At 45.8% G+C, this 51,797-nt stretch overlaps 2 protein-coding genes across 2 annotated transcripts; both read left to right on the top strand.

The window, feature by feature from the left end:
* The first annotated feature begins 11,058 nt into the window (after window positions 1–11,058).
* On the top strand, window positions 11,059–28,099 carry TBC1D13 (TBC1 domain family member 13). Its single transcript, XM_075835103.1, has 12 exons — window positions 11,059–11,142; window positions 12,196–12,269; window positions 14,223–14,263; window positions 14,357–14,418; window positions 15,516–15,615; window positions 16,076–16,158; window positions 17,446–17,605; window positions 17,866–18,076; window positions 18,230–18,393; window positions 19,428–19,588; window positions 19,723–19,780; window positions 24,219–28,099. Exons 1-12 carry the CDS (start codon window positions 11,120–11,122, stop codon window positions 24,288–24,290), a joined length of 1,209 nt encoding a protein of 402 aa, XP_075691218.1. The 5' UTR covers window positions 11,059–11,119; the 3' UTR covers window positions 24,291–28,099.
* Window positions 28,100–30,144: 2,045 nt separating this feature from the next.
* UBAC1 (UBA domain containing 1) lies at window positions 30,145–46,423 on the top strand. The gene is made up of 10 exons (XM_075835102.1): window positions 30,145–30,362; window positions 37,564–37,684; window positions 37,773–37,846; window positions 39,103–39,210; window positions 39,594–39,696; window positions 39,806–39,914; window positions 40,958–41,180; window positions 41,701–41,787; window positions 42,134–42,272; window positions 44,731–46,423. Exons 1-10 carry the CDS (start codon window positions 30,225–30,227, stop codon window positions 44,844–44,846), a joined length of 1,218 nt encoding a protein of 405 aa, XP_075691217.1. The 5' UTR covers window positions 30,145–30,224; the 3' UTR covers window positions 44,847–46,423.
* Window positions 46,424–51,797: the final 5,374 nt, after the last annotated feature.

Raw genomic sequence — 51,797 nt, 5'->3', positions numbered from 1 at the left:
GACTGTTGCGTGAAGCACACGTATGACAGCGAAAATCGCGAGTGGCTTAAAAAACTTCAGAAAATCAGGAGCTGTTTTCCCTTGAAAACAGCTCCGTATTTTCAGAAGTTTTTGAGTTTCCATGTGAACATACCCTTAGGGTATGTTCATACGGCTTATTTTCAGCTGTTTTTACATGCCGTAAACGGCCAAAAATTCGGAAGCAGAACGCCTCCAAACATCTGCCCATTGATTTCAATGGGAAATACGGCGTTCTGTTCCGACGGGCCGTTTTTTTACGCGGCCGTTTTTAAAAACGGCCACGTAAGAAAAACACTTGTGAAAAAGAAGTGCAGGTCACTTCTTGACCCGTTTTTGGAGCCGTTTTTCATTGACTCTATAGAAAAACAGCTCCAAAAACGTCCGTAAAAAACAGTGAAAAAAGCGAGTTTGCTTAAAAAAACAGCTGAATATCAGGAGCTGTTTTCCCTTGAAAACAGCTCTGTATTTTCAGATGTTTTTTTGCTAAGCGTGTGAACATACCCTTATAGGAACATGCAATTGTTGTGGTGGGCACTGTGGCTGTCACTGTCTTGGGTGGCATTGTGATTGTCACTGCCATAGGGGGCATTGTGTCAGTCACTGTTCTATCTTAGGCAACTTAAAGGGAATGTGTTGCCAGCAAAACATGTTTGTTTTTTTTTAGTTAAACAATTAGTGTATAGGTGATTAAACATTGTTCTAATTTTTTATTTTTTTTTCACGAGTCAGGAAATATTATAAATTGGATTCTAATTTATAATATTTCCCAGCACTGGTCACTAGATGGAGCCATTCCCAAAATTGCAGCATTGCATGTGGTAAAGCAACCACATTGCTTTATGCTGCAAAATTGGGTAAAAATCCCTCGCTCTAGTGAGCTCTCAGCATCCCCCCCCTCCTTTATCCTGGCTAGTGCCGGGATAAACGAGGGGATTGAACGGTCTAACCTCCTACACTGTGTGTCGCCATTTTTTGAGCTAACACACAGTGTAGTAGGTTTACATACAGTAATAAACACACACTGAAACACAAACATACATAGAAATCTCTTACCTGCTCCTGCCGCCGCGGCTCCCTCCGGCCCGTCCGCTCCGTCTGCTGCCGCTGGTCCAAGTGCACAAGTCCGGAAGCCGCGGCCGGAAGTAGTAATCTTACTGTCCGGCCGCGACTTCCGGTCCACAGGAAAATGGCACCGGACGGCGCGCATTTCAAATTGGACTGTGTGGGAGCGGCGCATGCGCAGTTCCCACACAGACGGCGTACACAGAAGTGGATGGGACGGGACCCGTTCGCAGTCCCTATGGGACTGGAGCTGCCGTATTCCATGTCTGTATGTGTCGTTAATCGACACATACAGAAATGGAAAAAAAAATGGCAGCCCCCATAGGGAAGAAAAAGTGTAAAAATAAAAAAAAGTAACACACAAACACACAAATTAATCCAAACGTTTTTAATAAAGCACTAACATCTTTAACATATTAAAAAAAAATTTTTGGTGACACTGTTCCTTTAAAGGGGTTTTTGTGCTGTTTGCGACTTTTCTACACCAGAAAACTGGCATAGAACTAGTAATAAATTTCCTTTAGTGTTTCCGTTTTACCCAAAGAACTCCCTTAAGCCTCGGAGATAGAACAATCTGAAATGTGTCCCTCGGAACATAAAAGCCTCGGTTTACATACTATGGGAGTTGTGGTAAGACTGCGCAAGTCTTAATAAGAATCAAGCTAGAGTAAAATATGACAAATTTATGGTTCGTGCGACGCTGAATGAAATCGACACCAGCCGAGAGCTGGAGTTAATTTCTGTTATAATTCACGCAAGTTTCTGGCTTAAATGATAGTAAATGCGTCAGGCCACGATTGGCACCTTCCACTAACCTCCGCCCACTTTTTTTAAAAAGTGGCAACAGCAGGGTTAACGCCTCAGAAGTCTCAAAAGTGCAATTTTTACACCAAAATACTGCAATAGAAACATTGTTAACTTTCCAAAGATTGCAAAGTTCCAATCTAATTATAATGCTGATTACAAATGATTGTACAAAGAGACGAAAAACAGATGCGAACGGCTCTACATAGACGATAAATAAAACACTAGAAAACAGTCACGTCATTTACACACAGTGAGAGATGAGATTGCAATGAATCTAATCACACATACCCAGCCGTAGTTACTACATATGGGTCTATTCACACGTGCCGGGTTGTGTATGGAGCCATAATAGGGCTGCCATAGAGGTACATGAGGCCTCTACTATACCTCGTATGCCTTGACTTTCAGGTGGAGACATGTTTGTGGTATGATCCATCGGACTCTGTATGTGCAGAGATATTCTTCTATAGAAATATCGCTTCTAGTGGAGAGTATCTCCATACACACGCAGTCAGACGCAGCCTATATGGCGATAAAAGGAGCTGCCAGTGTGCACGGGCCATAAGGGTATGTGCACACGTAGTGTTTCCAGCCATGTTTTGGGCCGTAAACGTCCCGAAAAAACGGCTGAAAAATCGGAAGCAGTACGCCTACACACATCTGCCCATTGATTTCAATGGGAAATACAGCGTTCTGTTCCGATGGGGCGTTTTTTTAAGCGGCCATTTTCCAAAACGGCCGCGTAAAAAGAAGTGCAGGTCACTTCTTTTTTTATAAATTCTTTTATTTTCATTTTTCAAACACCAAGAAGAAAGTGCCGACATAATCAGCACAGACATCGGCTCACAGGCCAGTAAATATGATTACAATAAGTGCAACGCAAGAGCTACAATACACAGCCCTGGCCTTCACCTGCATGACTCCGGGAAGAACAGCAAATTTTATACATCCTGAACCAGCGGCCATGTATAAAACCAAAGGAGGACAATTAGAAGTATAGAAAAACAGAAAAGAAGGGGGAGCAGAGAGAAAGGAAAAGGGAGGGAGGGGAGGAAGCTGACCTCACACACATAAATCCAGGAAGCACATTCAGGAGGCCATAATGGTCCTATACTCCACGGATGATTGGAAGCGAATCCACTCACGACACATTTTGAGAAATGTGGCATGAGCCCCTCTCATTGATGCCGTGAAGTCCTCCATTCTCGTGATCTCCTGAATCTTGCCGAACCACATGCCCACTGTTGGCGGACAGGTTTGTCTCCACAATACGGGAACACATGCCCTAGCAGCATTCACCAAATGGCGAACCACCGAGCGTCGGTACCTAGATAAGGGGACATCGCACAAATGGAGCAGGAACAGAGCCGGAGAACGCGAGAAGGGGGAAGTCCGTGAATTTAGAAGAAATGCGCCTTACCTCAGACCAAAAATCTGACAGCTGCGGGCTGTCCCAAAAAATGTGCAAAATCGTGCCCACCTGGCCCCCACATCTCCAACCCAACGGAGAGACCGCCGGAATCATTGCATGCAATCTGGAAGGCACCCTATACCAACGCGATAGGATCTTAAAATCCTGCTTCTTGAAATCGGCTGGCCATGGATGATTTGTGCGACATAGTAAACAGACGATCCGTCTGTTCCGCAGTGAATATGAGACCTAAGTCCCTCTTCCAGCAACTTAAAGGAACAGTGTCATCACAAATAAATTTTTTATATGTTAAAGATGTTAGTGCTTTAATAAAAACGTTTATATTCATTTGTGTGTTTGTGTTTTACTGTTTCTTATTTTTACACTTTTTCTTCCCTATGGGGGCTGCCATTTTTTGTTCCATTTCTGTGTGTGTCGATTAACGACACACACAGACATGGAGTACGGCAGCCACAGTCCCATAGGGACTGTGAACGGCTCCCGTCCCATTCACGTCCGTGTACGGCGTCTGTGTGGGAACTGCGCATGCGCCGCTCCCACACAGTCCTATTCGAAATTGGCGCCGTCCGGCGCCATTTTCCTGTGGACCGGAAGTCGCGGCCGGACTGTAATATTACTACTTCCGGTCGCGGCTTCCGGACTTGTGCACATGGAACAGCGGCAGCAAAGGGAGCGGACGGGCCGGAGGGAGCCGCGGCGGCAGGAGCAGGTAAGAGATTTCAATGTATGTTAGTGTTTGTGTGTGTTTACTACTGTATGTAAACCTACTACACTGTGGGTTACCTCAAAAAATGGCGACACACAGTGTAGGAGGTTAAACCTTTCAAACCCCTCGTTTATCCCGGCACTAGCCAGGATAAAGGAGGGGGGGATGCTGAGAGCTCACTAGAGCGAGGGCTTTTAACCCAATGTTGCAATGCTGCAATTTTGGGAACTAGCTCCATCTAGTGACCAAAAATGGGTAGTATTATAAATTAGAAAAAATTTATAATATTTCCTGACTCGCGAAAAAAATAAAAAAAATTTGTACAATGTTTAATCACCTACACACTAAATGTTTAATTTTTAAAAAAAAAACATGTTTTTAGGGCAACACCATGCCTTTAAGTATGAAGGTGTGGACAGAGTAGAGGGAGAGATCAGCAGCGTATATAGCCTGGACAATGAGTGACGCACCGTGGCCGTGCCCCTGCATAGGAATTCGAAAGGTGTGCAGTCTCGCGAATATGCCTGAGGGTTAGGTAGGGATGTAATGAAATGTCTTAACTGGGTGACCCTCCAGGAGGTAAAGGAGATGGGTTCTGTCAAGGATGACAGTTGTGAGCCGGCCATCCAAGCCGAATCCTGTATAAAATTATCAGCGTAGCCCTTGCCCGCCCTCAACCAGTGTCGGAAGGGGCCCCCCTCCTGTCCCGGTGAGAATGCCGAGTTGCCCAAGATGGGGAACAAGGGCGAAGGGAACGGAGAGATCTCCTTCCGAGGGAAGAGCCGGGACGCGACCACAAGGGTGGGCCCTATTGTCGGATGTATTCGAGCCGAGAGGGGAATATGTGTGCCTAACCAAGGCAGGGCCTGCAACGGGACCTCAAAAAAGGACTGTTCCATAGACACCCACTGTTTGACCTACGTGTGCCTAAACCAGTCCAATATTCGTGCCAAATGAGAGGCCTGGTGATAGGAGACAAAATCTAGGAGACCAATGCCACCATCACATTTGGCACTTCATTCAAACGCCACTGCCAGGAACGAGGACGTGTCGTCGGCAGGGTAAGGGAGAGAGTGATAAGGGCATGGTCTGAAAATGTGATGTTATCTATGGAGGCAGATGCAAGGTCGGGGAGGTGGGAGTGACGTAAAAAGAAATAGTCTAAATGGGAATATGAATTGTGAGGAGCCGAGAAGAAAGTGTAGTCCCTGGTCGAGGGATGCATAAGCCGCCATGAGTCGACCAGTTGGTGCTCATGTAACAGCCGACGCATTCGACGATGTGCCGCTCTGGATAAGGACGAATGTCCCCTTGAGTCTAACGTGGGATCTAAAGTGGCGTTCAAGTCACCCCCCTGTATCAGAGCGCCTTCCAGAAAGTCATCCAACGCAACCAACACCCGTTCTAAAAATGCAACCTGACCAGTATTAGGGAGATAGTACGAGGCCAGGGTGAACAAGGTGTTATCCAGCCTACCTTTCACGAAGAGGTACCGTCCTGCTCCATCAGTGCGTGTCTCCAGATGCTCCCAGGGAAGAGAGCGAGAAATCAGGATGGAGACCCCCTTAGTCTTGGAATCAGGGGATGTACTATGATAATCCTCTGGGAAGTTGGAGTCGGTAAGTTTCGGTACGTTGTCGGACCGGAAGCGAGTCTCCTGTAGAAAAGTGACTTGCGCTTTTTTCTTCCAGAGGAGACGGAGAATGGAGGACCTTTTTTCAGGGATATTCAGGCACTGCGCATTCAAGGAGACAATGGTTAAGGCACACATATTAAGAGAGGTAGAGAATGACAGAGGGAAAAAGGGAAAAGGAAGAGAAAGAAAAAGAAAAAGACCCCTTCACGGGGGCACAAAGCTCCGGAGCAATGAAACTGCACTACCCCTCTAGTAGCGGAGTACAAAACCCCTCAACAACTCATCGTGGGCTGTGTTGCCCTCAGAAGGAAAACCCACCAACCGCGACACAGCTACACGGGACCCTAGTGGGGAACAAAGAATGGCAGCGGCGCTACAGACACAATTCCTCAAATATGGTTACAGTAGGACTAACAATAAAAAATGAAGCTCAGCGGAACCCCGGACCCACCCAATAAACTACCGTTAGAACCCTCCCAGCCCTGCTTGACCGTCTAGCTGCAGATCCCTGCTTGTACAACCCCTAGATAACAAACTGAACAAAAAGTCCCGGTTAAATCCACCAGTTAAGCCGTCCTCAGTATCTTCGGATGGTCGCCTGCAGAAAAAAAAGGGTGGTTAAGTGCAAACAACAGGCCAACCGTGGCCTAAGCCCTCAGGTGGAGCACTCGGCCTCGTCGGTAAAAATGAAGAACATTCAGTCTCTGCGAGGAGAACGCCGACCGGGGGTCCGGAAATCGCTCGGCCCATCTCTGGAGCGAGACGGGAGTGGACGCACATAATCCGGGTAAGGACCTCCCCTGGTGAAGAGTGCTTCCGGGGGTTCCGTCCAATCTGGTATCCGCACCGGGGGAAACTCCAAAAACCGAAAAACCTCCTCTAGGTCCCCCGGAGACAGGACAGCAAACGAATGTCCTTGTCTGCGGAGAATAATATGAAAGGGGTGTCCCCATCTGTAGGTGGCTCCCGCCACCTTAGTGGCCTCCAACAAAGGGCGGACAGTCCTCCGCATATGGAGGGTCAACCTGGAAACATTCAGCAGGACGGTGATCTCAGAACCCTCAAAGGGAACGGTCCCCTTCTCCCAAGCTCTCCGTGCGATATCTTCCTTCTGTTTGTAGAAATGAACTCTACATATGACGTCCCGCGGGCGATTACCCTCTCTAGCCCATGGGCCCGCCAACCTGTGAACTCTGTGCATTTCAATGGCCATATCACGTGGCCTGTCCATGAGTTTGTTAAAAATATGCGTTACCGCACCATATAAGCCACCCGGGGGCACAGATTCCGGGATGCCCCGTAATTTCAGGTTGTTTCTTCTCCCCCTGTTTTCTACATCGTCGAGATGCAATGAGAAGTCTCGCATTTGAGTAGACTGAGTATCCATGGTCTGGGAAAGTACCGAGATGTCCATAGTGTGAACAGAATTTTGGCGCTCTAAGACCTCTACCCTTGCGACCAGGGAGCGTACCTCCTGTGAGACTGCGCCAATGGCCTTGTTGTGCTTCTCTTCCAGGCGCGAGAGTCGTAGGTCCAGATCAGATTTGGTGGGGAGTCCGTAAGAGTCCGTTCCATGGAGAGTGGGGGCCGTGGGAAATGAGCCGTCTGATCATCCCCCAAACCTACTGACAAAGTGGACGAACCCCTCAAAATTGCAGGCGTCCCCTGACTAAACTGCTGAAAGTCCGGAGTGGGAGGCTGCTGCGAGGCGGCCTGCCAAGATGGCGCCAGGGCTGTACTTCCCTGCGAGGCCATGCGGTCCTCGCCCTGCCACGTGCTGGAGCTGGAGAGGAGGAAAATCTTCTGCCGGATCTGGGGGTACCGACCCCCGAAAGCCCATTGCTCCCTGCGCTACCTCCGAGGACATGCTGATCGAGTCAAGGACACGGGAGCTGCTGTGCGGACTTACCGGCCCAGCGAGACAGGAAGGCGGCGAGCGCCCACGTGGCGGCGGGGTCCAGCTGCGGCCTGAAGGAGGAATGAATGCACGCGGCGGAGAAGCTCCGTCCTGAGTGGAGCGAAGGTATTGGCTGATGGAAGAAGCGCCAGGAGTGACCGAGTGGCTCTTACGACTTCTCCCCTTTGTCATCGTGTGCAGGAATCAGGTAAGTGAGCCCGTACGGGCGATTTTCTGTAAACCGGGTCCGGAGCTCCAGAGAAACACGTCCTCACACCGCCATGCCAAAGCCACGCCCCCTCGCAGGTCACTTCTTGAGCCATTTTTGGAGCCGTTTTTCATAGACAACCGTAAAAAACACAGCAAAAAACGCAAGTTGCTAAAAAAAAAAGGTCTGAAAATCAGGAGCTGTTTTCAAGGGAAAACAGCTCCGTATTTTCGGACGTTTTTAATTTTGTGTGTGCAAATACCCTAAGGCCGGATTCACACAAGCGTGTGCATTTTGCGCATGCAAAAAACGTGGCATTTTGCGTGGGCAAAAGGCACTTAACAGCTCCGTGTGTCAGCCTTGTATGATTTTGCGGCTGCGTGATTTTCGCGCAGCCGCCATCAGGATGACACTCCGTTTGGATGTTTGTAAACAGAAAAGCACGTGGTGCTTTTCTGTTTTCATTCATACTTTTCAGTGCAGTTGCGCGAATCACGCGCGTCCCACGGAAGTGCTTCCGTGTGGTACGCGTGATTTTCACGCACCTATTGACTTCAATGGGTGCGTGATGCGCGAACAACGCACAAAAAACGGACATGTTGTGAGTTTTTCGCAGCGGACTCACGCTGCGTAAAAATCACGGAACTGTCTGCACGGCCCCATAGACTAATATAGGTCCGTGCGACTCGCGTGAAAATCACGTGAGTTGCACGGACGTACATCCCGTTCGTCTGAATAAGCCCTAAGACTGTATCAGTTAACTGTTTCTGTTCTCAGATTCTTGCTTTTCGCTATACCCGGGAATGTTAATTGCTGATTGGTCAGGAAGTACCTTATATGTTCATGAATGAGTCGTCTGTGTGTCCTGTTATCTATAATATGAGGAAAATGTATGGAATGTCTCGGTAATGTAGGAGCTATAGTGTGCCTTTTACTCTTGTGATTATGGCTTATACGACTCTGACATCTTTATTAGATAATAGATATAAACACTCTGCGGCAGATTTATCAAAACTGTCAGTAAAACTGTCCTTGCGCTGCCCAAAACAAACCAATCAGAGCTCAGCTTTCATTTCTCAAGCTATGATGGAAAAATGAAAGTTGTGCTGGGATTGGTTGATATGAGCAACAAGGACAGTTTTACTGTGGGACAGATTTACCAGAACTGTTAAAAAGTAAAACCGTCCCTGTTGCCCGTAACAACCAATCAGCGCTCAGCTTTCATTTCTTAAGCTGCTCTGTAAGAATGAAAGTAATTCTGTGATTGGTTGCTATGGGCAACAAGGATAGTTTTACTGTTAATCATTTTTGCTAAATCTGCCCCTATATATGTCCTGATCAGCTGCTAGTGAGGTTTTATATGCAAGTCAATCACTTTTCATTATATAATTCTACAACTTTATTACCATCTATATAATATATCATTTCATTATACGTAGGATAGACATGTGGCAGAACCTAAGCATTTAGATGTCAAAGAGGGGGGTCCGCCAATCGGGACTCCCCTCTATGAGCTAAAGCAAAGAGCCGCTGAAATTCACATTTACAGCAGCCTGTATTCTCTCAATTCAATTGAAGACACCATACCTCCCAACCGTCCCGGATTCAGTGGGACAGTCACGGATTCCGGGCAGTGTGCCGCTGTCCCGGACAGCCAGTGGTATGTCCTGGTGTCAACTGTATCTGCGTCCTCAGGATGCAGATACAGTTGAAGCCAATGCTGAAGCAGGGAACCGTCAGCTCCCTGCTCAAAGCACTCAACTATGGAGTCCCCGGCCAGAGAAACACAAGATATCAGCTTGCCAAGGGTTCAGGGTATGGTCACACGCACTGTTTTCAGGCGTAATTCGGGCTTTAAAGGCGTGAATTACGCCTGAAAAAACGCCACTAATACGCCTACAAACATCTGCCCATTGCTTTCAATGGGTTTTACGGTGTTCTGTTCCCACGAGCCTTAATTTTACGCGTTGCTGTCAAAATACGGCGCGTAAAAAGACGCCCGTGAAAAAGAAGTGCATGTCACTTCTTGGGATGTTTTTGGAGGCGTTTTTCATTGACTCCGTTGAAAAACAGGTCCAAAAACGGCCGTAAAATACGCCACGAAAAACGCGAGTTGTTATAAAAACGTCTGAAAATCAGGAGCTGTTTTCTCCTGAAAACAGCTCCGTATTTTCAGACGTTTTTGGTCACTGCGTGTGAACATATCCTAAATATGCCAATCTTGTGGTGATCGCATGGGATGGCACTACCCATTTAACTCAAAACCTTGAACTGTATACATAAAGGGGGTACTCTGTAACTTAAACAATGATTAGGCTATTTATGTCTGATCGGTGGGACCTGCACCGATCAGCTGTCCTTGTGTCTGCCTGTGACATGTAGTGAACATTGTAGTCACCAATAATTACATATTTTTTAAAATTTGAATTGAAAATGAACGCATTGTAATACAGAAGATAGGGCTATGTAGCCAAATGGCGAAGCTACATGACATCTGGTCATGGCAGCATAGCATTGATTTAAATAGTTAATAGGTACAATGGAGCCTCAATGAGGTGGTGGTGGGGTGAATCAGACTGGTACCAATGCCCTATCACACGGCGGCTGTCTCACTGCTGTGACTGCGGCGCATGTTGTCGATGCCACGGGCAAGGCTGGAGGTAAAGAAATCTTTATGGACAATGACAGTGGACTTCATTGACATTGTCATCATACATTGTATGAACCCGGTGTTACCCAGTTCCTGTGTGGCTGCGGTTTGTAACACCTCCGCTGCGTGTGGCTCAGTGACTGCAGTGAAGATTTCCGGACTCTCAGTAAAGGTAAACTCAAGGCTTCTTGTGTCACAAAACATATACAACAGGGCGATATCATCCAGTATCCGAAGGACGAGTGTCACTCAGGATTTCCCAAAAATAGAACTTCTGTGGATTTTTTTCTTCTGTGTTTTGTACCTTTAAAAAATAAAATATATACAGGTCATTTTATATATATACACATACAGTATATGGTATTATCAATGGACTTGAATGCACAGGCTGACATAAAACAGCTGATGACAGCCCTGCAGGATTATTATGATTAGGACCTTCCTGATTGTAAGGGACTGATTCTAATATTGTGTATTATTGGGCAAGTGCTATTCAGGCTTTATTATATGTACAATCAGATACAATCATCCATCATGTACTGTATCTACACTACAACTGATGAGTGTGACAGTGCTGAGGATGATGAGGATACAATGTATCCCCCGTGCAGGAAGAGGAGATGCAGCACTGCCAGGGTTCCTGTTTCCTGCCTCTGTGATCAGCCCTCCCCCTGCATCCCAGAAGCCAACGGAAGACAACATGTCGAGTCTGCACAAGAGCAAGTAAGAGAGCTCCAGTATAGGGGAGTCCTGGAGGGGTACATCATGGGGTGCTGCATACAGGGGGAGTGCGTGCAAGGCTCAGGGCAACCTGCAAGCAAGGGGTTAAATGGATAGGCAGCAGCTGTCATTGTGTGGGAGGGTCAGAGAGGCTGAATCAGGGGAGTCCTGTTTATGCATATAACATACATCTCCCCACATATTAACATAATATTAAAATACATATAGAAATATACAATAATATAATAGAGTGTATACAAATATATATATATACAATGCAAAAAACATGCAGCACTCCGTTGGTTTTAGGTGAAAAAAAGTGGGTACTTTATTGCCCCATGTGCAACGTTTCAGCTCCTTCCCCTGGAGCCTTTCTTAAGCCATATATATATATATCTCTGCCTAATATATGAATCCCAATTTTGGCTTCTATGTGGCCACCACAAAAAGTTGTAAGCGGTGACCCGTCCCTTGCGCGGCAGGCTTGCCCACTATCATATAAGCGACATAGCAGTTGGAGAGGAACAGAGATTATAGGGGTTGTTTTATGACCTCTGTACCTATAAGGACATCAGAGAGGGTGGTGTCGTCGTGTCCCCCCCCCCTCTGTTACAAGCAGTTATCACCTATCCACTGGTCGTTAGATGGGGGTCCCTGTCCCTTTCAATTATTGTGAGTGGTTGTTAGGGACAGGAACCCCCATCTAAAAGATCTGACTGGAGTGTTCGAGCATGACTCGCTGTCGTGGGGGAGTAGGGTCCCCCTTCTAGTTAGAAGTGGGGTTCCCAGCTAGGAGATCCACCGATCTAACATTTATCCCCTTTCCAGTGGAGAGGAAAAACATTTTTTGTGGCTGATTGTTGCAAGTGGAATCCCCCTTTAATGCCTCTATAAATTGAAGGGATGATCTGTGTAGAACTTTGTCATTGATTTCTGATGCGAGGAAACCCCCTGATAAGCTTTGCCGGTGTTCCGTCGCTGTGTGAATGTACGTGCGTGGATCAGGACCCCGCGCTTCCCCAGGTGAATGATCAGGTGATGTTTTTCTATTTGCAGAATTGCAGAGTTCCAGGGCATTCTCAGTGAAGCGCACATCAACCTGCCTGTGCTGCGGGAGCTCTGCTTTAGCGGTAAGACGTCATCACATCTGGCGGGACACAATGGACTTTGTCTTTTTTACGTTTAATATTTTTTTCCACAGTGTCTGCAAACACGTGACTTCAAGGTTTACTTGAGTTAATTTAGAACATAATTAACCCTTAAAGAACATTTTCCAAAAATTCTAATAAATCTCCGACCTTATTATACAGGCCAGGTGCGCCACAGCGTGTTCTTTGTGAGCAGCGCTCTGCTTTGGCTCATAGAGGAAGGGAGGGGGTCCCCTTAGGCTTCGCTCACATCTGCGTCAGGGATCCGTGTATGGGTTCCGGTAAAGTTTTTCACGTCCGAGGTGCACCCGTGCGGGACGCGTTGTCGCGGATCTCCCATAGACTAGAGCCTATGAAGGGATGTGTGACACGCAGTAAAATAGGACACTGACACTGACGAAACAACGGTCGTGCGAACGGCCCCATTGAAATACATGAGTCTGGGTGACGGCCGTTGTTTTTACAGCCGTCACACGGACGTGATACACGCTCGTCTGAATGAGCCCTTAAAATGGGTTTCTTTCATCTATGGTCAAATGAGCTATATTGTTCTGTTATCAGCCATCGGACTAGCAGGCTCTTAGCAGTGTCCTTCACATAAACTTGGTACACGCAGCAGTCATATTTGCACACCTCAATTTCAGCTGTTTGTTTTTTATTGTGTTGACCGGAGATAATTTCACAATCTTTGATTTTCGTTATTTGTGAGCCAAAAACAATAGGTTTCTCTCTCCTGACATGTCTGTTTTAGTAAATGATTGTATTCCCCATGAAATAACGATTCTGGAGTATTCTATCTTAAAACTTTGTGTTGTGCCGTTCCTCTGTTATTCGTCCTAAAAATGTATGAATAAATTGACAACTGGGTGTTACCAGGGAGTTGTCCCTACAAAGACTGACATTGTCCAATCAGAGCTGACAGAGTGAGACTGTGTAGGGACACCCCCCCCTATGACAAGAGGAATGGTAACGCCCAGTTGTCAATTTATTCATAAATTTCTAGGAGGCATAACAGAGGAATGGCACAATGCAGATATGTTCTTGAGATGTTATTTTATAGGGAATATAAGTATTTACTAAAATAGACGTGTCAGGAGAGGTGACAGGTTTTCGTTAAAATTGTCCTTAGATGATTTTAGGCTTCTGGGGTCGCCATATCCCCGTCATATCTATTGGGGCTGAAATTAGTCCAATTCTATCACTTTATTGGATATAAGCAGCTCCAAGTCTGTATAAGGGGTTGCAAATACTAAAAGTAAACCCCCATGATCCCCCAAAAATCCAAGCTTTTTTTTCTCTGGATTTTTGGTTTTATTCATACATTTTTAAAATGCGTTTTTCTTCCTCTGTTTTTCATGCCCTATAAAGAAGCCTATGGGAATCCCAGAGCGTGCTGCGTTCTAAAAAACACAAGGACCGAAAAAAATGCACCAAAAGTGAAGAAAAACACCACAAACAAAAAGCATCTTTTTGTAGTGCGTTTTATATTTCCCAATTGACTTTCAGCAAACATCTGGCCGCAGCGCTTTGATCAAAAAATGGCACAAAAAAAAACCATGGAAAAACGCTATAAAAAACACGGCGCTTTTAAAAAAAAACGCTATGTGGGAAATCGCCCTCTATGTCTGTTGCTGAGGAAACTGCTTTAGGCTTCAGATCTCCTTCCTTATTCTGAAAAAACCGTCAATAAGTTGTCTGATCGAAGCGGGAACTGGTTTCTGATTGGTAGGGGGAGGAGCTGGTCATAGCGATCTATTTATACGGTGAGGAGAACGCCATGGATCAGATATGAGATCCGTCCATAGAGAAACATGGATTTATCCTGTCCATAGAGCGGTCTTTATAGATATGCGCCATATTGAATTATTGCAGGAAGATTATGGCGATCATCACGGATCCTATAAATATCTCATCTTTCTTTTTTCCATTTGACAGGCATACCATTTGAGGGAGGGATTCGGTGCCTTTGCTGGAAAGTATGTACCCCCATAGACTGAAATACTTAAGATCGTAGTCACGGCTCCTTCTTGATACAAAAAATGTCCCATAATTGTTCTTGTTTGTTTCAGATTTTACTCAACTATCTCCCAACAGATCGGCTGTTATGGGATTCAGTGCTGAAGAAACAAAGGTGAGGACACGTCTTCCATGTTGTTTTAGCATATCTAGCAAGGTTTGAATGGATGACACCCAATATGTCCGCCATTACGGCTCCCGAGCGGGTTGTTGTTCCAGCAAAATCTGCCGCATTGAGGGAGATTTGGCAAAACTGGTGCAAAGGAAAAGTGGTGCAGTTGCCCATAGCAACCATTCAGTCCTTAGCAATCTGATTGCGAAAGAAGCAAACTTCTCCATTACACCGGTTTTCATAATCCTCCCCCATTAAAAATTATTTTATAACCAGCAGATTTGTCATATAGGGAAAGCTGATTGTTAACCCCTGTGGAAGCAATAATGGCGGCCATATTCATACCACCCAACATTTAAATCGTCATTCACGGGACAATTTTAGCCACATCTCCAACCGTCCACAAACCTTCCAGAAACGCCCACTTTGGAGTATATTTGCATAAATCATGCCCCTTTTGAGGTCCGATTAGCAATCCCACGGAAAACGGGACAGTTGGGAGGCATATATATTGGATGTCACCCAGTTTTTCGCCCCAAAAAATAAATTACCAAACATAATAAAAGACTTCATACAAAAGGACGGCTCGGGGACCTAGATTTCCAGGTCATGGAGAAATTCTCTTTAAGGCTACGTCCACACGTAGCGGAATTGCGGCCGGAAAAGCTGCAGCATATTACAGTAGCAGCAAAGTAGATGATATTTTACCAAATCTCATCAACACACTGCAGAAAATTTCCGTGCTGAGTTTTTCAATTCGTAGTATGTCAATTTAGGCTAGGGCTACACGGCAACTTTGGCCACAACACAAGTCGTGCGGCTACAGTTCGCTATGTGCCTCTGCCTGCATCGCATGTAGTCAAAGTCGCAAGAAATGCAGCAGATTAAGATTTCTTGCGACTCTTGAGTTGCGGTCACGGCAAACTGCGGGTCGCAATATGGCCACATTGCCTTTTATTGTGTGCAATCCACGGAGGGAATTCCCTGCGGTTTCTGGGTTGGATTTGCTGTAGGGTTTTTCCGCAGAAAATCCTACACATGTGAACATACCCTTAATAGAGACTCTTTCATAAAAATAAACCATCTCTGACTTCTTTTAGGGAGACTTATGACCACTTCTTAAAAGAAATGATCATTCAGCCAGGAATCGCCAAAGCCAAACTCGGTTTGTCCAGAGAAGATGTCACTTTGGAAGACCACGTAAGTACTTACTGTTTTACATTAAAGGGGTTGTCTGCTTCGGGAAACCCATTTTCAAATCTCTATTAGGCCATTCTGAGTTAATAGGGATCCTATTCAGGATCTCTATCGATTAGCGGAGCGGACAGCGGCTCCAAAGAGCGTCTCTGGAGGACCAGGCACAGATGTGCATTACATGGACAGCCTATTGATTTACATGGGCACGATGTAATGCTTCCTTTCTCCTGGAGTGGCGCTGCAGGGGAATCGATCACTTGCTGCCAGGTTCCCCCACAGATTACATCCTATCACTGCAGTTCCCTGCATTGTGGAACCTGTGATCAGCTTCTTTTCGCGGGACCCTTCCAACAAAAAGGGGTTGTCCGCAGCGGGAACACCTTTTAATAAATGAGAATGTCTTAATATATTTCCTCCTAAGTAATTAATGGTTATAACTGCAATAAAAAATTATCTCTTTTAGCCCCTCAACCCCAACCCAGATAGTCGGTGGAACACATACTTCAAAGATAATGAGGTCCTGCTGCAGATAGACAAGGATGTGAGGTAAGCAACATGGCCGCTGCTGATTTGATTGGCATACCTTCCACATTTGTGGGACATGCAGTCGCCGGTGCTGGAAGCGGAAGGCTCCGTCCACTGTATAGTGGCCATGCCGGGTTACTGCAGCTCTGCTCCTATTCACTTGAAGAGGACCTGTCATTTCTCCTGACCCCCCCCCCCCCAACTGGTAGCACCCAGTTGTGTTGTCGATTTATTTATACATTTCTAGGAGGAATAATAGAGGAACGGGACAGCACAGAAGATGCTCAAGAATTTTTATTTTATGGGGAATATAATTATTTACTAGAACTAACATCTCAGGAGAGGTGACAGGTCCTCTTTAAAGAGGTTTTCCTACCACGGTCTTTAAGTCCTAAAATGCTGATCGCTGGGGGGTTCAGCTCCTGGGATCCCCACCAATTCTAAGAAAGAGCCGGTTTTAGTCTTTGCTGCCATGGAAAAAATAGAAGTTAAAGGGGTTGTATGAGTTTAGAAGGGGCCCTATTAGTGCACATGGACGTCATAGAGGAGGGGGTCCAGCACTTTGGACCTCCCCTTATTAGCCTGACTGGAAAGCCTCTACAGAGAATCCCACTTCAGAACTCGGAGTGACCATGTGTTAAATGGTCGGACATTCATTTCAGTAGATGCCGTGTAATACTTTCCTGTAGGGGAAATGTGGGACTGCCGGCAACTACTCCTGCCTATAACAGCTGGCAACTACTCCTGCCTATAACAGCTGGCAACTACTCCTGCCTATAACAGCTGGCAACTACTCCTGCCTATAACAGCTGGCAACTACTCCTGCCTATAACAGCCGGCAACTACTCCTGCCTATAACAGCTGGCAACTACTCCTGCCTATAACAGCTGGCAACTACTCCTGCCTATAACAGCCGGCAACTACTCCTGCCTATAACAGCTGGCAACTACTCCTGCCTATAACAGCTGGCAACTACTCCTGCCTATAACAGCTGGCAACTACTCCTGCCTATAACAGCTGGCAACTACTCCTGCCTATAACAGCTGGCAACTACTCCTGCCTATAACAGCTGATTGCCTGCGGTTGTCCTAATGGGACAACCCCTTTAAGGAACGTATCAAGGACGGATTCTTGACACTTTCTGTCAACTCTATTTCAATGAAGAGCGACTTTGGTCATTGTGTCCTTTCTTGGGAAAGGGTTTATATTTGAGTGCTATGTTTTCTGACATACTGGCACCATGTGGTACATAGACTGATATATGATCATTTCTGTATGTTCCTAATTCTATCCATTCCTGTATTCCAGGAGGCTGTGTCCTGACTTCTCTTTTTTCTTGAACCCCACGGAATACCCCTGCCAGCTAATCATGGATCCGGAGAACGAATATGAGACCCTGAGGAAGCGGGTAGAACAGACCACACTAAAGTCTCAGACTGTGGCAAGGAACAGGAGTGGCCTCACTAATGTAAGGAAGTTTTAGGACCAGTCTGTCTGCATTGTTATATATATATATATAGTGTCAAACTTTGCCTAGCATGGGCGAAGTGGCAGTGGATACACTACATAGCCCTCCACGCTCCATTGACGGCAATGCCAACCCCTAGACAGATTTGCCATTCAGGAGTTGGTCGAACCTTACTGTCAAGCCTGTGATGGTTGATCTAATGCTTCTCATCCAGATATGGTTTACCGTCTATCCTCAACAACCTTTTCTTTTCCACCCAGGTGAGCTCTCCTCTCAAGGCATCGGCTTCTCATTCGATGGGTGATATAGAATCTCTGCCCAGTGGCTGTGAGGCACATTGGGAGGTGGTAGAGCGAATCCTATTCATTTACGCCAAACTGAATCCTGGCATAGCCTATGTGCAAGGCATGAACGAAATAGTCGGACCCATCTATTACACCTTTGCCACAAACCCTAAGAGTGCCTGGAGAGGTGAGGTCAGAACTAAAGTCATGAGTCTCTGTCAATGATACCAATCTTGTAAGGTGGTACCCTATTAGGAGATGTTGATGGGGGGTGGGGGGGGGGGGTGTCCAAGGTCAAGGTCACCATGTAATGCTTGATCTCCTGTACTCTCATAACCAGAGCATGCTGAATCTGACACCTTCTTCTGCTTCACTAATCTGATGGCTGAGATCCGGGACAATTTCATCAAGAGTCTAGATGATTCTCAGTGTGGAATAACTGCAAAGATGGAGCGAGTTTACTCCACACTGAAGGAAGAGGACGAGGAGCTCTACCTCAGGCTGGTGAGTAGATCACAGAGAGGTTTTCATCAACTAATACTCAGCTGATCAGTTCAAGTAAAGTGCAACATTAGAGCCTCTTTAAAAGGGTTTTTTCCGTGACAACCCTTAAAGGGTTGTCGTGGGACAACCCCTTTTTAGATTTATAACAGAGAATTGTTCAATCAGCACTTCCTTTAAAGTGTAAATAAACTTTTTAAAAACTTACGACATGTCATAGTTGTATGTCAGAAGTTTTGATCGGTGGGGTCCGAGCAATGAGACCCTCACCGATTGCTAAAACGAAGTGTCAGAAACGCTCAGGTGAGCGCTGTGCTGCTTAGTTTCCGATCGGCTTCCCTCGTAGTGATTTATGGGCTCAACAGAAAGTCTCTGAGTCCGTACAATGCTCTCTCGGCTTTACCATCAGAAACAAAGCAGGGCAGCATTTTAGCGGTCGGTGGGGGTTTCAGTGCTCGGACCCCCACTGATCAAAACGTCTGACATGTCACTATGACAAGTCCAAAACTTTTCTAAAAGTTTAGTTACACTTTAAGGGGTTGCCCACTCTAACCAATCCCTTTTTCTGAATCGGCAACCCCTTAATATAATATTATTGGAATCATTCCCTTAACATGCTGGAATGATCTGTATTCTGATTTTGTGATTCGTGCCAAGAGGCTGAGCAGAATACAGACTGCCAAAAATTCCTGTAACTCGGCTCATGGAGCCTGCAAGGTTATGGCGAGGAATTTTAATTATTTTCAGCTTTCATGATCGCTCCAGCTTCTTCTAGAATAAATTCCAGTAATCCTATTAGGGAATTCATGACAAAGCAATTCCCTAATATCTGTACAGTGGTCCAGGGTGAAGCTTCACTTTAACGCTGTATTGCGCTCCTACTAACACCGCCTTACACGTGCTTCCGCTATTCCACCTGCATGAGCTCCTCTTCTGAGGTCAGCTGAGCATTATGGGAAATCATTAGTAGTTTAGTGGTTGACAGGTTGTCCATTCTTGCTTTTGCTGGGTCACCTAAAGCCATTGTCTACTCACAGCAAGAACAGAACATCAAGCCTCAGTTCTTCACCTTCCGCTGGTTGACATTACTTCTCTCCCAAGAGTTTGTGCTTCCCGATGTCATACGGATCTGGGATTCGCTATTTGCAGATGAGAACAGATTTGACTTCCTCCTGAAGGTCTCGTGTGCTATGCTGATGTAAGTATAGAAATATAATATTATAATCCTATACGCCCACAAGTTCTTATATGACCGGGAACTTGCAATTCCTCTACCGGCCTTAGGATCACTTCCTCCTTATCTAATTTGTGTCTTTGAATTCTGTTTTTCAGATTAATTCGTGAGCAGTTATTAGAAGGGGACTTCACAGTGAATATGAGGCTGCTCCAGGTGAGATACTAAGACAAGTTGTCAGGTCTACTTAAAGAGGCTCTGTCACCAGATTTTGCAACCCCTATCTCCTATTGCAGCAGATCGGCGCTGCAATGTAGATAAGAGTAAAGTTTTTGTTTTTTTTAAAAACGAGCATTTTTGGCCAAGTTATGACCATTTTTATATTTATTCAAATGTGGCTTTCTAAAGTACAACTGGGCGTGTTTAACCCGTTAGTGACCGACCCATCGTGTTTCTACGTCGGTCACTAACGGGCTTTATTCCGATGCCATAGACTTTTTACGTTGCGGCATCGGAATAAGTTTACAGAGCAGGGAGATGTCAAATCTCCCTGCTCTCAGCTGCTAGAGGCAGCTGAGGGCTGGGAGCGTCCCTGCTCTGCCGTGTGAGATCGATATTAGTATCGATCTCACACGTTTAACCCCTCGGATGCGGTGCTCAATAGCGAGCACCGCATCTGAGTGGTTTTGGAGAGAGGCAGGGAGCTCCCTCTCTCTCCCACCGACACCCGGCGATACGATCGCCGAGTGTCTGTGTCTCTAATGGCAGCCGGGGGTCTAATAAAGGCCCCCAGGTCTGCCTGGAGTGAATGCCTGCTAGATCATGCCGCAGGCATGACCTAGCAGATGCCTGTCCGTGTTAAACGGACAGGCAGTAATACACTGCAATACAAAAGTATTGCAGTGTATTATAAATGCGATCGCAGAATCGCATATTATAGTCCCCTAATGGGACTAGTAAAAAAGTGAAAAAAAAGTTTAATAAAGTTAATTTTAAAAAAAATGAAAAACCCAGCTTTTCCCCTTACAAACTGCTTTACTATTAAAAAAACAAAATAAAGTTAAAAAGTTACACATATTTGGTATCGCCGCGTCCGTAACGACCCCGACTATAAATCTATTACATTGTTTAACCCGCACGGTGAACGCCATAAAAAAAATAATAAAAAACTATGGAAAAATTGCTGTTTTCTGTGAATACTGACTTTAAAAAAATGTAATAAAAAGTGATCAAAAAGTCGCATCTACACCAAAATGGTACCAATAAAAACTACAAGTCGTCCCGCAAAAAAAAAGCCCTCATACAACCGCATCGGCGAAAAAATAAAAACGTTACGGCTCTTCAAATATGGAGACACAAAAACAAATAATTTTGAAAAAAAAGCGTTTTTCCTGTGTAAATGTAGTAAAACATACAAAAACGATACAAATTTGGTATCGTTGCAATCGTAACAACCCGCTGAATAAAGTTATTGTGTTATTTATACCACACGGTAAACAGCGTCGATTTAGGACGCAAAAAAGAGTGGCGAAATTTCAGATTTTTTTCTATTCCCCCCCCCCCAAAAAAAAGTTAATAAAAGTTAATCAATAAATAATATGTCCCCCAAAATGGTGCTATTAAAAAATACAACTTCCCCCCTTCAGATCTCCAAGATATACCCAGGGGCTAACGCGGAGTGCTGGAGGGGGTGTGGAGGGCTGGGGACCCTACATCATATATTTTGGGAATGTCCCATTATCGCTCCGGTGTGGGTTTCAGTGTTCAATCTGGCCTCCAGACTGTTGGAGGTTCAAGTGACACCAAATGCAGATCTAGCCCTTTTGTCTCTAAATATGGGAATAATTTCACCGGAAGATAGAGCCTTGTTTTGCCATATTTGTCTGTCGGTTAAATTATTGGTGGCCAGAAACTGGAAGTCAGTCTCGGTCCCGTCTTTGAGGGAAATTATAGAAGAAGTCTCATCCCATTGTGTATATGAAAGATTATTTGCACTTCGTCAGAATAGAATGAATAGATTCGAAGCTCAGTGGCAAAGGTGGACTGACATGTTCCCAGGTTAGGACAGACGAAGGTAAAATGGGGACTCACACGTGGATTACAAAGCAATAAGAGGAGAAGGGGTTAATAATAATGGTGGAACACATTAAAGGATATGAGAATGTTCTGAGAAAGCCTTCCCTATTTCCCTATCCCTCCCTTTCCTTCCCACCTTCCCTTACGAGATAAGGTTTTTCAGGTTGCCTACCTCAGTTGTACAGGATAATATTACTCTGTTTGGTGAACATCTTCTTGATGATATAATTTATTTGCTTCTGTACAAAAATGTTTTCTATGTTTAAAATCAATAAAAATGTAATGTTTAAAAAAAAAAAAAAAAAAAAAAAAAAAAAAAATACAACTTGTCCCGCAAAAAACAAGACCTTATACAGCTATGTCAACGCAAAAATAAGAAGGTTATAGCTCTTGGAATGCGATGATTGAAAAACGTAAAAAATAGCTTGGTCATTAAGGTCCAAAATAGGCTGGTCATTAAGGGGTTAAAGTAAAAGTACAACTGGGCGTGTATTATGTGCGTACATCGGGGCGTTTTTACTTCTTTTACTAGCTGGGCGTTGTGAATGGGAGTGTATGATGCTGACGAATCAGCATCATCCACTTCTCTTCACAACGCCCAGCTTCTGGCAGTGCAGACACACAGCGTGTTCTCGAGAGATCACGCTGTGACGTCACTCACTTCCTGCCCCAGGTCCTGCATCGTGTCGGACGAGCGAGGACACATTGGCACCAGAGGCTACAGTTGATTCTGCAGCAGCATCAGCGTTTGCAGGTAAGTAGCTACATCGACTTACCTGCAAACGCCGATGCTGCTGCAGAATCAACTGTAGCCTCTGGTGCCGATGTGTCCTCGCTCATCCGACACGATGCAGGACCTGTGAGTGACGTCACAGCGTGATCTCTCGAGAACACGCTGTGTCTGAACTGCCAGAAGCTGGGTGGTAACGAAGAGAAGTGGATGATGCTGATTCGTCAGCATCATACACTCCCATTCACAACGCCCAGCTAGTAAAAGAAGTAAAAACGCCCCGATGTACGCACATAATACACGCCCAGTTTTACTTTTACTTTAAACACGCCCACTTGGACTTTAGAAAGCCTCATTTGCATAAATATAAAAATGGTCATAACTTGGCCAAAAATGCTCGTTTTAAAAAAAAAAAAAAATGTTACTCTTATCTACATTGCAGCGCCGATCTGCTGCAATAGGAGATAGGGGTTGCAAAATCTGGTGACCGAGCCTCTTTAAAGGAGGTGTATGAGATTAGAAAAACAAGGCTGCCTTCTTCCAGAAACAGCGCCATTCTTGTCCAGAGGCTGTGTCTGGTATTACAGCTGAATCCCATTAAAGTGAATGCAGTTGAACTGCACTACCACAGTTTCCCTCGATATCTTCCGTCATGAGACCGACCGCCATACATGCTTGAATCTAATGTGTGTGGGCAACTTTACAACTGTAAATCTGTTTAATGTAAAATTTGTTTATTGTTTTTTTTACCTTTTTGTCTCGATCATCAGGATCTGGTAGATCCTCCAGCACCGCAGCAGCAGTGTGTGTAAATCTTAAAAGATTGTCTATTCTTTCTCCAAGGAATCTATTTGTACTGTGAAGGCTCCTCATGCACTTTTTTTTTTGCAAGGTTTTTTTTTTATGGTACGTGCACTTTTTCTTTCACTGTCCCAGCATTATTTTTTTTAAATAGTGTGTTCTAGTACCTGTGTTTGTACATGCTTTATTTATGTGGCATTTTTCACATTGTATGGGATTCAAAGATTCCTCTGTTCAACACGATTTATTCTGACAGAACGCCATGAAAAACGCCAAACACCTTTGCACATGCGCTTTTTGGATATGGCCAAATAAAAACAAACAAAGGAGGTCCAAGGGCCAACCCAAAAAAACACCAGCAAAAAAGTGGAGTTGTTCGTAAAAGTGCTGCGTGTAAAGACACCCTAAAGCAAGGAGTTTCCTAGGAGTGAGATGGAGTAGACAGTCGGAGAAGATTTACACACTGCTGCTGGATGCTGGTGGATCAGCTGGCTCTATATAAACAACAGGGCACAAATGGTTAATATGGTAGATTTACATCTATGCGTAAATTGTATCTGGTAACTAAACTTTTAAAAAACTTTTGACATGTCAGAAGTTTTGATCGGTGGGTGTCCGAGCACTGAGACCCCCACCAATCGCTAAAACGAAGCTGCAGAAGCGCTCGGGTAAGCGATGTGCCGCTTTGTTTCTGATCAGCACAAAGCCGAGCGAGCGGTGTACGTGCTCAATAAAAAGACTGAGCCCATACACCGCTCGCTTGGCTTTCTGTGGAAAGCTCATCTGAAACAAAGCGGCACGTCGCTTACCCGAGCAACTCTGCCACTTCGTTTTAGCGATCACTGGTGGTCTCACTTCTTGGGCCCCCAAAAGTTTTTTAAAACGTTAAGTTACCCTGTAAATACAGGCAACTTTAGTCCGAAAGATCCTAACAAATCGAATCCCCTGATCAGTGGAGAGTATTGGTTGATCTACCTAAAGAGGCCTTGTCCACCACTCCTCAACCTTTTCAATACATTTTATATCTGTTTCTTTACATCACTCCAGGATTACCCCCTCTCCGATGGGGACGTTCTTCCTATCTTGAAGAAAGCCAAGGAACTTCAAGACTCCAAATAAGATCCTGCATTGCAGTCACTGTTCTCCTGAGACCCTCTGGGCCCTTACCGCACACTCATCTACTGGACAAGAGCTAATACTGGAGGTCTGCCGCCTCCGTCACGTGTGTTACATGGACGCGAGGGTTTTGCCTTGTACACTCCTATCGGTGACACTCCTGCCCGGATTATACAACGGGCATTACGTTGGGATTTTCCACCCGCTCACTCGTGCCTACGATTCCTGATGACCAATCAATGCACTATAGACCTTTTGGCACTAAGGGGCTTTTTTCGAATGCCTGTATCAGTATCTGTCAGGTGTTGGAAGACTGTTAGCAATGACATGTGTAGCACCTGACTAACCATGGGAAAGCCCACAGCGAGATAAAGCTGCCTCCCGGCTAAGGCCCTGGTGTCTGAGACGTCAAGTAGTTACATAAGTGTTTATAAACCTCATGTTACATTTCTCCATCTTAAGAAGAAAAATCAAACAGATTTTAGGTTGTATTTGCCAATTAATTATTTTACGTTTGTGTTTTTCTATTGTTTTTATTTTAGCATGCATTTTTTTTGTTGATCAGATTTTGTTTGAAATCCTATTGCTTTGGAGGGGTTATCTCAGGATAGACGTTGGCGGTCTATTGCCAGGATATGCCATCAACACCACTTTGACCCTTGCGATTACTAGAACAAAGTGGTCGCTAGGAAAGGTGGTCTTTTGGCACCACTTTCTCTGGAGGCAGCAAGGTTGGCTATTCACTATAATGGGTGACCATGTGGCATCTAGAAAAAGCCGAGCAGATCCAACAGAAGACAAACTGGCACGGGTGTTGTCTAGCGCTGCTGCAGGTTTGTTCTAGCGATCGAGCTTACAGCAATTGGACCTCCACCGATCGGACATTGATGGCATATTCGAGCATCATGCTATCAATGTTTGTGCTGAGCCTAGTACAAAGGCACATTTCCACCTAAATTAAAGTGTAAAGTGTCCTCTTTTGTCAAGTTGTTAGCTGGGTGGCAACCAACATGGCCACCATTACAATTTACCTCGTGTTTTTGTATTTGTTTCAGGCATTTGCCTTAAAGGAATCTTGGAAAGTTGGGTATTAAGTGGGTTGTCTCATCTTACTGAAATTAAGTGGGTTCGGTTTCTGGAATCCCAGCGATCATCTGTTATACCAGCCATACATTTCTTCTGCAGCGGCCACTACAGGGGACATGTAGTATTACATGGAGTCCATTCTATTCTATACATAGACGAGCCCGGAGTAAGAGCCACTGATACTTATAGCTAAGGGCTCATAGAGTGGATTATTGAGTAAGGTATTTGCCTCTGTGACATTCATATATCCCAATAGGACATATGGCAAATGGTTGTCTTAGTTGGACAATCTCTTTAACTCATATTGCTGCTGTAATGACGGCCATATTGCTTGCCACCCAGCCATCCTAGGAATGGATAACTAAGACACTGATGAATAGAAATTTGAGCATCTTGACAGAAGAGGACAACTCAAGGATTTTTATATAGTGCAGATTTTTCCATGTTAATACTGTAATTTCGACAACCCATCTTGTTTTATTTTGGTGAACATTTCATTTTCAATAGCTGCTGAGAGGAAGTATGTTTCCAAAACTTAAGTAAGCACTCTGATTTCTTTAAGGGAATGTAGTGATAAAGAAGATTACCTCCTTTTCTTTTAATGTATGTGTATTATTTAGACTTACAATCTGATGAATTTATGACATGCAGATGCCACTAGCAGGCGCTGTTTCACATGCGACTCTGGTCTAGACATGGTAAAAGGAACCTGGCTTTCCATTGGACCTCCATGGATACAGCTATAGATGTAAAGACCTGGTTCCACAAACAGCATGTCTTAAAGGGACATACATACAAAGGTATTGTACCAATGGGTATAATATACTATGTATAAATTGATCCCAATGTTGCGCATATCAATTATGTTCCCTGAGGCACCTGTCATTTTTCTTATCGTTGATCAGTAATCGCCGACATATTTGAGACAAGTCCTGTATTTGATGAGTCCAAAGGAACCAATTTCACTGATGGGAACCTTAAAGGGAACTTGTCACTATGTCAAACCTATTAAAATGAGGACATTAGTGTGCTATCCCAATAGAGTTGGTTACAACTACACACACTTAATAGCCTCCCCCTCCCAAATACCAAATAGGAGGGCTGAAAAAAAGTGCTTCCTGGTACTGTGGAGTCATATGGTGCACCACATGATCCCTCTTAGCCAATCAGCAGCTCTGAAAAGCATCATGTGATTCAGTCTTTGACTCCTGCTTCTGAGGAGTCATGGAGTTTGTCACGTGATAATTTTACCTGGCTCAGAAGGATCATGTGACTCCACAGAACCATGAAATACTTCCCATTCTGCCCCAGTTTTGTACCTTAGGGGGCTGTTTAGGGGATACAATTACACTCCCTAGTATAACACTATTAGGAAATCATCCTCATGTTCTAATATAGAAGTCCGTCATAGTTACATGGTTTCTATAAGACATTCCTATAACACCCTTTGAAATTGGAGCCGTCCCATTAATATTTTCTGGCTACAATTCCCTACGAATACAAATCTAAATTTTAGATACATGGTGACTCAAAAATCAAGAACCACCCAAAAATCTGTAAGATATCATCTCCGTGCTTAGATACCAATGTTATATGCTTCCTCCCTGTCTCCCCCTTGTAAATGAGATGACGTAGGCATGGATAGTACTGCCTTTCTGTCTCCCCCTACTAATGAGATAGGCACAGATAGTACTGCCGCCTTTTCTCCACCTGTAAATGATGGAGACCCGGATAGTACTGCCTCCCTGTCTCCCCTGTAAATGATGGAGGCACAGATAGTACTGCTTCCCCCTATTAGTGAGAAAGGCACAGATAGTACTACCTCCCTGTCTCCCCCTGTTAATGAGAAAGGCACAGATAGAACTGCCTTCCTGTCTTCCCTGTAAATGAGTTAGGCAGAGATAGTACTGCCTCTTAGTCTTCCCCTATTAATGAGATTGGCACAGATAGTAAAGCCTCCATATCTCCTGTAAATAAGGTAGGCACAGATAGTAGTACTGCCTCTCTGTCTACCCCTATTAATGATATAGGTACAGATAGTACTGCCTCCATGTCTTCCCCTATTAATGAGATAGGCGCAGATAGTATTGCCTCTCTTTCTCCTACTGTAAATGAGATGGGCACAGATCGTACAGTCTCCCTTTGGTGAATGACGTTGCAGCTTCTATCAAATAGAATAAAAAAAATTCTAGGGTAATTACCCTAGAATATAATCCGCAAGGGGAGGGGCATCTGTGTTACACAGCCTTATACGGAGCAATTTGTCGCAATAAAGTTTGAAATCCAAAACTTTATGCGTGAAGTATGAACACTAACGTGCGCTTTGTTCGTCGACCAAACAGATACCACCCCCCACCCCCCCCCCCCCCACAAAATGTATTGTGGTCGTGCACAAAAATGACCAGTCACTAATCTAGATCACGGACTACAACTCCTGCTTACCTCTGGCAATTATAAGGGAATCTGCTACGGACCTTCGTTTATAGTTGAATACTTCTGAATTGTCCTCAGATTTAATTTTACTGGATAAATTACAGCCAACTTTTTTTTAATTAATTTTTTCTGTGATATTTGTTTCTAATTCTGTATTTGTATTTGATGCTTGGTGTAAACTGGGGCGCCAAGAAATGAAATGTACAATGTGATGATGTGAGTTTAATTTGCCTCAATACATTTTTGTTTTTTCTCTCTGTTTCCATGTTAATTACGAGGTATCAATAAATCACCCGATTATATAAACAAGGTCTTCATAGTAGAATTTGCTTTCCGCCTGATTTATCTTGGTTTCCAATGGAGACGACCGCCACATACTATAGGCCGAGCGTGCGCAGACTAGACCTACCTTGTAAATGTATGAAGTAACCGTATGTTCATTGCGAGTAAGGTCACATGAAGGATTCTGAAAGGCCATCCAATGTAATAAATTCTTAATGCTGCAGGCAAGGATCAATGGCTCCTGAATAAGATGAAATATTGATGGAGAAGAGAGGAAAATTTTTTATTTAAAGAGGTCTCTCCTAATTTTTTAATGGCATTTCCTATGTGTGAAGCCAGTGATACAAATTATGGATTAATTGCTTATTCCCCACTGAAACCCAATCCAAATTTAAAGGGGTTATCCAGTGAAATAAAATTGATGGCCATCAATATTGATTGGTGGGGGTCCGACTATTGGCAACCCTGCCGATCAGCTGTTTGAAGGGGCCGCGGCTCTCCCTGCTTCCCCTTCAATGCATATTCAGCACTGCACAACCATGGTGCGCAGTATTACAGATTCTTTTAATGGGAGGAAGCTGTAAGGCCCCATGCACACGACCGTGAAAAAAAACTACGTCATTGCGGACCGCAATGCGGTCCACGACTACGAGCCCGCCCTTTTCTATTGGCCGCGGACACCTTTCCGTAGCGATACGGAAGGGTGTCTGTGCCGTAGAACAATGCCGGGAAATATGAAGCATGTCCTACTTTTTGGATTTTGCGGGCCGTGCTCCCATCATTTGTATGGGAGCACGACACAAAAATGTGGCCCGCAGGTGTCGGTGGCCGGCCGTGCCCGCATTCGCGGGCTGTGATTACGGGTACGGCCGTGTGCATGAGGCCTAATACTGTGCACTGTGGCGTTTGGTAGTATGGAGCTGTAAAAGCGATGCAGAAGAAGCACGGAGCACCGCAGCCCCGTCAAACAGCTGATCTGCGGGGTTGCTGAGAGTCGGACCCCATCGATAGATAATAATGGCATTTAATTTTATGCTTGTCCAGTCTGTGGATTTGACAGTCTTTCTCAGCTCTCGTTAAAGGGGTTGTCCAGGATTAGAGAAAAAAACTGTCTATAACAAGCTTCTCCATCGGTTGTGTATGGTATTTCAGTTCATTTGAATGGATGACGAGCTGCAATACGAAACGCAGCCCATGGACAGGAGTGGCGCTATTTCTGGTAGAAAAAAAATCTGCTTTTTCTTTGTTTAAATTCTGGACAACACCATTAAGCACGGGCCGAGGCATAAAAATATAAAAAAACTACCATTTACTCTTTTCTATATTCCTGTTGCTCCTCTTCCAGCTTTCTGGGAGATCAGATGTTATTGAGTGACGTCACCAGCTATGCCAGCCTGCTGAATTCCCTCACTGTGCTGACATCTCAGACTACCGCCTCCGCCATGTTGCCACGGCAGGAAAACGGTTGTCTAAAGTTATGGCGACATTTGTCTAAAAGCCGTTACCCAATCCTATTGAGGTTTAGGATGTCAGGGTCCGACTCCCACTGATCAGATATTTATCACCTACCCTATGGATAGGTGATAAATATCGGTTATGGGAAAACCCCTGTAAGGCCCGTCTACACGCAACAATTTCGGTTACAATCATTGTACATATGCCGCCATTTTTCAACGCAGGTTCGATCGTAGCAAATTTGAATGTAACGATTTATGTTACTTGTAAAAACAAGGTCTTCTAGGAAGAGTTCTTTATCCTGTTGTGTACAAAAACCTATGGAAATTCCGGTCCCCCAACTCTCATACATCATCTGTACTAATGTCTTCAGATGTGGATTAGGGGCTTCTGGGCTCCCTTAGGCACCAGGGCCCGGTTCTACCTCTGCACCTCCTATAGAAACATCCCTTCTGTATCATTCCTCCTAATGACAATGTAAAAATAACTATATTGTCTATAGGCAGTGATGCTGCTGTGTCTCCCCCTATTGGCAGTTCTTGTATGTATGCAGCTGTCATGAAACTACAAGTCCCATCATGCCGCGGAGGCTCTTCCGGTTAGTGGAGAGGGGAATCCGGTCACAGGGCTGCTGGCTCGTCTTCCTGCCTGTCCTTGGGCCGCTGCTTGGGGGGATGCTCCATGTTTGTGCAGGAGGAGAAGATATTCGCCGGCCGGGTGCTCAGGCTTCATGTCTGCACCATGGAGGGGGCCGAGTGGCTGGAGGAGGTGACGGAGGACATGACTCTGGAGAGGTTGAAGGAGAGGTGCCTGAAACATGTAAGAGACTGGAGGAGCTGTCATGTACAGGAGGGGGCAGCACTGCTCATCTGTACACTGGAGGGGAGGGGAGGGGAGGGGAGGGGGGGGGCTGTCATACAGGAGGGGGCAGCACTGCTCATCTGTACACTGGAGGGGGGGGCTGTCATACAGGAGGGGGCAGCAGTGCTCATTTTTACATTATATGAGGGGGGCAGCACTGCTCATCTATACACTGTATGGGGGGCTGTCATGTACAGGAGGGGTAGCACTGCTCATCTATACACTGTATGGGGGGCTGTCATGTACAGGAGGGGTAGCACTGCTCATCTATACACTGTATGGGGGCTGTCATGTACAGGAGGGGTAGCACTGCTCATCTGTACACTATGGGGGACTGTCATGTACAGGAGGGGTAGCACTGCTCATCTATACACTGTATGGGGGGCTGTCATGTACAGGAGGGGTAGCACTGCTCATCTATACACTGTATGGGGGGCTGTCATGTACAGGAGGGGGAGCACTGCTCATCCATACATTGTATGGGGGACTGTCATGTACAGGAGGGGTAGCACTGCTCATCTATACATTGTATGGGGGGGGGGGGCTGTCATGTACAGGAGGGGGAGCACTGCTCATCTATACATTGTATGGGGGGGCTGTCATGTACTGGAGGGGCAGCACTGCTCATCTGTACACTATGGGGGGGCTGTCATGTACAGGAAGGGCAGCACTGCTCATCTATACACTGTATGGGGGGGCTGTCATGTACAGGAGGGGGAGCACTGCTCATCTGTACACTATGGGGGGGCTGTCATGTACAGGAGGGGCAGCACTGCTCATCTATACACTGTATGGGGGGGGCTGTCATGTACAGGAGGGGGAGCACTGCTCATCTATACACTATGGGGGGCTGTCATTTACAGGAGGGGCAGCACTGCTCATCTGTACACTGGAGGGGGGGCTGTCATACAGGAGGGGCAGCACTGCTCATCTATACACTGTATGGGGGGGGCTGTCATTTACAGGAGGGGCAGCACTGCTCATCTGTACACTGGAGGGGGGGCTGTCATACAGGAGGGGGCAGCAGTGCTAATTTTTACATTATATGAGGGGGGCAGCACTGCTCATCTATACACTGTATGGGGGGCTGTCATGTACAGGAGGGGCAGCACTGCTCATCTATACACTGTATGGGGGGGCTGTCATGTAGAGGAGGGGTAGCACTGCTCATCTATACACTGTATGGGGGGGCTGTCATGTACAGGAGGGGTAGCACTTCTCATCTATACACTGTATGGGGGGGGGCTGTCATGTACAGGAGGGGTAGCACTGCTCATCTATACACTATCGGGGGGCTGTCATGTACAGGAGGGGTAGCACTGCTCATCTATACACTGTATGGGGGGGCTGTCATGTAGAGGAGGGGTAGCACTGCTCATCTATACACTGTATGGGGGGGCTGTCATGTACAGGAGGGGGAGCACTGCTCATCTATACACTGTATGGGGGGCTGTCATGTACTGGAGGGGCAGCACTGCTCATCTATACACTGTATGGGGGGCTGTCATGTACAGGAGGGGGAGCACTGCTCATCTATACATTGTATGGGGGGGCTCTCATGTACAGGAGGGGGAGCACTGCTCATCTATACATTGTATGGGGGGGCTGTCATGTACAGGAGGGGCAGCACTGCTCATCTATACATTGTATGGGGGGACTGTCATGTACAGGAGGGGCAGCACTGCTCATCTATACATTGTATGGGGGGGCTGTCATGTACAGGAGGGGTAGCACTGCTCATCTATACATTGTATGGGGGGGGGCTGTCATGTACAGGAGGGGTAGCACTGCTCATCTATACATTGTATGGGGGGGCTGTCATGTACAGGAGGGGCAGCGCTGCTCATCCATACATTGTATGGGGGGCTGTCATGTACTGGAGGGGCAGCACTGCTCATCTGTACACTATGGGGGGGCTGTCATGTACAGGAAGGGCAGCACTGCTCATCTATACACTGTATGGGGGGGCTGTCATGTACAGGAGGGGGAGCACTGCTCATCTGTACACTATGGGGGGGCTGTCATGTACAGGAGGGGCAGCACTGCTCATCTATACACTGTATGGGGGGGGCTGTCATGTACAGGAGGGGGAGCACTGCTCATCTATACACTATGGGGGGCTGTCATTTACAGGAGGGGCAGCACTGCTCATCTGTACACTGGAGGGGGGGCTGTCATACAGGAGGGGGCAGCACTGCTCATCTATACACTGTATGGGGGGGGCTGTCATTTACAGGAGGGGCAGCACTGCTCATCTGTACACTGGAGGGGGGGCTGTCATACAGGAGGGGGCAGCAGTGCTAATTTTTACATTATATGAGGGGGGCAGCACTGCTCATCTATACACTGTATGGGGGGCTGTCATGTACAGGAGGGGCAGCACTGCTCATCTATACACTGTATGGGGGGGCTGTCATGTAGAGGAGGGGTAGCACTGCTCATCTATACACTGTATGGGGGGGCTGTCATGTACAGGAGGGGTAGCACTTCTCATCTATACATTGTATGGGGGGGGCTCTCATGTACAGGAGGGGGAGCACTGCTCATCTATACATTGTATGGGGGGGCTGTCATGTACAGGAGGGGCAGCACTGCTCATCTATACATTGTATGGGGGGACTGTCATGTACAGGAGGGGCAGCACTGCTCATCTATACATTGTATGGGGGGGCTGTCATGTACAGGAGGGGTAGCACTGCTCATCTATACATTGTATGGGGGGGGGCTGTCATGTACAGGAGGGGTAGCACTGCTCATCTATACATTGTATGGGGGGGCTGTCATGTACAGGAGGGGCAGCACTGCTCATCCATACATTGTATGGGGGGCTGTCATGTACAGGAGGGGCAGCACTGCTCATCTATACACTGTATGGGGGGCTGTCATGTACAGGAGGGGGAGCACTGCTCATCTATACATTGTATGGGGGGGGCTGTCATGTACTGGAGGGGCAGCACTGCTCATCTATACACTGTATGGGGGGCTGTCATGTACAGGAGGGGGAGCACTGCTCATCTATACACTGTATGGGGGCTGTCATGTACAGGAGGGGTAGCACTGCTCATCTGTACACTATGGGGGGGCTGTCATGTAGAGGAGGGGTAGCACTTCTCATCTATACACTGTATGGGGGGGCTGTCATGTACAGGAGGGGCAGCACTGCTCATCTATACACTGTATGGGGGGCTGTCATGTACAGGAGGGGGAGCACTGCTCATCTATACACTGTATGGGGGGGCTATCATGTACAGGAGGGGTAGCACTGCTCATCTATACACTGTATGGGGGGCTGTCATGTACAGGAGGGGGAGCACTGCTCATATAATAAAGGGGGCTGTCCTATGTTACTGTGTTCTAATAGACAAGGGGGAGCCGTCAAATAATGGACAATGGGGGGCTTCCATGTAGTAGATAGGGGGAACTGACATATCTTGTAATACAGGGTGTGGGGAGCTGTGATATAATAGAGGGTGGAGTTGTGTTGTAATGATGAGAATCTGTCGTATAACAGACGGGGGGGGGGGAGCTGTGGTATAATAGACGGGGGGGAGCTGTGGTATAATAGACGGGGGGGAGCTGTGGTATAATAGACGGGGGGGAGCTGTGGTATAATAGACGGGGGGAGAGCTGTGGTATAATAGACGGGGGGAGAGCTGTGGTATAATAGACGGGGGGAGAGCTGTGGTATAATAGACGGGGGGAGAGCTGTGGTATAACAGACGGGGGGAGAGCTGTGGTATAACAGACTGGGGGGCTGTGGTATAATAGACGGGGGGAGAGCTGTGGTATAACAGACGGGGGGAGAGCTGTGGTATAACAGACGGGGGGAGAGCTGTGGTATAACAGACGGGGGGAGAGCTGTGGTATAACAGACGGGGGGAGAGCTGTGGTATAACAGACGGGGGGAGAGCTGTGGTATAACAAACGGGGGGGGGGGGCATAACAAACGGGGGGGGGGCGGAGCTGTGGTATAACAGACGGGGGGGGGGCGGAGCTGTGGTATAACAGACGGGGGGGCGGAGCTGTGGTATAACAGACGGGGGGGGAGCTGTGGTATAACAGACGGGGGGGGAGCTGTGGTATAACAGACGAGGGGGGGGGAGCTGTGGTATAACAGACGAGGGGGGGGGAGCTGTGGTATAACAGACGAGGGGGGGGGAGCTGTGGTATAACAGACGGGGGGGGGGGCGGAGCTGTGGTATAACAGACGGGGGGGGGGCGGAGCTGTGGTATAACAGACGGGGGGGAGCTGTGGTATAACAGACGAGGGGGGGGGAGCTGTGGTATAACAGACGAGGGGGGGGGAGCTGTGGTATAACAGACGGGGGGGGGGGAGCTGTGGTATAACAGACGGGGGGGGGGAGCTGTGGTATAACAGACGGGGGGGGGGAGCTGTGGTATAACAGACGGGGGGGGAGCTGTGGTATAACAGACGGGGGGTGGGGGAGCTGTGGTATAACAGACGGGGGGGGGGGAGCTGTGGGGTGATTTCTTCCGGGACAGATGTGACAGCCGCAGGGAGATCTATGAACACTGGTGCTGACTATAGCGACCAATCAGCTTGCTGCTTTCATTTCGCCTCATAAAAATAAAAGCTGTAACCGGGTTGCTATGGGAAACAGGATCAATAGTGTAAATGTCCCCACTGAGTACTAGCAGCGTGTGTCCTCAGCGGATGGGGGGTTGGGTTACGACATGTATGAAATATGCACGCGGATACATTAACCATAGTCCAGGTGCATTTGTGGGAGCCGCTTCTGGCAGATTCCGTCCGCTATATACATATGGACAGATATTTGAATTGGTCCCTCTGGATTTTCAGATACGGAGGTTCCACCATTATTTACCTTCGGACACCTCATAGAGACATGGGGGTGTAAATCTGTGAAACATACCCGAATACCTTTGGCGCTGGTCAGAGGTTTGTAGTTGAAGGGGTTTTCTCATGATATTTCTGGCGTAGTGGTTGGAAAATGCGCACTGTTCCCGTATCACTCATCCACTAAAATGGAGTGACCCCGATGGAAGGAACAGGTCACTGATCATCCCTATTCAGGAGCCAATAGTCGGACCACATCGATCAGACATTTATGCCATATTTAAGATGAGCGGCGATACATCGCCACCGCTTATCTCTGCTGTCTGAAGTGGTCCGTTACAGATCACTCCTACCTGACTTTTTCTACTCCTGCAGCGACCTCTGGCACAGGATGTGAATAGGCTGCAGCGTATCGGGAACCGGAACTAGAGAATTGCCCAATCCCCTGCTGCCCGCCATCTTCCTGGCAATGCTGGTGCTGCAGATCAATACGTGCCACCAGAATGTCTGCTCAATGCCGAGTGACACGTCAAGGCTGCATAAGAGGCTGGAGATCCAGCAATGCCACCTACTGGTCGCAGCCGTTGTTGCTAAGCAACAACCTAAATATATTTTGGCGGCTTCAACGCAAACATTGCGAAGGGTGCATAAAGTGGTATTCCGGTTTTAGGCAGTAAAGGTTATTCTTTTCAATTTTCTAATATACTTAAACAATTCGTCATGTTTTTCAAGATCTCTGCTTGCTGACGTTCGCTAGAAATCTTCATCTTTCCAGTAAATAAAAAATGTGTCCTGGTGCTGTGCTCCTGTGTGTTCATCGCATGACCAGGCCAGATTTTTATCCATTGAAAATAAACAATGAAGGTTCCTTTTGACTGACAGCAAGCAGAGCTCTTGAATTTTTACAGACCGCTAAGCATATTGTAAAATTTGTATAACTTTTCGTTCTATAATGAATAACTTTTTATTTGCAAAATCGGCATACCCCTTTAAGACTCCCAATTGACATAGACTCTGTTCACACTGGTGTGGTTGGTTCCATGACTATGGGCGGTTTTTACCTGTAGTGTCCCTTTAAGTAGGAGTATGGGCTCATTGAGGTCTGTGTGGTGTTAGGCCGTACAGGACTCCATTATTAACCCTTTCCAGTCCTTGCTATCTCATGAAGTTCCCGGCGCTGCAGTTTGTCGCTGCCTCTAGACCTTTCTCAGCTCGCTGCTAATAATAAACCTTCTTATTTATAGAGCTGGAGCTGCCCTGTCAGGAGGATACCCTGCTATTGATCTCCCCTCCTCTAGTTACCCAGTACACGGCCTCCATGTGAACGGTGCGGAAGGTCTCGCTGTATTCTCATTTAAAGGGGTTTTCCATTAATCAAACTTATTCATGGTATAATAAAAAGTTCCGCGTTTTTCCAACAGCTTGAGAGATGTATCAAAGGCTTCCCTTCTAACCAGCTGTGCGAATAGGACATGATCAGGATATTGATGTTTTAGTTCACTGACAGCAAGCAGACTTTTGATTTATTTAAAAAAAAAATATATATATATATACCAGAAACTCAATCATTTTCTAGGTGACAGATCTCTTTAACTAAAAACAACTTAAATGAACACAAACCACCCATGCTGTAGGAATACTTAGATGTGACATTCGTGGTCGTTGTTGTGGGATCGGGGAGCGCATTGTGGGAGCGGCACTTGGAGGTGACGTCGTGTTTGGCACCGGCAGTAGCTATCGGAGTCGCAGAGAATTCTTCTGTACTGTAAGACGCCTCATAGGGATTATAGCAGGAAAATGTACGGTGACTGGTGAATGTTGGCATGGCCCAAAAATACTGTCCTCAAATCTAGATGATCGCATTACAGCTTTTCCAGACTCCTGAATGGTAATTCTGCCTATTCCTGCAATGAGACCTACCCCTTTCCTAAACGACTGCAGAGATATGTAAAAAAAAAAGCACCACGGTGGCCGTGACGTGTCGTCCTTGGGATGTCAAGTCCATGCGGTCACGTGACAATTTCACGTGGTTGTCGTGGACAGCGTCCCAGCCGATGGATGATTTAGTCACGTGATTGTCACGTATCTGTAAGGATGTGACTACCGTTTACGTATTGTCTACGTGGGGTTGAGTCACTTCTTCTTTGCAGCTATAGAACCTGGTAAACGCCTTTTAAAGGGGTTGTTCAGGTTGGGGGCTGTTTTTTATACTGATGACCTGTCCACAGGATAGGTCATCAGTATATGATCGATGGGCGTCCGACACCTATGATAGTAATTAAAAGTTGGCACTTCTAAATTCCATTAATAATAGTTGGTATTGCTTCTTTATACCCACAGTGTGCCCATGGGAGCCTGGAAGACCCCAAAAGTCTCACTCATCACAAGTTGGTTCACGCCTCCTCCGAGCGAGTTCTGTCTGATACCAAGACCGTTGCAGAAGAGAATATTCAGGACAGAGGTGTCTCAGGGCTGCGGGATCATTGTGGTTTGTATGGTCGGGGTCAGTAGTGTACTCACTTATCTGTCCTCTTCCCCCCCCCCCCCAGATGTCTTGTTGCTGGTCAAAAAGAGGGCCCCTCCCCCACCACCGAAGATGACCGATATATCAGCGGAGGAGAAGGTGGGTGGAAATGTGTTATTTGATACTATTTTATTTATTATGAGCATCATTTTTAGGTTCCAAATTCTGTGCGGATTCATTTTATAATTTATTTTTATATGGATTGATGCTTTTGTTTTTCTGTTACAGAGCTCCAAATCCTCTGTCTTCTTTCAGTTAGGGTATGTTCACACGAGGTCATTACGTCCGTAATGGACGGAACGTATTTCGGCCGCAAGTCCCGGACCGAACACAGTGCAGGGAGCCGGGCTCCTAGCATCATACTTATGTACGATGCTAGGAGTCCCTGCCTCTCCGTGGAACTACTGTCCCGTACTGAAAACATGATTACAGTACGGGACAGTTGTCCTGCAGCGAGGCAGGGACTCCTAGCGTCGTACATAACTATGATGCTAGGAGCCCGGCTCCCTGCACTGTGTACGGACGTAATGACCTTGTGTGAACATACCCTTATAGTTATATTGTACAATTCTAGAAGAAGAGGGGGGAGGAATCCTCCAGCTCACCTGACACTACGGGAGTGTGTCTCAGCAGCGCCCGGAATCTCGTGTCGGCACACGTTGAAGTACGGAAGAAGAGGAAAGAGTTGTTCCAGCGCTGTATAAAGTAGTTAAAATGGAAGCAGGTTTCCAAGTTTAATAATATTCAATTAAAATAGTCCAGAAGAATAGTCCTGATGTGAGGGTAAGCGGGCGGTAATGTCCTCAAAAGCCTACGCGTTTCGGATGCTGCTGCATCCTTAGTCTTGGCTGTGATGACATCACAGCCAAGACTAAGGATGCAGCAGCATCCGAAACGTGTAGGCTTTTGAGGACATTACCGCCCGCTTACCCTCACATCAGGACTATTCTTCTGGACTATTTTAATTGAATATTATTAAACTTGGAAACCTGCTTCCATTTTAACTACTTTATACAGCGCTGGAACAACTCTTTCCTCTTCTTCCATTGTACAATTCTACCTACCACAAGGGGGAGCTCCATGCATATGGATTTATACAGTTTCCTTTGAACTCCATAATAGATTTGTATGCATTAAGCTCCCCTTAGTGGCGCCTGCAGGCAGATAAAATTTTATTATATAACTTTCTAGCTGTGTGAAAAAACGAGGGGATTTGGAGCTCCGACTACTATGAAGATATATTATGAAATTATTCCGTACAGGATTTTGGACCTAAAAATTAATGATCGCAGTTAGAGATACATTTTAAGGTTAAAAAAAACCCAACAGATGTTTACTGGTTTTGTACTTTACAGCGCAAGCAGGATCAAAAGGCTCCAGACAAGGACGCCATTCTCAAGGCTACGGCTGGTCTGCCGACCCGCAGTGCAGATCGGACCGTCGCTCAACACAACATGAGAGATGTAAGTACCGCGTGACGCCATTGTGTTTCGTGCCCTGAAGTCTTGTGATCTCTTCACTTGTGTAGGGACTGGTTTACATGGATATATTTGCTGCAGCTACTACGAGCGGGAGTTGATCACTGGACATTTCCCTATGATGCAGGGGGATGTAATATTACACGGCGCCCATTGAAGTCAATGAGCGGCCATGTAATACATGGAGCAGCGAGTCCTACAGTGCGAGAGCCGCTCTCTGTGGTAGGTCTTTGTCCTGGCTAATAGGTGTCCTGAGCCCCAAGTCTATATTCTCCTTCTTTCTTACCCTGGAGACGTCCCCTTTTTTTCCCGTCCACGTCCTCCTCGGCGATCTTTGGTCCCGGATTAACACCTGTGATCTCTTGCAGTTTCAGACGGAGCTACGGAAGATTTTGGTGTCTCTTATTGAAGTTGCACAAAAGTTGCTAGCACTGAACCCTGACGCGGTCGAGCTCTTTAAAAAGGCAAATGGCAAGTATGGGTGATCCGTCTTTTGATTTATCCTCCGGCAGGTTTGGTGAGGTCTGACCACAAAATCCCGATCCTGCATAATCCAAGTCCTGCTTTTCTTTGATTTCAGCCATGTTAGACGAGGATGAGGAGGATCGAGTGGATGAAGTAGCATTACGGCAGCTCACGGAGATGGGATTCCCAGAGAGCCGAGCAGTGAAGGCTCTCCGGTTAAATCAGTAGGTACTTCTATCTTTCTGATGACTAGTAATAGGGCTAGTGAAAGAAGAGATCAGTTTAGAAGCCGGATCCACTAATCATTAAAGGGGTTATATGGGGACTGAAAATGATTAGCAGGGTAGTCCCTGCAGTATGTGATACACTCGCTAATATACATTCCGGTCCCCCGTCGCGCTGATCCTGAGATTTTCATAGATTTTTATAGCGCTGCCGGGGACCGGAACTCTAGTTGCGCAGCCTTCTTTGATGACGATACGACTCTTGGTCATGTGACGGACCCCGCTGTACTCTATGTAATCGATGTATTACTGCTCCTGCATAGACCACAGCGGGGCCGGTCACATGACGAAGAGTGGTATCGTCCTCAAAGAAGGCTGCGCAACCAGACCTCCGATCCCCCGCCAACGCTATAAAAATCTATGAAAATCTCAGGATCAGCGCGACGGGGGCTGGCGTGTCTATTATTGAGTTTACTCACATACTGCAGGGACTACACTAATCATTTTTGGTCCCCACATAACCCCTTTCATTTAAATGTTATGGCTTCTCCTTGCAAAAAGGGTGAATGTAAAAAGAGTTGTCACGTAGATTATGAGTAAGATTTTACATGAACATGAAGGCTTTTTGCTGTTAGGAATAAGGATGAAAAAAAAATATTCAGCCCCTGATCCTTTGATCTTATCAGGAGAGTAAATCTACTTGGGGAAAGCTGGGTGATGACCAATATGGCCGTCATCCCATCTCCCGCAAGGGTTGTCATCCAGCTTTCCCAGACTTCAAAATATCAAATCACTCTAGTTGTGCAGTGGTCTCTCTCCAGTTTGTATAATAATTGCAGGTTTTCTGTTCAGGCGCCTGAAAAAGCTGGGTGACAACCAGCATGGCTGTTATTACATTTACCATACGTCTTGTCAGCTGCTGCAGGGAATATTTAGTATGTCATGCGAGCCATTCATATAAATAGCGGACCCTGTAATACGTGGATGGACGGGTCCTTCTTCTGGTCCGTTCTTTTTTTGCTGATCTGACGTTTATTTTGCAGCATGTCGGTGACGCAGGCCATGGAGTGGTTGATTGAACACGCCGATGATCCAGCAGCAGATGCGCCGCTCCCGAGTGAGAACGCATCAGACGTGGCCGGTGCTGCAGCATCATCTACTGACTCCACATCTAGTCAGGGAGCCACTGCAGAGGACCCTAAAGATGAACTCACAGAAATCTTTAAGAAAATACGGAGGAAAAGAGAATTTCGTCCTGACCCCCGCGTAAGTGAAATGTTTTGGAGGTAAACAAGTAGGGCTTGTGGGATATGGCAAGACCTTAGGTCGCCGCCATTCCCAAAATCGAGGAGCTCTGTCCCCTGTTCGTGTCAGAGAGGTGGCCTCTTGTTGTGACCGTTGACCAACTTGACTCAGTTGCATGTGATAAACTCGGCTCTGCTACATCTTTATATTTTTGCTAGTCATTCAGACCATATATGACACTAAACTACGCTGTTTCCCTAACTGCCATAGAGGTGAATGGGAGATACGGAAACAATGTATATAAATGTATAAATATATATATCTTGGCTCTAACTATGTCATTATCTAACCTCCCACAATGCACTGCTATTTGGTAGCCAGCAGAATTTTGAACTTCGCTTTAGACCTGATAGGAGAAGAAAATATCATGTGACTCAAAAGCAATGCAGTAAAGCAAAGTGTTGGGAAAATGACTCCACTTTTTCTGTAGATTTAGTGTGGCCGTTGCGATCAGGTTAGAGTAAATTTGTTTTGTTTCTAGGCTGTTGTAGCTTTGATGGAAATGGGGTTTGACGAAAAAGAAGTGATTGATGCCCTTCGTGTGAACAACAATCAGCAGGACGCAGCCGTGAGTGAATTCTGAACTCCCCCCTCCCCCACCTTTTCTCTTGTGATTGATCTATAAATAAGCATCAAACTGCAGAATTCTGTAGTTTAAGCAATGGGAATATGGGATTGTTTTAGAAAAAGTAGTCACATGATTAGCTGACTTCTAGGTTCTTGTTCATGATAACTATCCTGTAAATTCCTGTTATTCTGGCATGGGACTATTTTTGTCGCCAGATTATTAGGTTTTCTGGACCATAAAATGCCAGATTAAAGGACTGAATGATTTTCTGTGCGTCTGCCTGACATGTTTATGGGATGTGTTGTAATCCAGAATATGATGATCACCCATCCTTTTATTATTTCAGTGCGAGTGGCTGCTGGGAGACAAGAAACCTTCACCAGAGGATTTGGACAAAGGAATTGACACCTCTAGTCCTTTATTCCAAGCCATCCTTGACAACCCGGTCGTACAACTAGGCCTAACCAACCCTAAAACTCTACTAGGTAAGTAGAGACGATGTGCTGACGGGTCTGGTTGGCTGTTATCGCTGGGGGAAGTGGCTAGTGACTGTCAATTTCTCCTGCAGCAATCCTGCTGGAGAAATGAAGTAGTGCACAGTGTAAGTCATGGGGAGATGGGTCCTTCAGAGAGAGAGAGAGAGAGAGAGAGAGATTCACTCTCTGTTCTAGGTAATAGAGGATGGGGGGTCCTGACTCCATTACATTCATGTTCCTTAACAGGGCATATGACCAAGAGAGCCCCTTTTAATATACCATATAAGGGGATATGAAAGTAATAGAGAGGCATCCCTCGCCCTGGACCCCCCACTCTTTTAGCCAGGACAGAGAGCCCCTTGAGGATCTGCTCTGTATTACATGCTCACCCATGTGGCATTCATTGCAGCAATAATTCATTAAAAAAAATGATATACAATGACTGCTTAAAGGGAACGTATCATCTATTTTTTTTTACTTATTAAAACCAGATACTGATATATAATCCTGTTTTTATTTCCTGATTGTATATTTTTTTTTAATTCTATTTTCTAAGTATGATTATAGGGGCGGCCATTTTGCCTGAGCTGCTGTTAACAACACTTAGTGATATGCTTTACAGCTGCCATATGGACCATAGGAAACAATAGTCTGGAGCTGACCCATTGACTTCTATAGGAGAGTTTTCGAGCCATGCTCCGTGACCTGTGCAGATGTCACTGTGCGTCTGAGCTGTCTCATTGATCGGCGCTCGTTTTCACAGACTGTATTGGTCGGTGTAAAGGGACCTTTACGGTCAGTGTAATCCTGCCTGTGATGATGAGGAGATGACTGCTGAGCAGTGATCGCTACAGAACAGGAAGGGTCAGTCTATTGTGAGGCTCAGTGGCCAGAGGGAAAACTGCAAGAGTTCAGGATTATTTTTTAATATAAATAATTAAAAAAAAATCTCAAAGAACATCTCCAAAAATTCTTAAATTATGTTTACCATTAAAACTTAATTTAAACACTAGGCCATTTTCTGATGACATTCCCTGTAGAAACACTATGAAAAAAGCAGAAATGTCTCCGTTTGTTACAACCAATAGAAAAAAAATTGCCTGGAGTAGGGGGCCCACTGCACACAGATTCTTAGAGCAGCGGCCCATTGACTCTTGATGGCTGTTGACATGCAGGAGTCTGGGAAAGCTGAGTGACAACCCCCCGTGGAAGGTATAATCGTGAGGTAAAATATGAGATTTGATATATTTTTGATGTTTCGTTTTTGCGGCCGCTGTGCTGCGGCTTTCTTCATGCCGGAATATCTAGTGTCCCCGGTAATCCCAGTGTAGGTACAGTGTCAGGGGATATGTCATGAGAACTACATTGTGCCAGTCCCCAGCTGACAGATATAGTACGGACCCGTGCCAAGGCTGAAATAGCAGCACTCAAAATACTTTACCCTTCTTTGAGTTCACAACAGCCTTGTCACAGAGTCAGGTTTTACACGTCCGGCACTCTCCGCAGGACAATGATCAAACTTTGAATATTTCAGATTTTTACTTTACTACAAAGTGTTTCCACAGATTAGTCCTTGAGTCGTCCCCTATAAAGTTAGGGTAGAGATTAGAAAAACTGATGTATTGTTTGTCACCCAACTTTCCTAGAAACAGAACTAATAAATAACTATATATATTTTTGAGCAACTAGAAAAGGATGATTCTAAAGCTTATATAGTTACTGCGGATTTTAGTTTTCCAAATTTTCGATGCGTGGAACATATTTATGATTCTCTCGTTGGTAGTGTCCACTTTGATTGTCTGCATTTGCCTAGATCCAGTGGCATATCGTGCCACTGCTTTGTGGCTTGTGGTAAAACAGGGCTCAGCCCTTAACTGCTCGTGCTGCTTTCTTTCTATAGCGTAAAATTCGAATGACATGCAGCCACCAGTAGATGGCGCTTGCTGCATACAGACTTAGGCTTCATGTACATGCCCTTATTTGAATACGTAATTACGTATGAAATTGCGGACCCGTTCATGTCTACAGACACCATTCGGCATATTTACGGATGTGTGTCCGTGCCGTAGAAATGATCCGCAAATTATACAACGTGCCCTATTCTTGTCCGCAATTGCGTCACGGACTAGCAGAATTCTACCATTTACCACTATGACTGTCAGAAGAAGGGAGCGGCATCCTCTATAAAGATATATCATTACATTTTGGACTTAACGTGGACTGTAACATTTATAGTCTATCCATCAATATCTGTGGGTGTCCGACTTATCTGGGCACAGCGCTGTACATTTGGTTGTGGTTGTGCCTAGTACTGCAGCTCAGTCCCATATATATGTATACGCACACTATTAACCTTTTCAGTTTGTTTTCCATTGATGTCTATGGAGCTTCTGCTGCCAGTCATGCAGGTTGGCACATGGGTTGGCTTAGCTGGATGGTAAACGACATTATTTTGATATCTTTGCAGCGTTTGAAGATATGCTTGAAAACCCATTGAACAGCACGCAGTGGATGAATGACCCGGAGACCGGCCCCGTAATGCTACAGATATCTAGGATTTTCCAAACCTTAAACCGCACGTAGGAGACGCGGCCCTCCCTGAAACAGCTCCCCCATTTAGTGTGTCCATGGACTTGGGGGAAAGTGCGAAAAACCAAAACCTTACTGATCTTTTTTTTTTAAAGCTAATCTGGGCCTGTGTCATTTATTCTGCTCAGGAGAGTGCGCGTGTGTTGTTTCATTAATCTTACCATCAAATCTACTTATAATCGTGATGTTATTGGAGTTGTTTTGTGATTACACCGGGCATACGATCATGCATTGCAAAGCGTCGGGGGACATGAGGACTCGCAGGCTGTCGGCATTGGCTTATTGTCTGGGGACCTGTCAAACAAAAAGGGGTGGTCAGAACTGAGCAACCCCAGAAATCAGAGGAGTCTTGTTATCTCTGCTCAATATGAGGATCCAGATTTCTGTTCAGTGCGAGTCAAGGTGGTTTTACATGGGCAGATATTCACCCGTATTTGCCACCTATTAACAGTAAGTCGATCGGCACTCGTTTGCGCCATTCATACGGAGCAATGATTGGCAGTATGGGGGATGAACAATCGTTGCTACAATCGTTCGTCTCTATACATTTACATCTTGTTGGCAGCACCCCCCTTGTTTACACAGGAAGATGTGCCGCCGAATGGCGACCATTTTTATGGCCGCATTAAGGATCTGATTGGCCGATGAATGAGCGTTTGCCCGTTCATCGGATCATCACTGCCCTATTTACACAGGGCGATGATCGGAAATGAGCACTCGTCAACCCAATCATTGGCTTGTGTAAAACCACCTAAACAAGTGCCGTACGATCAGAATTTCTGGACTAAAGGGATTACAGATTTAAACAATTTTACTGTAATATCATTTATAGAATGGGTGGAGTTGATGGCTGCAACTTGGTGAGGGTAAAGTAGACTGGCAGCATCTTGGAGGGGTAAGAGCAGAGCTGCCAGCTGTACTGTGGAGGGATGGGGGTAGCCAACGGCTGCACCATGGAGGGGAAGGGGGTGGTGCTGGCATCTGTACCGTGCAGCGGTGGGTGTGGAGCTGCCAGCTTTACCATTGAATGGGGTTAAACCCTGTTTTTGACCATGCCAAGTCTGTATGTGGGTGAAAAACCTCAATAATATTATCTGCAATTGAATGTATGAATTCCGAGTGCTTCGGTCCTTGTCTCATCAGCTGCTATTGGCCACCAGGGCATGCTGTGACTTGTAGTTCACCAGTAGCCCGTTGACGGGACATCTAGTTAGTAGCCAATATCCGGACTTGGTAGATCTAGAATTTCTCGAAAATGACAGGTGACCGGAAGCTGAATGACAAAGATAACATATGCAAAATACATATCTATTGATATACCTCCGGAGCTGCTGCAAGTAACCTGACCGGAAGATTTACACCCCTGCCATCCGTGCTACGGGTACCTGGCACTGACTAGTGTGGACACATCTGTAGTCTCCAGATCGGCGGGCGGGTTTTAATTTATTTTTATTGGGCTTTTTGTTCCTCTGTGTTTGTGTGTTCGCTCGCGCCAGATCATGGACTATTTCTGGTCATTTTGTATTTTTTATTTTTTGGAAAAATATATTTAAATTAAATAATAAGCATTGCATGAATGTTTACTGTGCTAGGAAAACAAATGCTCCCAAAGGGGATGTCACTCAGCTTTACCAGACTCCTGAATAACAACTCCAGATAATTAAGCAGGAGTGGAGAATGAATCACCGCATCACCAAGCAGATTCATCCTCCACTACTGTATCTCTGCTTAAAGGGCCTGTCCACTTTGGGCCATCCCATGTGTTAGAAGGGTCCTTTGACAATAAACAGATCAGAGAGTGTCCTCCATCTGTGAACCCCAGCGATCAGCTGTAATCTATGGGGAAACCTGCCAAGAAAACTTTGTGTTCAGTTTCCCTGCAGCGCCACCACAGGGGAAATGAAGCATTACACAGTGCCTGTGTAATGCAGGACAGGACAGGTCCTCCAGAGAGAGAGAGAGATTCTCCTTGTGACCGCTCTCCACTCTGGCCAAGAAATTAGGATCCTGAACAGAGGACCCCCCTCTATTTATGCAGAATTCCCTAATGGGGTCTATGAATATGGGTTTTCTAAACTCGACCACCTGTTTAAATGGATTTGCTATTGATGAGTCTGGGAAAGCTGTTGGAGTTTTAATGGTATAGAAAGATATAAGGGGAAATACATGTTACGTTAACGTAAGCAGACAGGCCTGTCACTGACCTAAACACACACACACGCACATCCCCCATGTAAATAACACTAAGGCTCTGTTCACATAGCGTTAGAGTCCTACATCCGGCGTATAAGCCGGGAAACATATCCATGTGGTCTACATATTGCAGAACTTTTCATTATACAATGATTACGCTTAAAAGGGGGTTTTCCCATCTTGGACATTTATTACATAACCATAGGATATTCCATAAATGTCCAATAGATGCGAGTCCTACATCGGGGACCCGCACTGATCTCAAGAACAGGGTTGACTGACCTACGTCCGTTTCTCGCTTCCCGGCCACGCTGTTTCTGTAGCTCCCAACTTTAGGAAACACTGCAGCTTGCCGTGCTATGTTGTTTCTGTAATTCTCATTCACTTCCATGGGAGTTACAGAAACAGCGTAGCCCTGCGAGCCGGGCTGTTTCCATAACCCCCAACCACCTCTTTAGACAGTGGCCGGAGAGCAGCGATAGCTGAGAAAAGTAGGAATAGGGGGCCCCATTCTAGAGGTGGGACCCGCATCCTGTGGATATGCCATGAATGTCCATGATGGGAAACGCCTTTCATTTACAGAAGTGGATGAGCTACATTATTAACACAGTATCATCGTAAATGCCAATGTTTAGTGCCCCATATACCTAGCATATGTATTTTATGGGGGCCTGAACTCGTTTTCCAAATGGTCGATTAACTGAGATATGAGGTTTTTGTGCTTGTGCCTCAGTGACTTGTATTATAATCTCAGGCTTTCACTATATGACTGCAGCTTACTGGCACTGGGATGGGCACACACACAAGGTGACTGTATCACTACGTTCTTTTACCGTTCCACTAGACATACTTGGCATTATAAAGTCACATATGTTGTTTAAACCGTGTACATTTATCATATCCCTGTATACCACTGAAGAAAACACTCTGCTGGTCTCCATATTAAAGTTGTTTGGAAGGTCCTAGTGTTGCCCATAACAGTGGCATATATATTCCTTGATCCTAGACCACAAGCCGGTTGTAAATGGAGAAGATTTTCTTACAGGAAACAATTGTATCGCGTCTATCGGGAGATGATTACGGAGAGAAGAAAGGGAACAATGGAAGTTTCAGCAACGGTGAGTTTTCTATGAAGAGTCCGACAGCCATGAAGTTTCATCTCTGGGATGTGACCACTTGAGGAGTCACAGGGTTGCCCTGCCAGGATCTGGATGATGGGACCCTTACTGATCCCAAGAATTTGAGGTTCCTATTCCACTTGGAAATGAACGGCAGATATTTAATATTCTTGGCATTTATCAAAACTGTCTAAAAGAGAACTGACCTTGATGCCCATTTCTGCGGGTCCAGATCCTAGAACTGCTTAGGAGTTTTATTAGGCCATACATCTCCGGTTCAGCGACCACTATATATAGTATTACATATATAGAATAGCTGTCGTAATACATGGACGGGGCCCGTTCACTAGAGCAGGTGTAGCTATTACTTAGAAGGGGGGGGTGCCCATTTATCATCTATGCACCCTAACGGAGACTGTTATAATGACAGTGAAAGAAGCGGCAAGAGAAAAAAAATTACACGGCAGCATTATGCCGAGCGCACCCTAAAAGTATTCGGTTACTGTATTATCCACCTCAATGTTCCTGACGGCATGCTACTGTGGTTTACAATGCGCCAGCCACAGATTGCCCGTTACAGCCGTCGCCAAGCACAGGTGCCACCCACAGATTTCCTCCTCCCCGATAGTCCTCTGGTGTCTTGATGGCGCTACCTCCCCGATGCCACTTCCTAGGCACCGGACAGCAGCCGTGCCAACTAGAGAGCATGATGTCTCGATGTACTGACATATCACCCTAGGACACAGCTAGTAAAACTTTTCAGGCCTCGTTTACGCATTTATTTTGCGGCATTTTCTTTTTGATTGTTAAAAAAACAACATGAATGCATTTTTTTTCCCCAAAAAATTTTTGGTGCCGTTTTTGGGGTTTTCTTTGCAGACCATTTTTTATATGTGTTTTTTTTTTTAGAATTCACTATTGACTTTTAGACAACATCTGGCCGAAGCGTTTCTGCCTGAAAAATGCAGCAAAAAAAAACCCCACTACGTGTGAAACGGCCGCCGAACGTCGTGACCTACTGTGGTTCGCCAGTAGATCTTGATTGCCAGTCCTGCCCTAGGACACCCATTTGTGAGCATCTCATCTCTAATTTCTACATACAAGATGTTAATGAATAGTAATATCATTTATAGGGGGGCAGACATATCTCAAGTACTGGCAACCAAATTCCGCTGCCACTCCATCTGCGGAATATACACTGCCATTTATGGTAGCCTGTATTCTTCCTAAGGCGCTGCCATTGAGCAGGGCAGACATAGGGGCTTTGATTTGAAAGGCCAGTCTTTGGTTTGTGCTTGTTGCCTGTCAGGCTGAATATGAGACATTCGTCTTCGATTAATTTCTTTAGTAATTCGCTTTCTAACTCTTCAACATTGGACTATTGGGTAGAGGAGATATCAGCGCAGTGTAAAGTTACATAGGGTTATCATGTGTGGCGCAGTGCTAGAAATATGATCAGGTGCCATGGCAGCATTGGGCACACTGACCCTGGTAAAACGGAACACCATGCGCTGATACCACTGGAGATTTCTGCATTATTACCATCCCATAGAAGAAAAAGCAACTGCTGTCACCAGTACTCAGAGATATGGAAAGCGGAAAAGGCGTAGGATCAGTAAAGTGCCATGGGCCCCTGTGTTGTAGCAATCAGTGAGGGCCCCGCTCACAGACCTCCAACAAAGTTTTTGCGGCCCCTAAACGGATATGCGGCCATATAAATGAATGGGTCCATGTGCTATCCGCAATATTGCGCTTGGCACGTAGACAAAAAAACACTGTCATGTGCATTGGGCCTTAGGGGTCTCGGAAAGCTGAAAAACAATCCGACATGGAGCAATAATGGCACCCACATTGGCTGTCACCCGGCTTACAATGCCCTATATAAGATTCTTTGTGCACTTACAGAAATGTAGCCATTAGGGGGCGGTAATAACTACTTGCAGTTGGCATTGGCATGCCACAATCCCCAGTTTGTAAGCCAGTTGCGGACGTCTAAAATCCCCTTTCAGTACATTTACCCGAAATGGTAGATGAGAACATCATGGTTGCCAGGTTCTGGGAAAGCCGGGTGACAGCCAATATGGCTGCCATTATTGATCCATGGCCGATTGCTTTTCAGTTTTTGAGATTCCTAAGGCTCAATGCACATGACAGTGGTTTTTAGTCTGTGTGCCATGCGCAATATTGCGGGTAGCACACTAACCCATTCATTTATATGGCCCCATGGACACAAACTTGATGTTCACAGATCCGTGTGGGGGCCACAAAAACTCAGGACATGTATTTTTACTGTCCGGCATGGACTCGCCCATAGGAGTCTATGGGACTGTGAAAATTGCAGAGGGCATACGGGTTGTCGTCTGCAATTTCGGAGCAACGCCAGAGAATTCCTGAAATCTGACAGAGGTCTCAACGAAGCAAAAATGCAAGAGAAAATGGCTCCTGAGCGATCATGTGGCCTAATCGGGTTTGGACAAACTGGAGACATCAATTCCAGCCTCCTTTTTTTTTTTTTGCGGATCCGTAAATACTGATGACACACGGATACACTACGGAAGTTTTTTTACGGACAAATAGACCGTGAATACAGATCCGTGGTTTTGCAGACCGCAAAAATCATCACGGTCGTGTGCAATAGACCTACGACCCCTGCACACAACCGTACAAATCATCCGTAATTGAGGTCAACAATTACGGACACATTCACTTCTATTCAGCGTGGACACCTTCCCGTATATTTATGGGACGGTGTCCGGGCCATAGAAGTGTACCGCAGGCGATAGGACATGTCCATTCTTTTGCATTTTACTCCGCACGGGCCGTACATGCAATTACGTCTGAAATTCAGGAGCTGTTTTCTCCTGAAAACAGCTCCGTAATTGCAGTTATCGTGTGCGCATGCCCTACAGCTTATGAAATGAAGTCATCCCAGTGAATGCCTGTTACTCACATACCACCATCTTTAGGACTCAGAAGCCGCGTGCAAGGCCCAGACGGGTAAATAATTGATGAAATGCAGTTTAGGCCTGACCAATGAGCCAGTCACCCAGATACTGCATCGTATTGTGGTGTGTTCACACACACAGACGGCACAGAAGCCTTGTTTATTACCCCACAAAGGGTGAAATCTCATTAAACAATCATCACACAGATGTAGCAGAGCTTAAACGGGATGTCTCTACTTCAGCTCGGCTTCATTCACTTCAATGGAGCTGCAATACCAGAGACAACCCATGGACAGGTGAGGCGCTATTCCTGGAAGAAAGCAACCATTTTTTCTATATATTTTTTTTTATCCTGTACAACTCCATAAATTAGGATATGGCTCACAAAAACATAGTGGGGGGAATATATCAAACGGTTTCTGCCAGTTTATGGTGTGAAAAGTAGCAAATTTTGGCGCATGCCATAGTTGCGTTAAAATGTGCAACTTTATATTTTCCCAAAAGTAGTGAGAAAAGACTTGCAGCAATTGCGATGAGATTCAGTTCCGTTCATCTGTGGATTTCTGCAACAAAATCTGCCACGTGTGACTGCATCCTTAGGCCTTGTTCACACAGTGCAGATTTGTTGCAGACGTTGCATGCATATTTTAAAACAAAACCAGAATTGGATCCAGGAGGGATGACCTATA

This window comes from Rhinoderma darwinii, chromosome 8, assembly GCF_050947455.1.
Source record: "Rhinoderma darwinii isolate aRhiDar2 chromosome 8, aRhiDar2.hap1, whole genome shotgun sequence".
Taxonomy (NCBI): Eukaryota; Metazoa; Chordata; class Amphibia; order Anura; family Rhinodermatidae; genus Rhinoderma; species Rhinoderma darwinii.
The sequence above is the reverse complement of the archived record's forward strand: the minus strand, read 5'-3'. Positions and strand labels throughout refer to the sequence as shown.

Coding starts and splice junctions, on each gene's coding strand:
- UBAC1 (XM_075835102.1), top strand. CDS start 30,225: ATGTTTGTGCAGGAGGAGAAGATATTCGCCGGCCGGGTGCTCAGGCTT. Junction 39,915..40,957: donor AAGGCTCTCCGGTTAAATCA/GTAGGTACTTCT, acceptor TTTATTTTGCAG/CATGTCGGTGACGCAGGCCA. Junction 42,273..44,730: donor CAACCCTAAAACTCTACTAG/GTAAGTAGAGAC, acceptor ATATCTTTGCAG/CGTTTGAAGATATGCTTGAA.
- TBC1D13 (XM_075835103.1), top strand. CDS start 11,120: ATGTCGAGTCTGCACAAGAGCAA. Junction 16,159..17,445: donor CAGATAGACAAGGATGTGAG/GTAAGCAACATG, acceptor CCTGTATTCCAG/GAGGCTGTGTCCTGACTTCT. Junction 18,394..19,427: donor AGGAGCTCTACCTCAGGCTG/GTGAGTAGATCA, acceptor GTCTACTCACAG/CAAGAACAGAACATCAAGCC.